Source organism: Carya illinoinensis, chromosome 4 (assembly GCF_018687715.1).
Source record: "Carya illinoinensis cultivar Pawnee chromosome 4, C.illinoinensisPawnee_v1, whole genome shotgun sequence".
Classification (NCBI taxonomy): Eukaryota; Viridiplantae; Streptophyta; class Magnoliopsida; order Fagales; family Juglandaceae; genus Carya; species Carya illinoinensis.
Window position 1 is genome coordinate 39110749 of NC_056755.1, and position 72089 is coordinate 39182837.

Genomic DNA, 72089 nt, shown 5'->3' on the forward strand with positions numbered 1-72089 from the left:
AAAAACTTACATTGCCACTATTTGGTGTTGGAGTGTTGTCCCTCAAAACTACAAGTCGAAGCTTAGAATGGGAATGAAAGGCTCAAATGTGGTCCAGTGCCTAAATCAAATGGGTAAAAATAAACTCCCAAGCTATAAAATGCGGATACTCCTCCCCAATGGCCTCCAGAACCATGCGCCATACCACACAGCACGATGTTAGGATCCTCCAAGTGTTAGGGTGCACTTAGGCAGGGGCCACGCCCAAAAAGTCTAGCACATAGAGGAATGGGCGAGAAAAGGTAAGTCTCAGACCATGTGAAACTTGTCGGCATACAAAGAAACCTTTTAAGAGTTACCCTCAGGATCAATGGCCCTCTGGAACCTCTAGAACAACGGAATCAAGGATTTCAAATGCGTTGTGCAACGCGTTGAGGCCTGAGGGGTCAACGCTTGAAGACCACCCACACTGGTCAAATGACGGGAGCTCATGACGAGAAGCATTCTTGGAAGCCATCAACGAAAAGGTTTAGGAAGCAGAAAAGGGGGAAGACTATGTTGGGGAGGAGGGCATTGAGCGAATGAAGAGGAAACCGAAGGCAGGATAGAAATCATTCTAAGAACTAGAGGAAAACCTAAATAGAAGGAAGGCGACAATTCAAAAGTCACGATGAGAAGTTGATAGGACATGTAGATGTGACCATTGCGCCTGTTATCGAGACGTGGGAATATGCAATGACCAAACAAATTTAAGATGGGGAAACTGAAACGTGCGAGAAAATAAAATTCTTGCCTCGCTCGTGTGGCTAAAATTTGTGGGGTAACTAGAATAGAATTTTTTTTTTTTTTTGGACGGGCCAAGCCCCATCCTTTCGGCCGAAGCCTGTGGCCCACGAGTCAATGGGTTAGGGAGTAAAAGGAGAAAACCCATACCAGCCAAGAAGGAAAGCATTCACGGCGTCCTCTCAGATGTGGCACATTAATGAGGTAAAGACGAGTTGGGATCCTATCCCTGACAGAATCAACCACATTCAATGCGACATCGAGAGGCTAGCACTTTGATTGAGTTTCTATCACTAATAGAGACGGTTGCATTAAATACGACGCCATGTCGTCCAGAGCATGGGGTGATCATTATAGCATCAAGGGAGTCATGAGAACTGTCTATGGGAACAGGAGTATAAATAAAAGGGAGCAAGCAAAATAAAATGTTAATCACTCTTAACTCACTTTCTGTTCTTGTTTTCTTTTCTCCAACATTTAAAATATCTCCCGACTTTGGGATTGAAAGTATCCCGAATACACCTGACCATCACAGTTCTCTCTTTCACATACATTTGAAGCAATCCAAAGCTGGTGGTTACAATACACGCTTTAACAAGTTCATTTTAATTAAGTTCATTTTGCAGTTAGTACCAAAACTTGTTTTCTCGTGTTGAGCCACAACGTACGGCAGTACCAACTACCAGGCCTTGACCTATCTAGACTCTTCAGCCTTGATCTCCTTGGAAAGCAAAAGAAGATTAATTAGGGAGAGAGAAAGAATGAGCAGGAGTAAAGAAAAATGCAAGGAAAGGCGAAGCAAATGGCAAAGAAAGTGAGATGGACATAAAATTACAGGAAATTCAGGTCAGTGGGAAAACCCTGGCAGGCTTGCAGCTGGCGACCGACAGATCAGAAGAGATATGAATATAATGTACCAGCCTTTGGCAATGGTGTGAGAGATGACATGCATGGCCCCACAATCATGGAATTAAGCATGCGTGGGTCCCTTTTTGGGATGGATGTCTTATGATTTTCTTACGGTTCTTGACCAGCATTTGCTTTCCTCCGGGTCCCTGCCATCAATCAAAGGATGCCCACAAAAAAATTTGAGAAAAAAGGGGTAAAAAAATCCTGCCGACGAAATCGCACTGGAAACCCTTGCATGCAGTAATTCATTTCCGCGTAGTTTCGGTCCGTAATTAGCGTTCTTTGTTTCTCTTGCTTGGTTAGGGTTTTTCTGGGAAGTCTCCGTTACAGTAAATATAAGGTTTAAGAAAAAAGAAATTAAGGAGCAATATCACCAATAATTAATGGTTCCAACCAAAAGAAAACGATGTTCTTATGCAGTCTACATATATAAGGGAGTGTGAAGTGCTCATAGTTGTAAATCAGAGGATCAGCACGGATGCAGTGAAATATGCTGCTTTCAAGTATATGGTAGAGGTTTTAGTTCCCTCGTGATCATCTTCTAATCTTTAGAGGAGAGAATATTGTGCAAAAACCAGTTCCCAGCATAAATGAAAGTCACTATCATTTTTATACATAGTAGGGTGAGATATCATCTTCATCTTGGACTGTTGTCATGCACCAAGGATATTTATAACCCTGGTTGTGCGCCCTTTGGGGGGCAGGGTTTTGACTTCTAGTGGGGATAAAAATAGTTAGTGGTCCCTGTTCAAAGAGTCTGGGGATATATATAAAGCTCACCTCTTAAATAATGTTGAGGGAACCCCATTTTCAGAAATAACTATCCAGTTCCAACTATCAAACTGAACTAAAGCTAACAAACACATGGCAAACAATATCTAGACTCTGAAAATCCTAGAAAAAGGTCACGGATGAGGTTGAAAAATGTAAGAAAATACTGAGAAGAATAAAAAAATTTTATTTTTTGTGATTTTTATTCATTCCTTTTTTATTATATTCTTAAATATCTTTTTTTAAAAAAATTCACAATATTATTAAAAAAATATTTTTTTAATCACTAAATAAATAATAAAATAATAAAAATAAAAATTATTGAAACACTTTATCTGGACACAAGGCATTTCTCTTTTATTTTTTTGTCAGAAAGTATCGGACCACTTATTTTGTTATTAAGAAAAAAGTTATTTGTATAAGTTTTAAATATACAAGTTTAGTATAGTATTTCTTTTAGAGTAATACTATATAGAATTGTAGAATATGCAAATGTTATGTAATTATTTTAAAAAAAAGTATGGTCCACTATTAAAATATAAATTTTTTTATATAAATCTCGTATTTACTTATTTTTTTACGTACTTACTTTCTCTATTTAAGGTTTGTACCAACATTACTCAATTAAGATAGGCACATTCTAGGTATGATAATTTTTTTTTTTTATTCAATACAAGATCATTAATGATATACCTACAATTTTTTTTATAATGTTTTATATAATCATATTTAAAATTTAGAGTATTTATGTAAAATAATATTACTTTTATAAGCAATTTTACAAAAATATCTCTTATTTAAAATAGGGTTGCGTAAAGGATTATAAAAATAGTTATATGCGTGCCATTTTTTTTTAAATCAATATCAATTTATTGATAATCCCCATGACAAGGAAAGAATACATAAGTAACTAGCCTCCATGTCAACAATCTCATTAGAGATACTCAAGGCATTTTTAACTAATGTGTGTGCAACCACATTTGCCTCCCTTTTTGCATCATTAATAGACCAAAATTCATAGTAGAGTAATTTTTGTTTTATATCATTAATAAGTATTCATTTGCTAGACCAAGACTCCTCTGGATGTGTTATACCTTTAATCACTTGAAGAGCATCTCCTTCTAATATAATCTTTCTTCGTCCCAAATATGTACCAAAGAGAGAAGCTTGTAGAGCACCAACTACTTCTGATAGGAAAGGGCCAGGGATGCATTGTCAATTCTATCTCATAGTTGCTAAAACTCTTCCCTTCCAATCTCTAACAATAATTCCTACTTGTTGTAAACTAATTGAAAAAGAGAGAAGGAAATTCAAAGAGATTGAGAGAGAATGAGAGAGGTTCGTATATTTCGTTGTAATCTGAACTTAGAAACACCCATATATATAGGGGTACAAAAGTATTAATTGACGACTACGACTTGGTCAATTACGACAGCTAAATGTGGTCATACAATACAAGTTGGTTTATAACACTTCCCCTTTGGATGACCATATTTAAAGAATATGTCTCGTTAAAATCTTGCCAAGGAAAAACCTTGTGGGAAAAAAATCAATAGCGAAGAAAAAAGAGTATAGTATTCATGTGTACTGTCAAATGTTTTAGAATTGCCTCATTAAAACCTTGCAAAGGAAAATCTAGTGGAATAAAACCTTAGCGAAGAAAAAATAGTACAATCAACACAAGTTTTCAAGACATTACTTCTCCTGAAAAGTACATGATAATATGTCTTCAAGTCTCCGCATTCCAACGTTCTGCACAATCTACTTAAATGTTGTAGTTGGTAATGCTTTAGTGAATAAATCTACCAGATTATTACTTGACCGTATCTTCTTGACATCAATTTCACCTTTCTTCTCATGAATTGCAATGATTTTCTTGTGTGGATCTGAAAAATAACCTGTATCTGTATATCCAACTAATTGTGGACTTGATCCATGTTAATAAAATAATCACATATTCAGGGCTTCAATTGTACTGAGATAAGGTATTTCAGGACTAAGAATTTTTTCATTGTCTTCACAAGGATGAAATTGATCTTTCTGCTCATCAAATGATCGAGCAACCGTTGGAGTACTCAAGATATGAGTTTTGTCCATATAAAAGTGCTTCAAGACTTTATAGTGAAATTCACCAAATTGATTCAAGATCATTTTAACATTAAATTCACTACTCTTCTGGAGTTGCGCTCTTCTGGAGTTCTTATAAATAACATAGTTAGTAGAGAATTTATCAAAATTAAATCGCTAACCTCCCTTTTTCAACAAAAATGGTGGTCAGCTTTTTAGACCAAACAAGCACCGCAGGATTTTCAGCTCTTCTGTAGCTGTCAGGCACCGCAGAGCTATGGTGCTACATCTCTTGTCTCTTGTAGAGAGATGCTTCACAAGAGATACTGTGAAGCAATAGAGATGCTTTGTCATAATTTTCTCTATAAAAGAGATATTCAGCTCATCTTCATTCGTATCTCATCTTCTTCACTTTTATGTAATTATATTGAATTCTTACTCTGCAATCTCTTTCTGCATTCTTTTTTAAAGTACAGTAGACGTATCAGAATCAAGACTGAAAAGGACTCTAAAATGGAAAAAAGGAATGGTAAATTCTTCTAGATTGCAAATTCAAAGTTGAGTAAGCAAAGAGCAGCTCCTCTGTTGAGAAGAACTACGAGCTGCCAGATGGTCAAGTCATCACAATTGGAGCTAAGAGGGTCCGTTGCCCAGATGTCCTCTTCCAGCCATCTCTGATCAGAATGGAAGATGCTGGAATCCATGAGCGCCAAGCTGCCTGGAGTCGATGTAATCGGGTTCAACGGACCATCTTCCGTCGGCACTTCAGGCCTACCTGTAGCCTCCCACTGCCATGCACAGCTTCTCCCTCCAACGTAAACCTCCATGGAAGCAGCTCGTACGCACAGGTCCTTCCTCCACGTTGTCAGCTCTTCACCGTCCAGGCCAAGGTGCCATGAGCCAGAGAGATCACAGTCATGAACCACCATCCATGCCTCTTCAAGACCACGCAAACCATCGGTCGCATGCACAAAGAACACCTCTGTTTTTGCTCACCAAAATAGAGAAACTAGCCCCACCATGAGCTCTATGCCGTCCTCCTCTTAACGTTGTGCGCTTCGGCGAGATGGAGCTTTGACCAACCTCTGAAAACAAAGGTTTGCATCATCGGAACATGGATCTAGATTTGGGCAGAAGAGTGAGTACAAGCAGCGATCCGAATCGGAATACGGGTCTGGGTACGAGCGTCTATGCCCAAATCGAAGGCCAGCACCACCACCGAGCTCTCATGGTTGAAAAATTGGGCATTGGGTTTTTCACACTTTTGATTTAGAGATATCGTGCTGATAACGTGTTGTAAACTAATTGAAAAAGAGAGAAGGAAATTCAAAGAGATTGAGAGAGAATGAGAGAGGTTCGTATATTTCATTGTAATCTGAACTTAGAAACACCCATATATATAGGGGTACAAAAGTCTTAATTGACGACTACGACTTGATCAATTACGACGGTTAAATGTGGTCATACAATACAAGTTGATTTATAACACTACTCTAATTTTGCATTGATTTCTTTCTACGTATGTGTCCTAGTTAATCTTGATGATATCCTTTAGGAGAGCTTCCCATTTCTGCCACTGATCAGACCATTTGTATTTACTTCAACAAAAGAAGCATGACTTCTTGTGCTATGCTTTATGGACTTCCCCATATTTGCTTCCTCGAAATCCACGAGGTATGATTTGCTTATTGCACAAAGGTGTTTGGATGAATGAGTTATAATCTGAAAATGACTCCATTTTGTCTCAACCAAATCCTCCTAGCAGTTTCTACAATTTTGTCCAAATGGTGATCTGAGAACATTTCACACATAGCAGTTTCGGTTCTCCACTACTTTTTTCTTAAAAAGATTCAGATTTTTTGGTAGAGCCTCAAGACATGCTCTCCATATAAAAACTTTGTCTTCATTTGGTATGGTCAATTTCTAAATCATGTGTGAAATGTCCTTTTTGTTGCTGCTACTAGATGACTACCCTCCTGTTATATCCTAATTCTCTTTCTACATATGGTAGACACTTCTAAAAGAGAATTTCTCATTCGTATTTTCTCTTCAAATTCATTTGTCATGGCTATTATAGCAACTAATGGGGATCTTCTTTATCGTTTTAGCTTCTTCCCTTGGAAAAATCTCATCAATGAGACCTAGATTCCATTGCTTAGTATCTAAGTCAATTAGAGCATGGACTCTTGCAAATTCATCCAAGATACTGACAGGACTTTGAATTTTATATGAAGTTGGTTAAAGTATACACTTATCCTTCCATATCTAAACTTGTTCACCATTACAAGTCCTCCGCAAAGTGCCATTCTCTATTAAAGATCTTGATGCTAGAATACTCCTTCAAATGAAGGAAAAGTCTACTCCCTAATTTTGCTTGGAAGAATAAGATTTGAGGAAAATACTTCAACTTGAGCACTTGAGAAGCTAAGGAATTAGGGCTTTGGATCAGTCTTCAACCTTGCTTGGCTAACATTGTAAGATTAAAACTTTCCAAATCCCTAAAACCCAAACTTCATTCTATCTTTGCCCTCCTCATTTGATTCCATTTGACCCAATGAATTTTCCTTCCATTTTCTTTCTGGCCCCACCAAAAGTTTTGCATCAATCTGTTGACCTACTTGAGAAGGGAACTTGGAAGTTTGAAAATGTAACATCCCGCTCTCCACGGTTAATAATAAAGTTAGTCTTTTAAAGATGTGGAAAGCCAGTGTACTACTACTAAACTAGACTTTAAAATATTTTCATATAATTGCACCAAATACAAAGACTCTATAAAATTGTTCTTTATCAAAAATATTGATATCATAAGAGGGAGTGCGCAAAAGTATTTATTAAAAACTTCTCAAAGTCTGTGCCATAAAAACCATAACTTAAATTTTTTGTACATAATCTAGGCCACTGTCATGCCTCCCTAGACTAAATCTCATTCTACAGCTCTACCTTCATAAATATTCAAACCTATGATTGTTTAAAAACATTAAGAAACCCATCATAATATAAACATACTTAACATAATGTTTTCATACAATATTTCATGTTGAGAATTAAAATCATGACTATTCATAAATATGCTAATGACATGCATGACTTGAAAATATTTATGGTATATTGACTAATCTGAATCATCTAATTTAACTAACTTGTCTAAATATTCTAACTACTCTAGTTGGCCAACATACTTAACCATTTGTGCAAGGTTGTGCACTAGTCTCACATTATGTGGCCACAAGGAGAACCACTGATATGATCTGATAAAATACTATAGTGGACAATACTTGAGTTTGTGCCTTGCACATCCACCCTAACTACATTGGTACCATGCATATAAATGACCATCTGATTAATTTGACATTTATCTTACACTTGATCTTATAAAAACTTACATGTTTTATGCAACATACTATATATATAAAATATACATAACTATAATATGCAGAATAAAACATTATCATGAATTATAATGAATAACGTGCTTGCAGATATCATGACATGCATGGTACATAAACATTGGCTTTCAAAGAACTAGCTTTCATAATAATAATAATAAAATAGCTAATGTATGTTAATCATAATTTATGATCAAGTTACTTACCTCACAGCGTTAATCCAATATTTCTGGCATAAAATAGATCATGTGAACTAGAAGGACAGAGGATGTTGTGAGATGAATGAGGCAATTGGCTATTGGCGTGGTGAATGTGAGACACACACAATACTGGACTGGATATCTTGGGTTTAGCCACTGCACTCATAGAGGTTTATAGTTTTTTCAAATAACACACGGAATGAAAAATATTTATAGAGAAATTTGGGAGAAGGTGCCGACAAGTTTGGGTTTGAGTTGGACTTAGTTGCAATCATTTAGGAAGACAATTTTAATTTAAAAACATGATCTAGTAGTTCATTTAATATAGGATTGGCAGTGATTGAGACTGTGTAGTGGACATCAATCAGTAATGATTTTAAATTGAAATAAATTTTCAATGGTTGATCTTTAAATTCTAAAAGGAGTCTAACACGTTTCATAAATAATAAATAAAATTTAACTTAGTTATTGAGCCTAATTAAAACTCCTAATTAACCTCAATAATTTATCGCGCATAGCCTTGTCCAATCTGGTCCATTAAATATAATTTAGGTCCAATAAAAATTATCAATATTTCGACCTTTGAATTATTGGGTCAGATCGTTGCAGAAAACTCCCATGTTGCATGTCGGTAGAGCTTGAATGATTGATTTGAGTAGGACTTTCTTCCTTGTCTAGGAAAGTAATTTCATTTTATAATTACTGAGCATGCCGTTAACTCTAGTACTTCTTTACTAGTATATTATGTTGAAATGGATAGAAGTTTTTTTCCTTATTGAGCCTTTGACCAGATGCCCTCTCATAAGTGTCCAATAGGTCAACCATTCTAATCCACTCCAAAGAGTTTGCCTTGCAGAAAAGTAAACTATCATCTGCAAAAAAAATGTGGTTTATATAGAGTTGTCCTTAAGCTAAAGGGATACCTATTATGAACCCTAAGGTTTTTACATTAACAAGAAAATTAATCAAAGTTTCAGAACACAAGATAAAATGATAGGGTGATAGAGGGTCACCCTATCTAATTCCTCTTGTTGGTTTACCATTGATAAGAATAAAGTATGACACTGATTCATTCATCTCATCACTAAGGTTAGCCATCTTCCAGCAAAATCCAATTTATTCAATATTGCCCTAAAAAATTTCTACCTTATTCAACCATAAGCCTTGTTCATGTCGAGTTTCATGACCATAAGTCTTGATTTTCCTTATTGTTATTGTTCATGAAATGCATAGCTTCAAAATTCATAATTATATTTTCAGGAATCAACTTGCTAGGCACAAAGGCACTCTATGTGGGAGAAATAAGCTCGGGGAGACTACCTAGCCTATTAGCCACTGCTTTTTAAATAATTATGACATTACGAAGGCTAATTGGTCTGAGTTCAGAAACCTTTGAATGGGATTTCATCTTGGGAATCAAGGCAATGTAGGTTTCATTGATGCTGTCTAGCCAACCTCAGAATTAAGAAAATGTGAGGCAGTTGCACATACCTCTTTTCCAAATGTGATCCAATGGTTATGATAAAAAGTAGATGGGAATCCGTTTGGACTTGGGGAACCAAGAGGATTCATTTGAAAAAATGGCCTCCTCAACTTCCTAATGAGTAAACTTTCTTAGTAGGTAAGAGTTCATATCTTCAATTATCTTGGAATCCATTTGTCTGAGGCATTCTTCAATCCCTTCTGGTTGGGAGGTGGTAAAGAGATATTTGTAAAATCTATGAAACTGAAAGTTGATCTCCTCTTGTGTTGTTGCTTCCAATCCCTCCTCATCAATTATTCTTTTGATGGTGTTAACTTTTCTCCTATGATTTTCACATGTATGATAGAACTTTGTATTCCCATCCCTTTCCCTCAACCACCTCTGCTTAGCTCTTTGCTTTCATCTAAGGTTTTCTTCTTGTAGGTACTTATCCATTTCTTATTACAAGATAGTGATTTCATTGTTCAAATCCCCATTATTTTCATTTTGGAGTTTCTACAAATGGTTGTACTTCTCTTTTATAAAACCTTTTTGTTTGCCAATAGCCTCTTTACTCCATTTGATCAATCTCTCTTTACATCTTTGTAGACCAATGGCAGTAGACAAAAGCTTATTGGAAGAATTAACAGATTTCTAACATTCTTTAGTAATTAAGGAGGGACAGTCCTCTCTTTGTACCTAGCTTGTTCCATATCTGAACACATTAATAGTGCTCCTTCCTTCATCATTCCTACTTTACACTGAGATCAAAAGAGGGCAATGGTCTTAGATTTGGACTGCTTGAAACTTTGAACTGAGCTGGTTTCAAATAAAGTATACCAGGCTGAATTCCCAAGTGCCCTATCCAGCCTTTCTTTTGTAAGAGATCTCCTTTCTCTATTATTATTCTAAGTATATTTAACACCTTGAAACCCCAGATTACTTGGGCCACATTCTTCCACTGCCTCTCTAAATGCTTTCATTTGAGTATAAGATCTCACAATAGCCCCATACTTTTCATGATGGTATAATATCTCATTAAAATCTCCCATATATAACCATGCCACATCGCCTTTAGGTTTCAAAGCTTTAAGAAGTCTCCAATTATCGTTTCTTTTCTCAGTTAAAGGATTACAAAAAAAACTAGTAACAAGGCAGGTTCTTCCACTAGTATTATCAGTAACTTGTGAAGAGATGAATCATTAGAATATATCAGTAACTTGCATTATATATATTCTTTCATAAGAAAGTAACACCTCTACTAAGGCCTTTGCTATTCACTACAAAGCTACAGTCAAAACCTAGCAGTTTTTTCACCCTTTCCACTTTAATCTTGATACACTTTGTCTCTATGAGAAAAATAAAATTTGGAAACTCAGGCCCCATTTGGAACTTGGACTGAATTAGTTTAGTCTAATTTTAAGTTGAATCTAACATCCAAATACCAAACTCTTTAATCATTAAACTCATTTCAATTCAAAACCTCTTTATACGTGAGACTTACAATCTTTTTCAACTCAATACCTCTTTACACGCGGGACCCATAATATTTTTCAATTTTTCATAAATACATATAAACTTATCTTAACACCCAAAACATCTAAACTCATCTTAGAGCACTAGTAGTGGTCTTAATAAACTTTAGTTAAAATTTAGTTAGAAAATTCACTTTTATAAATTTTAGCTAGCTACTTTTTACCACATCAAATAATAGACTCAACAAATCTTTCACGATTATGTTAAAATATTAATTTTTAACTTTTAATTATTTTAATTCTAATTCTAAAGGGAAGTCATGTGAAACAAGAGGAGCCCAAAAATAAATCACATATAACTATCTCTTCCAGCCTCACCCCTGCACTCCCAATAAAAATAGAGATGAAGATGAAATCAGCTTAGCCGTGGGTTTACTTGTATTTGGTGATAAAGATGAAAATAAAGGAATGAAATCGTGGGTCACCTGTAAATGGGTTTATAAATAGATGAAATCATGGGTCACTTGGGTTTACAAGTGAATGGAAAATAATTATTCGACTGGTGATATGGAAAATAATTTTTGAATACAAGCAAATGGGTTTATAAATAGATGAAATCGTCGGTCACCTGCAAGGATGTGAACGTGGGTTTACTTGTATTTGGAGATGAAGATGAAATCGGAAGTGATAAATGATGGAACTATCGTATGCGATGTTTGGAGAATATGATAAAAAATCATATGAAGTAATCCCAGGAATGAGGGAGAAGACTAGATTTACGTGCCGTATGCCTCAAGTGTCTTTGTGAAAATTGGTTGCGTAGCCCAAGAGTGAGGGAAAAGACCAAAGCGAATGAACAGCACGAAATGAAATTGTGCTTCAAGTGAAATGCGCGAAAGGAATAGCACGCAGGAGGAGAATTTTTTATGCCAAAATATTTTTTTGGCCAGCAGCTATGGCTCAATAAATTTGGCCAGTAAAAATATTGAAAGCTGAAATTATTGTTAATTTGTTGAGTCCACTACAACATTTTTTTGTGTAGTTTAGCTAAACTTTAGCCAAATTTTGACTTTGTTGAGCCCACTACTAGTGTTCTTAGGTGGGCTATACAAAATTCACTCCACTATCTCCACTCACTGTTATTCATAAAGAACTCAACTCATCTCAATCCAGCTCAGCATCTAAATGGGACCTTAGTTTTCACCAAAAAGTGAAGTTATCTAATAGTTTAAGAGTTACCAAGTTCTCTGTAGTTCCAACTTAGGCAATTCATGGTTGCTGTAGGAGCTGCTTAATAGCCTCCACTACCAATATTTCCTGGTTTATACTCCCTTTAGGACAGAGTGAGAATTTAGAAAATTTATCACCGGCTCTTCTTTTCCAGCTAACTAATTTTTTAGACTTATTGACAGCTACAATTTGCTCAGTGATAAAATCATTTGGGGAGCTTACCTGATCTTCTAGAGCCATTCCAACCTGTAGTAAAGCATCAAGGTCGTTTTGAAATTCTTGACCCTGGGTTTTAGTACTTTCCATAACTGCTTCTTGATCTTCCAAAGCCTTCCCATGCTGTTGTATTGCACCAGCATTCCTTTCATGAGATTATAGAAATTTCCATAACTACCTCCTATATTGAACCATTAGCCATATGTTGTGATAAATTTTCCTTATCATTCTCTTTTGTTTTTGAATTAATAACGCCATAAATGGGATTTTTCAAAAGGAATTTCTCTCTCTCCACTGTTCTAATTTTCTATTGCTTGATTCTTGGATTGTGGTACCTTTGTTAACTGCACAGGAGTCTCCTTGTTCATCAGGATTTCCTCCAAACATTCCAATGTTTGTACCTGAAAATTTGTATTGTCTTTTCTATTGAATTGAATATCCTTGCCGAAGTTGGCTTATCGCTAGACTGATGGGTGAGAATCTGCCGGTAATCCACCACCCTTCCTTGCTTTGAAGCCATTGAACTAACTAGATTAGCCCGAAGCCAAGGACCATACTGAGAATGTTCCTCATCAATCATCTGCTTTGCTACATTCATCTTTGAACATCTCCTCTTACCATGCAGACCCATCAAAAGTTTCCCCTTATCTAGTTCACGATTAAATCCCAATATAAATCGATTTTCACTAGCCTCTTTGAAGTGAATCCACCCGTCAGGTTTCCACATTTTTTAAATAGTATTCTTGGAATCCTCCCTGTTTATCACTTTATTAGCAACAATCAGTGCTAACAGACAAAGTCTTCCTTTTTTGATAGAATCATGCAATACTTATGTAGGTAGCACTAATTCATGACTTTCATTCTTACCTCTTCATACTCATGTTCAAGAGACAATAACTTTACCTTGGCAAAGAAAAACACTTCACCCTTCAAAAATGATAGGACACCATCTAATTATTTAAGTTGTACCATTCTTTCAAATACAAAGGCAAGCACAGTACTAATTTTGAGATACTAACTTATAGCATCAAATGTATCACTCACTAGATTATATCTTATAAACTATAGCATCTGTGCATAAATATTCTCAAGAGTTGCTAACTTTTCCCAAATTAAAATTGAAGAATCAATGCAGCTAGCAACCACCCCCTCCTGGTTATCTCAGGTTGAATGTTGATGGAGTCATGTTTTCTAACCAACAGAGAGTAGGGGTGGGAGGGCAATACTAAGAGATCAACATGGAGAGGTGCTTCTAGCTATCAGTAAAGTAGAGCAAGATGTTGAAGAACTTGAAGCTGTGGAACTCTTAGCAATGTTCAAAGGACTCCAATTATGTTTACAGCAAGGAATAGCCCACATTATCCTAGAGAGTGATTGCTTGATAAGGATAAAAGCACTCAAAGAAGCAACAACAACAACCTACTCAATGCTACATTATTTGGTGCAGGAAATTCAAGGCTTGATGAGGTTGTTTAATGTTTGTAATGTCCAACATGTCCATAGACTAGGTAATGAGACAGTCCATGGCCTGGCTCATTGTGCTTGGCATGTAAATGATGTAGCTATGTGGGAAGATGTAATTCCTATGCCTATCTCCCAAGTTGTTTGGGTAAACAAGCATTCTTTGTAATTCTTAGTTATCTAATGAAGTTTTCCCATAAAAAAATGAGTGTTTAGTAAAATGGTTCGAGCACGAAGACAAAAACACCAGGGGTGTTCACCTCCGTGCATGGATCACGACTTATATGTCTCTATTACGTGATCTAATTTTCTCGAATAACATGATGGCATTCAAAAAATTACATGAAGTTTTTGTGTTGGTCTCATAGCTCTAAATTTCTAATTCCTTTATCTACCTTTCCCGTTAGTCACCTTTTTCGATCGTCACTACAAGAAAAATGGTCTTTTGCGACCAATTTATAGCAATGCTATAAATTGGTCGCAAAAGACCATTTTTCTTGTAGTGCGTATGACAACTTTTTCTCATGCAACATTGACTCATGGAAGCCATAGGAAGTCATGGGAACAACAACTTTCTCTTTTATAATTAACATTCACAACACAAAAAGACGTGGAAACCACTTGCATGCAGCTTTGACCGCGTTTTTGATAAACCTGCCAAATATACAACATTTAAATTTAAAAAAAAAAATCAATGGTCGAATGCTCCGAGTGTGAACTACTAGAATTTATCAAAAAATAAATTTAAAATCGGTGTGTAAAGCACATTTAGTAACATGCTTACTTGACATAAGTCTATTTAAAAGATAAATTTAAAATCTGAATCTTATAAAGTAAATTTAACAATTTAAATGATTATGGATGATGTACTCAACATACCGATTTGAAAATAAATAGAGATATAATTTAATAAAATATGAGCTTTTACAACATTAAATGCCGTCAACAAATAATATAAGTTCCAATCTTCATTATAATAAGAACTATATATGTATTAATTATGTCTATTTTTTTCCTAAATATAAAATGTGTTTCATGAGTTTTAGTGCATGTTTAGGATTGAGATAAAAAAATATAATTTTTAGTTTTAGAGCTTATAACTTAAGTAATAAGTTGTACTATTAAAAAATTATTTACTATTTGATAATCATATGTTTAAAGAATTTTCAAATACATTACATTTGTTTAGAAATAAATTAAAAAATTACTTTATGAGAGGTAGAAATTACGATTATTTAATTTTTAAAAAATTATGACCATATACTTAAAATTTTGAAAATTATAATTATTTAAAAGTTGTATGGTTATTTTTGCCCATCATAATCTTTTTAAATTAGAATTACATTTTACATTATCAGGAAAATAATGTTTTTCTTTAAGTATATTTTTTAACTTATTTAAGTTTAAAAACTATTTTAATATATAACACATAAATAACCTAATTTTTCTATTAAGCAACTTCTAACATTATTTAAACACTTTCTTAAACTTCAAACGCAATTCTAAACAAACCCATAAAAAATTATGATAGTACTTTTAGTCTAATTAAAGACCCCTAAAATGGGGTGGTAGTCATCAGTCAACTAGTGACAAAAGAAAAAAGAAAAGTGCTCTCTAATTTACGTCTGGTTCCCCAAAATATGGAGGACTTTTAACGATGGTACAGCTGCTGATCTGTAAAAATGAAGGCACGTAAGATTTGGTATAAAATTAGGAAAAAACTACAATATAGCTGAATGGATACAAGGATAGAAATATAATTTTATAATATTACACTTCGGAGGAGACAGATGATTTTTATAAAATATACCCATTAGAAAGAGACAGATCTTTAAAAATTTATGAGTACTGTTGGTAATAAATGGATTTCGGAAATTATGATGATGAAAAATCTAAAAATATCAATTGTAAAAAAATTAATAAAAAAGAATATTTAAATAGAGCACAAGGATATTAATAAAGAGTTGGATATGCAGGTATTTAAATTCGAGAAAGCCAACATTTTTAGTCTAAATTTAGAGAAATAATAGTACTTAGGGGTGTAAATGCTTATAGGAACATTCAAAGATTAAGTTCACTCAATCCAGCTTTCTTTTTCAGCATTAAAAGATTCAAAAGCACCGTATTTCTAGAGAGAGAAGCTCATCTATCTCTCTAGAAAAACTAAGGCCGAGTATTTCATCTAAGGGAGGTGGGGCTTCCACCTCCATCTCTCTGTTTCCCATTTATTTTAAGATCCATTTCTGTTTCCATCTCTCTATTTTGCTTTTATTTTTTCTGTTTGCAATAAAGTGTCAGTTTGGAGGTGGTATGGTGGTCGAAGCCATCCTCCCTTTTATATCTTGCGGTGGGCAGAGTGATGCTTGCACGGTGGTGAAGGAGGGCCTCGATTTCGTTTTTGGTCGTGGCATGGTGTGGTCAAAGCTAACCATTCGGGGATGCATGTAATAAGAGTTGTTTCTAACTTTTGTTGGGCTGAGTTTTGCCCTGTTGAAAGGCCATCACAAGGCCTGGTACCGAGTCCTTATCCATATCATTTCACCTAGCTGAGCGGAGAGTCATTCATTACTGGAAATGGAGTTTTTCGAATCTATATGGTCGGCGTTCTTGACCATGTGGTGTTGGTCTTCTGAGGGGATAGCAGAGAGGCTTCACGGTGTGGCTCGGTTAGCTTGCTGTTTTGGAGATGGATTTTAGCTTACTGTTTTGGGGTGCTCCTTCATGGGATATATGTACTCTATTTTATCCATGGAAAATAGGATTTTTTTTTTTTTGATGCATGCCGAGCGGCATGGAGGGGATAAAGCATCTTTAGGGTAGAATCTGGTCGTAGTTCACAGTGGATATTCTTGGGGATGATGGTTAGAGCTTCATTGAATCGGAGTTAGACGATTTTTTTCGGTTTCTTCTTTTTATTTCTTGTGTTAAATCTGGTTAGTCATGTTTGTTTTGTGATTGTCTGGAAATAAGCTTGGTGGCTCTGTGCATAGGGTTTTAAAAGAAGAGGAGGAGATTGTTCGTCTCTAGGTTTCAATGCATGAACGAAGATGAAGATGTGCATGTGCATGTGAGAGGTGATGGTGACGGGGCTGGTTTCCTGGGCATGGGCAGCAGCGGGCATGGGCATGGAGACGAGCACATGCAACAGATGTTGTTCTATTAGTGGAGAGCATGTCGCAGTTAGTGGGTTAGAGTAGCAAAGTATACGGTGTAGTTAGTGGGGTTGGGTAGTAGCGTACAATGCTATTTTGTTTTTTCTATTCAGTTATGGTTGTTAGTGGCTTTTATTAGGGTAATGAAAATAAATTGAAATACACAATTCCCTTTCCTCTCTTGGATGAGTAGGGTAGTAAGTCTCTTTCCTCTTTTGGAAGATGAGAGTGGAAATTTTCCTTCTTTTTTGGAGGGTGGGAGTGATATGGGTTGTTGTCTCACAGCCAAGCTGAGATGGACACCTCTGTTTATACAGAATCTCACATCTCAGAAGGGCTGTGTCATTAGAAAGTTTCTAAAGTTTTTTTAGATAGTATCCGACACAATGAAAGTTGTGTGTGAGGGAGTTTATAACAGATGAGTAGTTGGCTTGTAATCAGGGTTAGTACCCGGACTTATTGGTCACAGTTGTAACTTTCTTCATTCATGAATTGAATTGAAGTATGTTTCAAAAAAGATTGAACAAAAAAAAAAAAAAAAAAAGTTCACTCAATCCATATAACCAAAATATTATATTTTCTCCAAAGTCTGGCCAAGGTGTCCCTCTCTCTAAATCCACCCATTTCAATCCATAAATTGTGCTAACCTTAGTGGGGGAGTTCTAGCTCTTCCCTCTTCTCTCCATTTTTTTATTTCTCTTTGATCTATGGCCTAGGAGCAATATAGGAAAAGTTTTGGTTTTTCTTTTGGACACATAAAATGGCTGACTTAACACTTTTCATATACCTTCGAGTTACAAACATCATACTGTAATTCTTATTTTACCGATCTACAAGAAGTAATGTTACAAAATAATGGGCTAGTGTACTTCACAGTTTATCCAAAGTGGCGCTTGTGCCCAATGGGATGCCCAATATCAGAGCTCCAACTGCCACATACACCACTCCAGCTAACTCATGGCTCAAATCTTCAAGATCTGATCATCTACACCCATCCATAACTAGCCTGTAGGGGTTTACATGCTGATACAATTCTACATATTTCTTAGAACGCCACAAAGTTGTGATTAAGTAGACCCCCTCCTCCCATTTCTATCTATCTAGCTTACTGCTTTTCCTAAATTTCCGAATCGATGTATTTACATGTCTAAGTCTGTGGACTAGGAGACAAAAGACATTCTTCAACTACAACAATGGTTCCAATATTAGTGTAACTCCATCTACGGTAGCCTTTTGAGGGTGCAATGGAAATCCTGGCCAAAGCTCTTTGAGGGCTGCCAAGTTTCCAACAAAAACTACTTTTATGATTGGTCGTCTCTTGGACCATATTCAGTCTATTGGCCAAGAGAATATGGGATTTGGACTACTCTGTCTAGTCCTAATTTTCCATTTCTATATTCTCTATTTACACTTCTTTGACTATATAGCAACTAGGTCTGAAGTTTTTGAAGCGATTGTAGAGGTCCCCAACCCCATGCATCTAGTATAGTTTGGAGAATGGTAATGAAATAATTTTCTTATAAAAAAAATTGCTATTATAAGATTTATACAGTTGCTGCTCACGTTTAGGTAGCAATTGGAAGACAGTCCGAAAGGCTTTTTCATTTATTATGTTTTTAAAGAAATTCTATTTGCCGTCCCCAAATGGAGATTGCATGTACAAGCCTTTTATTAAATGAGAAAAAAATATTATTTTACGATAGATATTTTAGTAATTGTAAAAAGATTTAAAGATAAAATTATCTATATCTGCATTGCAATCCTCAAATGGGGACTGTATGTAGTATTACTCATATTTTTAATTCAACATTGGTCCCAAACTAGTCTTATGTGGCTTTTTTTTTATTTAACGAGTTTTGTTATGTACAAGCGAATTCGCATACTAATCTGTGTATAAATACTGCTGCTTTCACATTAAAAATTCAAATTGGTGTAATTTACATTAAAATTTGATTTTCTGACCAATCACATTGAGTGGATATGCGTATTGATGTACAAAATCGTTTACAACCAGATTTTTTTCTTATTTAACCCCTATTATACTCTATTTTCTCTTTGGTAACTCTATTTGAAAACGTAATCTATTTTGTTTGAGTTTTAAACGAAAATTTCTAGCTTTTATGTATCATGAAATTATTGATGAGAAAAATGGTACATTTTTTTGGTAAGGAACAATGTAGTTAACTATAAGTTCGTAATTCTCCAAATGATCTTTTAAATATTACAAGGTAATTAAATGTTGCATTTTTTAATTGTTAAATATTTTTAATCGCATTATTGAGATTTTAGTGATTAATATTTATATCTCTAAGATTTTTCTACTTTATTGCATTTTACTAAAATAAATTAAGAGGAAGAAATAATATTGTATGAATAGAATATTATCAAAATTAATTAAATAAATATTTAGAGATTGAAATGCTTGTTGTTAAAATCTGTCATGATTAAAAATTTAACTTCTTCATTTAAATCTTATATTTATTTATTTTTTTTATTTTTATTCTCTATAATTACAAATATGATTTATCTTTTTGATTAAACACGGGGAACACAACAAACATAAATTAACGACTCTACCCCTAAGCTTTCTGACAATTTCCTTTTCTTTTTTAAAAAATAGAGTAAATTTACTACTGTCAGTCTGTCGGTTCAGGTCACCCTGACACCCACATCCACTCACTCGCTTTCACCCTCCATGTAAATCTAAAATCTCGTGATACGAAATTCATATAAATCTCGTTAGATCTCAGCCAATTTCGGGCTCCCCCGCTAAAGTTCAAATATTTTACTCCAAAAAAGCAACCGGACCTTCTTTTCCGGTCATCCCAAACCGGGATTCGGCGCCGCCGATTACTCTATTGACAACTTTTCATTATGACAGCGTTTTTATTGGATAATTTGATGAAATATTTTTGTTTGGGAATCTGATTTCCCACCATTCTCTTGATGAGAGAAAAATTTTCATTCTACTAATTTTTACTTATGTTAGTTTAGTTATATAAAATTAAATTATCTTATTTTATTTTATTTAATTATTATAAATTTTTAAAATTTTTACATAAAATATAATAAATAATTTAATTTTTTTAATTTAAAAATAAAATAAATATTAAAAAATTATATTATAATAATATTTTATTTAATTTTTAATAAAATATCTTATCTTATCTAAATTATATAATCCAACGAAACCTTAAAGTGTTTCAATAATAGATATTATATATAGACACATTATCTATATTTTATAAGAGTAAATGAGTAATGATATAACTACAATTATTTTACAACTCATTTTTAAGTAAATAATAAAATCATATCACTCTATCAGGATAACTGTAAGGTTACCATTTTCATTCTATAAAACTTAATATTATTTGTATAAATTTTTGACAATATAAACTATATGTAATATCAAATATTATATCTATTTAATAAATGATTCAATCAAATAATTGAAGACATCTCATTTATCTCATGAACGCGGTATTAGGAGTCCTAACTTAGGGCTGCTAATTTTATATTTGTTTTTAAAAACACGGTATCTGTACCAAAATCTTTTCTTTTCTTTTTTGAATAAAAATAATTATAGAATAAAGTCGAGATGTAGAATCTGGTGGGCATTGAGCTGTGACATAGCTGTCTTTTTTATGAATTATTTCAGACACACATCTCCAAATTTCCCCCTAGGAAAAAACCCTTCCCTCTACTCCTCCCTCCCACTGCCTCTCTCTCTCTCCCTCCCTCTGCCTCAAGTTCAAAACGAAACCTCCCATTCCATTTCCCTCTATCCACACTTCCCTCAGATCTCAAGGTGAACGTTTCTCGAGTACCCATTTTGCAATTCCCTGCAGAGAAGAGTTTTGTGATATATAGGGAAAGGAGAGCGGACGGGAGTGGCGTTTGAGAACTTGGATGTCTCTCATGTGAGATGAAGAAGACGACCCTCTTCACCCATTTTGATCTCTCGCTCCTCATTGTTTTCTTTCTCGGTACAGTCTCCGTCTGTGCCGCTGAACGGCTCCTTATCACCCCCAATGGAGGCCTTACCGACGCTGAGGCCTTGTACATCCGGCAGCGTCAGCTCCTGTACTACAGGGACGAGTTCGGCGACAGAGGTGAGAATGTCTACGTTGACCCATCTCTGGTCTTCGAAAACCCGAGACTTAGAGATGCTTATATAGCTTTGCAAGCTTGGAAGCAAGCTATTCTATCTGATCCCTTCAATCTAACCAGTGACTGGGTTGGATCTAGTGTCTGTAACTACAATGGGGTGTTCTGTGCCCCTGCACCTGATAACCCCAAGATCCGAACCGTCGCCGGCATTGATCTTAACCACGGTGACATTGCTGGGTACTTGCCGGAGGAGCTCGGGCTACTCGTTGATCTTGCATTATTCCACATTAACTCGAACAGGTTTTGTGGTACTGTGCCGCACAAGTTCAAGAACCTGAAGCTTTTGTTCGAGCTTGATATCAGTAACAATCGCTTTGCCGGTAAGTTCCCAGAGGTGGTGTTGAACCTCCCGCAGCTCAAGTTCCTGGATCTGAGGTTCAATGAGTTTGAAGGGACTGTACCCAGGGAGCTGTTCGACAAGCCATTGGACGCAATCTTCATCAATCACAACAGATTCACGTTCGATCTGCCAGACAATTTCGGGAACTCGCCGGTGTCGGTGATAGTGCTGGCCGACAACAAGTTCCACGGGTGCATCCCGGCGAGCATAGGCAACATGTCCAACCTCAACGAGATCATCATGATGAACAACGGGTTCAGATCTTGCTTGCCTGTCCAAATTGGGTTGCTCGCGAATTTGACGGTGTTCGACGTGAGTTTCAACGAGCTATTGGGCCCATTACCGGACTCCTTTAGCAACCTGGTCAGCATTGAACAGCTTAATGTGGCCCACAACTTGCTGTCCGGAAAAATCCCTGCCGGTATCTGTAAATTACCGAGTCTTCAGAACTTCACCTTCTCGTATAACTTCTTCACTGGTGAGCCACCGACGTGCTTGAGCCTTCCGGACTTCAGCGACCAGAAGAACTGCTTGCCCAATAGGCCGGTCCAGAGGTCCGCCGGGCAATGTAAGTCGTTCTTGTCTAAGCCTGTGGATTGCAATTCCTTTAGATGTTCCCCTTCCGCTCCCGTTCTCCCTGCCCCCACTCCGCCTTCTCCACCTCTTCCTTCACCTTCGCCGCCTGTCCTCTCATCTCCACCACCGTCTCCACCGGTATTATCGCCTCCACCATTTCCACCGGTCTCATTGCCACCACCGTCGCCACCGGTTCTATCGCCACCTTTTCCACCGGTATTAACGCCTCCACCATTTCCACCGGTCCTATCGCCACCTTCTCCACCGGTCTTAGTGCCACCACCTTTCCCACCAGTGTATTCCCTGGCTCCACCTCCACCGCCACCACCAGTTCATTCGCCACCCCCACCTCCACCTCCAACTTCACGGTCACCACCCCAACCATCTCCTCCACCACCTTCGCCACCACTGCCACCTGAATCTGCACCACCGACCTCCCCGCCGCCACGTACTCCATACTATGTGGTCTCTCCACCACCGCCAGTTTCTTCGTTGTCCCCACAGCCATCGATGCCACACTATAGTTCACCACCTCCGCCCCCACCTCCTCCGCCGCCGCCTCCATCTCCTACGCCTCCAACGTCTGTCTATTCTCCACCTCCCCCTCCTCCATCGCCTTTACCTTGTGTTGAACCGCCACCACCTCCCCCATCGCCATCCCCTTGCGTAGAACCACCACCATCATCACCACCAGTTCATTACTTGCCACCCCCACCCCCGCCTCCTACAGTTTACAATTCGCCACCCCCACCTACACCTTCACCTTCTCCGCCCCCACCAGTTCACTACCAATCCTCTCCACCCCCTCCGTCACCACCAACGCCAATTGTTTATGAAAGCCCGCCACCTCCGACTCCCGTATACGAGGGGCCTTTGCCACCAATCACCGGAGTTTCATATGCATCTCCTCCGCCACCGCCTTTCTACTGATTCTTTTGAGAATTTTCCTCTTAACCTTTCGTCAACCACGAGCAGAAGTCACATTAATGGGAACGGCCATTGCTTCTTTTTCCTCTTCCTGTGCTCTATCTCCACCTACTCTTCTTTCTCGTTGGGCGATTCTCGCCGCTCATGGAGGAAGGATAAACATAGAGAACGTAAAAGGGTGTGTCGCAGCTCTAGAAATGATATCCAGCATTGTTGTCAAAGAAGTAGGGAAGAGGCGAAAGATAGAGGGAGAGAGAGAGACAACGAAGAGAGAATGGTGAGAGGAGAAAGTCGCTCCAGCATTTATTTGAATTGTTATGGATATTTTTGAGTTGTGAAATAAAATTTGCAGTGGAAGAGTAGGGTTGCAGAAAAAGTGCATGTATAGGGATGAAAACTGGAGACCATAATTCAGTGCTTGGTACAAAGACAGGCAGCACTTTCTGCTGCTGCTTCATGTTTGTGGGTTTTATTGTTGTTGTGTCTCTCTTTGATATCATACTTTATTTCTTATTCCTTTCCTATTTATGGTATAATCATGAACATTTTATTTGTATTTGATTATCTAAATTCAGATCAATTCCTTCTCATCTCATTTGTTGAATCCGTCTGTGATGGATAAATGACAAGCCTTGGTCTCTCTGGGAGTCTTTTTTCTGATACGTTGTTTGGATAGACATGTTTGCAATTTCTTCTTTCAGGGAGATGCCTGAGGATGGGATTCGATTAGTCCCATATTAGAATACCCATGAGCATCGATGTGCACAGAGCAAACCTCTCTGGTTTCTTAGTTGCTCGATGTCTGAAATAGAACTACCAATTTCCAGTCTATGGTGGAAAATTTTAATACAGAACTGCTACATGCAGTCGGTACATGTAAGCGGGATGTAAACGTTTGCATGGAATGAATAAAAAAAAGTTATAAAAATAATTTTTTTTTTATGTGGATCTTATATTAATTTATTTTTTTCAAAACGACTGAACGCTGCTTGCACAATCACGATTATAAATATCATTTCTCATTTTAATAATCCCTCTTATGTTGTGGCAATATATGCAGTGTACTCCAAATCAAATGACAAGTAATTCGACTAAAGTTTGAACTTTTGAATGTAAACCGCGTCTCAGGTGAAAAACCGGTGTTTTTTAATGGCCAGGTCTCCGGATTCCTCGTGAAAAAAAAAAAAAAATAATAAGTCCTTTCACCTAGGAGAGAGTCATCTACCTGTAATCTCCTGAAACTGCGATCAAGGTCGCAGGCCCTAACTGAGATCCCCGTGGGGACCTGAATGGCCAACCCATATTCCATTATTGGGGTCACTTTTATAATGCCTGAGCCGTGCTTTATCAAGATAAATAGTGTTGGGGTTAGCAGCATGTCATGTGCAAACTCTCAACATTTGTTTGAAAAGTTGAATCCAAACCCGTTTACTTCACGCTGACCCTTGCTTTCCCATTGAAATTTGGAATTTCATCTCATTATGCTCATAAAAAGCTTCAAAAGGTTTTAGTCAGGTTGAAAGAGTAACGTGTCTTTATGAGCACTACTGTATTTTTGTTTATGTTTCCCTGATATGCATCGTTATGACATCCCCAATGCCGTGCTTCTGACTGTTGTGCATTTCTTAGGAAAAGCTTTTTCTGTTCAAAGACCCCCTTTTTTATTTATCTAGAAAGAGAGATGCTACTAGAAAATTTAGGATTTTAATTTTATTTTTTGGTTTTCGGATTATTTAGTTTTGAATATATTTAGTTTTTTTAATAAACCATGTGGCACAATACGGGGTACCATATCAACGAGACAGTCAGCAACATAACCATAGAGTCACCGTGGCAAATACTCATCCAGAAAATCCAATCAATATTTAAAAAAAAAAAAAAAAAAAAAAAAACATCATGCCAATGTTGCATCGTGTCCTCGTTGGTGACTCGCAAAGAATCCTCTTCTGAGCAACTGTGGAAGATAAAAAGAAAATGAACAAGTTGCATGCGTCCACTGATGATCTTTGTCTGCATATTACTCCAAACTGTTAGCTTATTGCCCCCAGTTCTGCACCTTGAATCAATACAATTAGGATGGGTGTCATGGCAACAATGATAGACCATAGTTCTTGGAACATGCCAATTTGTCTTGTGCGACACATTTCCTTTTAGCTTTTAGCTTTTATAGTCTATTTGAGAAGACACTCAAACTATTTATAGATCATTTGAGATATGATCCTATCACTACCCATTTACTACTTATAAAGGATTTGAAATTTTTTATTTTTTTATCATTTTCTTTTAAATAATTTTTTAACATCCTTAATCCTTAAAAAAAATTAAAAAAATATATAATTTTATTAATAATTACTTAATCATTAAGTAAAATTAAAAATTAAAAAAAAATCATTTTAAGTATGAGGATTGTAACTCTATCATTTTCCTTTGAGATATACTCATTTTATGCACCTGAGATAAGAGATGCCTATGACAAGTGGAATAACGTGGATGGTAGGGGGGCTGAATTCTCCCAATAGATGCAAAGCATATTGTGATGGAAGTGGAATTATCAAATCTTGATTAAAATCTCAATAATTCCTACTATGAGGATCGAATTTGAAAATAGCGGTTAGGATTTAAGAAATCTGTGACTCAAATATGTTACGAATTTAAAAAATTATCGATGCTATGAAATACATTTTTGAGATGTTTGGTTCATGGATTTAATATTTTTTTCGATTTTCACATTCTTATAAATAGTTTAATGGAATTTTTTTTTAACATAATGGATCAACTTTTCCGACTTAGATGGTATATTGAGAGTCGACCGGGTGATGCAAGCCAGTTCGAATATGACATGATTATATAATAACTCAATTAATTAATTAGAATCGATTTTATTAAACTATAAAATTCACGAACAGTATCAAAAACTGTATCCCTACTCTACTTTTTCTTATGGTTGTCGTTTTATATATTTTTCTTGCGATGTAATCAATGAAAATCTGTCAGGACATCCCCCCAAGCTCCAGGGATGGTGATGTTATGAAAATTGAAAATAAAATCTGGGTCCTCCGGCCTGGTGATAGTCACGTGGGAATGTTAATGCAATGTGTTGGTTGACTTGCTCTTTATTGTCTCAAATTAATAGGACACAACCACCATGATTTATTTAGGACACTTCATAGACGTACGGCCTGGGATTAGGTCGGATACATTAGTGGCACGCCATAAAGTGATGCTCTATATCTTGACCCCCTCACCAATTTTCTTCAATACATACAAATAGTACAAAAGAGATTTTAAACTTTACCTTTACCAAGGGTTTCGATTATCTGTGTGCTCAAGATTGAATATTCTAGTTGCTGGAGTCTAGTCTAAAAATTTGCAAAACGCGACATTAACATCTATAATCTAATTATGTTCTTCAAGAAGAGTTTTTAATGCTTCTTTTTGTACATTTAGGGTAGTGGTTATTTGATGTTGAATATGGTTACATTAGTTGAGTGGCCCAAGCAATATGACTGGCTCTGCTAAACTAATTGATCACGTGCTCTACTTAATCACAGGCACCGTCCTAGAAAAAAAGAAAAAAAAAAGGTACAAAACTCCACAGCAAAAATAGAGTATTGGGTAGTTAAGAGTCATTTGCTTGGGCAGATACCATTATTTTCCCCGACAACAATGGGACCCAATGCCAGCCTAAGTTGTTATTATTGCGTAAGAAATGGAGTCTCTTTTAGCATTGGCATTATGTTAGAAAATGCGTGGCTAGCTGAAATTTAGCCAAAACCATTTATTTTGGCCAACTTTAGATTAGTTATGGTGCATTTGACCAACAGTGCCTCTCTCTCTCTCTCAATCTCTCTCTCTCTCTTAAATATTGGTATTTGTTAGTTTTTGGTTATTTTGTTATTTGCTAGTTTTTGGTTATTTTGTGAAAGATATCTATTATTTAAATTTTATTAGTTTTGGTTTTTTCTAGGTGCTGGTGAAAGAGCATTATATTTTTCTATGAAGACATATTTACATAATGAAATAAAAATTTATTTTATTTTAAAACTACTGTAAGAAGACTAGATTAAAAAAATAAGAACATTTCAAAAAATATGGAGAAAATAATAGCTTAGTCAATGTAGAGTGCATTTCAAATGTTATTATCAAAATAGAAATTCTAGCATCCTTGGTGAAATTTTAGCTAATCCAACCCTCAGAGGTTAGCTCAAGTGGTAAAAGCCTTGAGTTTAGAGGTATGGTTCTCCCAACTCTAAAGTTTAAATTCTCTTGAGTGCAAATAATCTCTAGGGGTCATCAGATTGAGAGATATTTTCTTTTAATTATCTAAAATGCACTTATAGGAAACTCTTTATCGAGAACATGTGTACCTCTGAGATTAGTCGTAACATTGTTCATGCATACTCGGTGCCCAAAAAAAAAAAAAAACACAATTAGCTAATCCAATATCACTACTAGTGACAAGGGACAATTTCCATTTTTAGAGGCCAAATATTCTCTTGACGAAGGTATTACTTTTCAATTCTCATCAAGGAACACAATAGAATAAACCATCCGCTTAAGCCCATTTAATATGGGCTTTAGGTACCATGATCTTTTTGGGTCAAAACCTAAGTGCCCTCTTTTTCAGTGTGATCCACATACGGCCCAATTGAAAAGAAGGTTCTATTCTGTATTTCTACAGTGTTTCTATACAATTTCTAGAGAGTACAGATATCTGCGATGATATCCTCACCAACGAATATCGAGCTCTATAAAATAGGTATTTGTTGAAAATAGAGAAAAAAGAAAAAGAAAATGATATTTACATTCTTAGAGTTGAAATTTTGTATCTTTCTTTTTTTTAAAAAAATATATAAATTCGAAATCTATATAAAATAATTATTTTTTTTAAAGGTGTGAGACTTGCACAGGTGCAAACTGCCCAACACATGTTGGAAAAAGTTGTGGAGTTAAAATTAGAAAAGAGAGCATCATACTATAATGATGAAAAAAACAATAGCTAAAGATTCCTCCATCGATTTGTCTCTTACGTACGCTTTCGGCTTTAAATGATTGAGAATGTTATAACTTATTACATTCTGTTGGGCATCATCGACCTTATCATGTTTTTTAAAGGCAATCTTCATGTCTCTTTGTGTTAAAGCATTGAGATATATATTAATAGTATTTATATATAAGTAATTATTTGCACGTAAGTATGGTTCGGTCTTACAAGTTTTAATTTGCTTTTGCAAAAGCTAGGGGCCCCCTTAGCTGCCTTTTCCTAACACGTACAGCATTTTAAGCTGTGCCAATGGTAGTTCATCTGGCTAATTACAAGCTCGATCTTAACTAACATGGAGGACCAATTTGGACTAACTACAATATTGCTTGACCAATGCATGCAGATGGTTTGAGTTTTCAAAGAAATGGACATAATATTTAATACTCATGCGAGCTTATAATAATAAAAAATTCTACACGTATATAAGAGTACAGTATCAAATACTATCAAAATTGCGTAATGTGTTTAGAAAAATGATATTTACAGTCATAAAGTATACAAGTGTCGCCGCATATTCTTTTTTTAAAAAAGTAAATAAATATAAAATTCATATGAAAAAAATTAATTTTTAATAATAGACTTCACTCTTTATTAAAATGAATATGCGGCATTTTCCCAATCTATAACTATATCTAACATTATTTCTGTGTCAATCTAGTTATCTCTAAATTGAATGTCTTGCTGCTTACCATCTATATGTTTTGTTTTGTTGGTTAGTATCCTGTCGTAAAGGAGGGAGAAGATCACCTAGGTTGGTGGGCGATCGGAGAAAATCTAAATAATCCTATAAATATATATATATATATATTATTTTTTTCGTGTTATCCGAATTTGTGATCCATTAGTGATGAATTACTAGTTGATGTGGTTTTTGGGCGGATTAATATCTTTTTATAAGTTCTTGTTTTTTTTTTTTTTAAACTCTAAACACTATAATGAAAGATATATATTATAAACATATGAAATGAATTTTTTAAATATTAAATTCTCGCAAAATGTAGTACAATTAATTTTATATGTTTTCTTTCTTTCACTTTAGCCGAGAATTTAAATAATATTGATCTATTTAATTACTAATAGTGGATCATGTAATTATTTTTTTTCCCTCTCAGACTAGAAAATTGAAAGAAAAAAGAAAAAAAAAATCATCTCTTATATAATCCAATTAGAGCAAACAGACAGATGATGCGAAAGTGCATGGATGATAGTCTAGGCCTTATTTGTTGAAATAAGATGAATTGAAAAAAAAAATTAAATAAAATATTATTAGAATATATATTTTTAATATTATTTTTGTTTTAAAATTAAAAAAATTAAATTTTTTATTTTATTTTGTATAAAAATTTAAAAAATTTTAATAATTAAATAAGATAAGAATAATTGTAAAAACAAAAAAAAAAAAGCCAAAAGCTAAAATTCCTTTCCGAAACTGCCAATATTCTTTTGTTTCAAATTGTGAAGATTATCTTCCAACTTACTTACCAAAGTAAGTCCGGGGACTGAGATTACTAATTGAATACAATCCACGAGTCCCGATAACCATAATATGCGTACGTTTAGTTTTTTGTTGTCGAACTCTTGTTCTTGGGTCGTGCTACAGTGCCGCCTATTGGTGACCGCTTGACTTGGCACGCCACGTGACAAATTATTTAAAAAAAAAATAGATTCAAAATGGAAAACGGAATCGACTGAACCCATTTGTTCCGAAACCCTTTCACCCTCTAGTCATCGTCCTTTCACCCTGTAGTCGTCGTGGCTTCCCTTGCTGTCCCCTTCGCCGTTCAATCGTAGAACACCGTCAGGAGTGGTTCCATCGCCGACCAGCATTTCCCTCCTCGACAAGATCGGGCCCGCAGCACCGTTTTTCTCTACCCTCCTCCCCAAGAGCGTTCCGTCACGGCGGCAGAGCTACCCTCCTCCACGAGTGCGTTCCGTCGCCGAACACCGGCTCCCTCTTGATTTTTGGGTTGTTAATGGTAACATCTACCAATTTCTCCCTTTCGATGCTACAGATCTATAGATAGATGATGCTTTCGGTTTGTTCAAAATATTTGAGAGTAGAAATTAGCTTGTGACTGTTAGTTGAAGTATTTTTGTTAAGATTTCTATGTTTTTTTCATTTTTAGGTCTTCAATTGCATCCATAGGGTTAGGGTTTCTGATAGGAAATATGCTTCCATTACCATTGTAACCTAGGGCACGATTTCTGAGTTACCCATGATTATTCACCTCCGAATGGGTATGTTTATTGTTATTGTTGTGGGAATTTGTTAACTTAAACAATCTGGGTTATAATTGTGAGTTTGGTATGATTAAGCTTATTTGCTGAAGTCCATCAATTGGAGTCATCTCGGTCATTGGTTCTGTAGCATTATCATTGTGAGTTTAGCTAGTTATTGGTACCAAATGGGCCATTGTATTTCTGTAAGTAATTTCTGATATCAAATGAGAAATAAAAGAAACAGAGTAGGCAAACTTGTCTGAGTGAATAATTATATGTTTTGGGGTTTGAAAGAACCTAAATTAATATCTTTTTAGTGACTTATATATTCCTTAGAATTATTTTTTGTGATGTTTGATGTCCTAGTGATTGGCTTGATTTGAAGCTTGGTTTGCTTGTTTAATAGAGTCAAGCTCTACCCAGCTACAGCATGATAAATTTTAGTTGAGCTGAGCTCATGCCAACATCTAGATTGAGTATTGCAATCATACATAGGGATTTAGAGAGGGAATGGAAGAATCTGGGTGGAGTTATATGTATTATATATTATTATTGGAGAATCTGGGTTGAGTTTTCTTGGGTTACTTCCTGAAGACTTTTTTCCATTCCTCTACTCCTTTGGACTACTTGTAAAATATTTAAGGTGCTGAAGTTGCATGATTATCTTTTATCTTATCCTCATTCTAGTTGTGGTATCTCTCTTGTATACGACCTGTCTACTTGGAATATGCAGTTTGAGGTTTTTAATGATTGTGGTTACTTATCAATCAGGAAAAAATCCAGGTCGACTTCATTTACCTTAATTCTTTTTAATTTTTTTTTCTGTTTCCGAGAACCCAAATTATTATTCCTATTTACAAAAACCGAATGTATTTGTATATAAACAGCAATGTCTGAGTCACATAGTGGAAATAGTGATCTGTCCAAAGGAAAGTCAATAATTGAGTATCCAATTTGTTACTGTGGAATGAAAGCTTGTCAAAGAACTGTGCATACGAAGGAAAATGATGGGCGGTGGTTTTTTGGATGTCAAAACTATATGGTAAAATATTTTCTTCTCGCCCTCGTATCTCATTCTTGTTGATAGTCATGTTTATTGTTATAATTTAACTGGGAATTGGTTCTTGCAGTTTGGAAAGTCTTGTGGATACTTCTGCTGGGATGACTCTGAAATTCCAGCATATTGCCAAAAGACGATCAAACGATTACAACACAATGTTGAGAAATTAAAAGTTGAAGTTGAAAAGATCCAAGCATCAAGGGATATCCAATCCTTGCATCATCGACTATAAATAGAGGCTGAGAGGCGCAAGAGGCAACTGGAGAAGGCTACCTATGTGCTAACAATTTCATTGTCATGGCTATTCTTTTTTGGGATACTTATATCCAATTGTGGTTGGTCGAAAGGAAAATGTTTCACCTAGTTTTAGAAGTTAGCAACTAGGAAAGTCTTTGTAGCTTTGTGAAAGCTGTTTGTGGCAGCTGTTTGTAGATGGTAGCAGCTATTTGTATTTTGGAGAATCTGTTTGTATTTTGTAGCAGTTGTTTCTATTTTGTGGCAGCTGTTTCTATTTTGTGAAAACTGAATAGTATTTGGTGTAACTCTTTGTACTCGGTTTGAGACCTTGAATATTCTCAATGTATGTGGAAGCTTTGTGTATTTTAGTGTAACTCTTTGTACTTGGTTTGAGACCTTGAACTTACACAATGTACATGTCAAATTTTTGTTTCCAAGAATAATACAACCTGATCAAAATGTAGTTTCTTGCAACTGAAATAGTATCAGTTTCTTACAAAATACAAGCTGGAAAATGTACATAGGTCAGACAAAATACACTAAAATACAGCTGAAAAGTTTCAGGTTCTTTCAAAATACAAGCTGGAAAATGTAAGAAACTTACAAAATACATGCTGGAAAATTCCAGTTTATTAGAATTACACAAGCCGATCAAAATACACTAAAATACAGCTGAAAAGTTTCAGGTTCTTTCAAAATACAAGTTGGAAAATGTAAGAAACTTACAAAATACATGCTGGAAAATTCCAGTTTATTAGAATTACACAAGCCGATCAAAATACACTAAAATACAGCTGAAAAGTTTCAGGTTCTTTCAAAATACAAGCTAGAAAATGTAAGAAACTTACAAAATACATGCTGGAAAATTCCAGTTTATTAGAATTACACAAGCCGATCAAAATACACTAAAATACAGCTGAAAAGTTTTAGGTTCTTTCAAAATACAAGCTGGAAAATGTAAGAAACTTACAAAATACATGCTGGAAAATTCCAGTTTATTAGAATTACACAAGCCGATCAAAATACACTAAAATACAGCTGAAAAGTTTCAGGTTCTTTCAAAATACAAGCTGGAAAATGTAAAAAACTTACAAAATACATGCTGGAAAATTCCAGTTTATTAGAATTACACAAGCCGATCAAAATACACTAAAATACAGATGAAAAGTTTCAGGTTCTTTCAAAATACAAGCTGGAAAATGTAAGAAACTTACAAAATACATGCTGGAAAATTTCAGTTTATTAAAATTACACAAGCCGATCAAAATACACTTATATCCAAATGAAAAATTACAATTTCAGTTCAAAATACAAGCTGGAAAATGTAAGTTTCTTACAAAATACAAATAGTTAAATTCCAGTATCTTAGATTCTATACAACCTGATCAAAATACACAAAATACAAGCTGGAAAAGTTTTTGTTTCTTACAAAAAACAAGCTGTGGAATTCCAGTTTCTTAGATTCTATACAACTTGATCAAAATACACAAAATACAAGCTGGAAAAGTTCCAGTTTCTTAGATTCTATACAACCTGAACATAATACCAGTTTCTTAGCTTCTATACACTTATATCCAACTGAAAGAGATCACCATCATGGCTGCCACCATCTAGGCTCGTATAGATCATCTTGATCTGATAGATTCAATCGCCTAGGTTACGTTTCTACTGGAGGTGGAGGAGTAGTCGAAGGAGTATAAAAAAATTTCGGCGCATGTGTCCAAACCTGGCTTCCTTGATCATATAGACAGGATACCTTGAAAAATTACAAAATATCAATTTGCTTGATCCTATACATAAAGGAAAGAAAAAAAAACACATAAAAATAAAGAACACTTGAGTCACTTAGTATACCTGGGTTTGAAGCACTTCATCTTGTTGGTATGATACACTGTACATAGGTCTATCTTCTCTACATAATTGACGACTCCTCTATGCATACCAACATAAATCCATAATAATCTATTAATATGGTCAGTAATACTCACAAATTGTTAATGTATCTTACAAACAACCACTAAAGACTTATAAAATGGAAATTCTAACATGACTCAAACAACTATATGATTGGAAAATTATAAAAATAGTAATATTTTCTTGCAAAGTTAATGTACATATGTTCAGAAAATTATGGAACAATATACAACCTCAGTTGTGGGCAATCTCCTCCTAGTGCTCGGTTTCTTGAGAGTCTTCTCAACTGGATGCATTTTTCTCTTACTTGGTGGTCTCCCTTTACTCCAAACCACCAATGGACTAAGAACTTTGCCTCTCGTGCCATCCATGGACGTAACTTGTCCAGGTGTGGTGGTACCTTCATAGGAGTCATCATCCGGGTACTCTTGCTTTAATTGTTCTAGCTGACCAATCAATTTCACACAGTTTCTCTCTGTCTTTGCGGCATTTGAACACAATGAGTGGAAGCAACTTTGGATCCGATCAAACCTTTTTCTCACAGGGTTGCTTGTCGCCTCATAACTACTTTTTACATTCAAATAATCTCTCTTTATATCCTTCCTCCAACAAGCCAAAATGTATATTTGTGGTACTTCAGTCTTGCCTAACTGTACCAGAATACGAAGAGCATGTCTGCATAATATTCTCTTAAACTCAAACAATTTGCAACTGCATGCAATATTTAGGGGATCTACTTCCTTTACACTCACATTGTAGTTTACACGTTTAATGAATCCATCACTCACTTCAATCTCGTCCGCGACAACTTACACATATTTTGCACCATCGCCCCCTAAATACGAGTGACTCAAATATAAAAACCCTCGGAATTCTTCTTGGACTTCCTTAAACTTGGCAATTGTATATGTATTTTGAAATTGCTTCTCGATAGGATAGCGGGAGATGCAAGGAATCTCAGTGTTAAATAAACTGAAGTCAGCAATTCGTTCATTCTTTGCCTTCCTCATAAAGGCTGAATCATACTGCTTAACAAATTGTTTCAATTTGGTCCTAGAGTGAACGTAGTCATAAAAAAATGCATTTATGCCTTCACCATGTTGTGTAGTTGACATTTCAGCCCAAAACGTGCATTTAACGTACGCTGGCACCCAAAACCGCCTATCAACATAAAGAGATCCCAACCAACCATTATCGCGTAGATCATACGTGTCAAGCATTTCGCACCATCCTTCTTCAAACTCATTCTCACTTAACGAGTCATACACACATTTGTGTAGACTACTCTTGATGTCGTTATATTGAGAATGTGACCCGAATTTCTCTGGAAACTTCTTCATGATATGCCACAAACAAAAGTGATGCCTCGACGATGGGAACACCCTTGCAATTGCAAGTTGCATCGCCTTGTCTTGGTCGGTAATGATTGCATTTGGTGGTTAGTTATTTATACATTTCAACCATGACTCAAACAACCACTCAAAAGTATGTGCATCCTCATTGGATATCAATCCACACCCAAATAAGATTGACTGACCATGATGGTTGACACTAACAAATGGTGCAAAAGGTATTTTATAGGCATTGGTAAGGTATGTTGTATCAAAAGTGATCACATCTCCGAATGATTGATATGCAGCTCTACTTCAGGCATCTGCCCAAAAGACATTATTTAACCTCATGTCAGCACCCACATTGATCGCATAATAAAAGTCAGCATTTTTTTTTTTTTTGCATATCCTGGAAGTAGTTCATTAGAGCTTCAACGCCTCCAACTCCGAGGCGAAGTTGTCGTGCTTTCTCAATATAGTTTCGACATTCTTTCTTCCCAAATGGCACATTCTCATAACCCCCCGCTTCAACAACTACACTCTTGAAAGTCTTTGACGTACGTATTCCGGCCTCATCATTTATTTCAAGCCTTTTTTTAACCCTCCCATCTACCTTCTTGAAACATCTAAAGTGTCTGGATTTTCCCAGACTACAATAATGTGTGTGATCCAATATGACACTGGACAAGGTGTATCCGCCGTCCTCATTCAAAACTGAATTAACTCTTGCTTTGCACCCTACCCTCTCCGTTTGTCTTGGCCTGAGGATATTGGAAGCCTGACTCTTTGTTATGCCTTGCCGCGCACATACTAATGTAAACCATCTAACCTTCCCGTCCTCACTTTGTCTAGAATTCCTTCTTCGCACCCTGAACTCTTTCTGCTTAGCATACTTCATATAGTAAGACCGAACTTCTTCCTTACTAGAAAAAGGTCATTCCAACCTTCGGTTCTTCGACACCATCATCAACCTCGGGTGCTTCGCCACCTTCATCATTAATAGGACTATCATCAACCACTACTTCATCATATTCATTATCCGATAACTCTACTAAGGAAGCCATATCAACTCAACCTTGGCGAACCTACAAGTAGTATCCAACAAATTGAATTAGAATATAATTTTATTTTATATTACAAGATACAACAATGTTGAAGCATGTGATAAATTTTCAGTCAAAATGATTGTTAAATTACCAAATCCAACACACTAGCTGAAATGAAATTAAATAAAAAATGTATCTATTTCTTGGTAAGTGACTGAAAGTTGTGATTTATTGTAGTTGCTTCATATGTTAAGTTTCGAAACTTAAGTATGTAATTATAAGCTGTTCCTAACTAAATCAAAATCAAAATACACTTAGTCCTGACATACATAATAATCTATTCAGTCGTATGCTATAATATAATCTGTCTGTTAGCATGTATTACCCATTAGATTAAGGCAAGAAAAATGTAAATGATGAAGGAGATGGATGATCTGATAAATGTAAATGCTAAGAAAGAAAAAACACAAATCCGAAAATCATCTTTACCTTCAGCCAGCGTGGGGGTCGAGCTTGTGGCGTCAATCGGTGGACCCAAAAGTTGCCGGAGATGGGGCTGATCAAAATGGTGGTCGTTGCCGTGATGGTAGGTGCAGGGGCAAGTGGTTCGATGGGTTTCTCAACTCACATGGCGCCGTAGATGGATGGGTCGGGATCTGTCGTGACGCCGTAGATGGGGCGCCCAGTACGGTGATGGTCGCCGTTCTTTATGGTGGTGGTCGGAGTCGTTAGGGTGGTGGGGGCAAGTGGGGCAGAACGGAGGCAGATGGCCTCATTCTTTTCTGCATGAAAATAAGAAATGATAGTACGGAATCTTTGGATCCTTCCGTCGCCAGAGTCGTTACGGTGGTCGAAGTTCGTTATGGTGGTGGTCGAAGTCGTTATGGTGGTGGTCGGAGTTGTTATGGTGGGCCAGGTGGGGGAGATGGATGCCACGGATGGATGCCACAGATGGGTTCTCCTTACTCGGGAAGGGAATACGTTTTGTCCGTCCACATCATGTTCCACATCACGTTACACGCGTAGTGCCACCTCAAGCGGTCATCCAAAGCGGGCAAATAGAAGCGGCACAACAGCATTTTCCTTCCTAATATTCCTGCCGTCTCTGATTTATTAAAAAAAAGAAATATATAAATGAACTGTCATACATTATTTTGTTTATCAGAAAATAAGAAAACACGGTACGTAATAGGTTTTTTTAGACATATCACCATTTGTTTCAAAAACTTAAGCTAATAGGAATAAAGATGTAAATTTTATTATTTATTTTATATCTTAACACTCTTTTTACATATAGGTTAAATTTTTTCTTAATAGATAACCTAATACTTAAAATATTTAATTAAATAGAATAGAGTATAGAATCAAGTTTCAAATTCATGACCTTTTCTCTAATATTATGTTAAATTTATCACTTATCTTAAAAATTTAAATTAATAAAAAAAGATAGATTTTAATATTTAAAGAAGATATATATTATATTATTTATTTTATATTTTAACACTTTACAACATAACTACTAGCTTGTAAATTTATAGGAAACTCATGCACAAATTTCTAAAATTAACAAAAAGATTGAATATGGGGACCTCAAATGATTTGTTATTGCATTTTCAATTCAGTCGTTATTCGGGTCTTTCCCAAGTTGTAAGTTCTTCATGTTTATGAATTTATAGATATACAAAATATACCATAAAATATTAATTATTGTCACTATAAATCATGTAGAATCTATTTCAAGTGTTTCTTAAAAAATTTAAAATGATGTTTTTCTTTTACTACCGGTTAAAATTTAAAATATAATATAAATAATAAAATTCACTTATTTTTATTGGTTTAAATTTTTTAGATAAGAATTGATTTTATACAATATTAAAATAGAGATCCTGCATTTGAATACTAACTTTATATTTTATTTTATTTAATTAAATATTCTATATATTTATTCACTTATTAAAAGATAATCTCACACGTGAAGTGTTAAAAATATAAAATAAACAATCTCAGGACTCTGTCGCCTGAATTGTGCCATTGAAGTTACCTCATTGGCGTGGCCTTGTCACGTGACGGCCACATCGTCAAATTTAAACTAACAACATCACACTAATCGGAAAAAAATCCAGAGATTTGGGAATTAATCAGTTAAAAGGTGTAATTAATTTTGTTTTAACGGAATTATTAAGTAATTATTGTTTAAAAGAAAAAACCTTGAAAGGTACGGTCCGAAGCGAAAATAAGATGCTTAGGGCGGGAAAAGAGAAGCAACCAAATAAAGCAAAGAAAACCTCCAAAAAGCAATCTTCCTCTCTCTGTCTTTGGCGACCAGTTCTAAAGCGCCTCGAAGAATCATAAATTATGAGAGGACTCTGAAATTCTTTCACAATTTTGTCCTTGCACAGAGATCGAATCAGTGCTTCTCCAAGAAGTTAGTTCCCTTCGTCTTCCCCGTCTTCCATCTCGGTCTTCGCCTACTCTTTCACAGGTACGTCGCCATCTTCGTTTTCTGCTTGTTCTTCGAAGTTTTTGCATTTCTTTGAATGCATTGTCCAGAATCATCTTTTGATCTCCGAAACCTGTAAGCTATGTTGGTGATAATCCATGGATTGGAATTCCTATACCATAGCATAATTCTGTCCATCAGAAAAAGTAATGGTTATGTTATAAATCAGACCTGAAGATGATATATTTTCTCTCTGTGATTGAAAATATCGGTTTGCTTCGTCTTTTTTGTTAACTCACCATGACCTTTTTAAGATGCTTTTTTTTCTACAATGCTTCGTTTGGTTGCAGCGAAACTAAAGGAAAAGAATATAAATTTCGATTACGTTCGTTTTTTATTCACAAATTGGGGGATGCAAATACTTTAACAGTTTCCGAGGAGAAATATTTGAGTAATTTGTATTTTTGACCAATTTTGTTAGTAATTTAGAGGTCTCGAAGAATCAGTTTGCTTTCTTTAGAGGTCTCTTCCCTCTGCTCCACATAGGTGACGACGGGCAAAGTATAAACCCACACTTAACAAGAGTGTAATGCCTAAATGACCATGGCTACCCCTGAGAAGTGAAATAGATCCCTGGATCGGTGTAAAACGTTGAGGGTACAGTCTTCCTTAAAAAGATTTCTTGCAGTTTCGTGGGGCAAGAAATCCTGTAGGAGCAGACTCATGCGGCTAGAAAACACTACCTTGACAATGCTAGATGCTACCAAACGTGTCTAACAAATGTGTACACTATAAATAATTTTTTATTTTCTTTAAATATTTTTTAAACATCTTTAATTATTAAGAAAAAATATAAATTCAGCACTATTATTTTCTTAATCATAAAAAAAAAGTAAAAAAAATATATGAGTAGATCTATTTGTAAACATATTTAATAATTATACTCTCATTTTCCTTTATTTTTTGTTTTTTAACCAAAAACTTTTTAAAAGAAGTCTTAGGTTTATAAAAAACCTTTATACAAAAAATTTGCACACTAACGCAATTATTATAATATCCTAAATTTATTTTACAATAAAAAGAGTAATATTCTGACGGACAAAATATGTCAATCTGTAAATTTCCTTACATAAGATTTTTCTGTATTCAAAGTATTTTCTTTTTTAATTGGATCTGACTCTAATTGGTATAGACCCTTCCTTTACACTCCAATAAAAATTCGACACCTATTCTTTTTATAAGTAATTTTATTTATCGGTTGTTTGAGAACAAAGTTTCGATTAATTCCAATGATGCACAAGTCTTCATCAAGGGATTTCTCATAAGTGCATTTTGGATAATTTAAAAGATAGTTCTCACACTTCAATGGTCCTTATAAATTGTTAAAAATATAATACACATAATAAGATTTAATGTTTTTCATCATTTTAAATTTTTAAGATAAGTAGTAATTTCATATAGTATCAGAGTAGAGGTCTTGAATTTAAGTCAAAGTCTATATTCTATCTCATTTAATTAAATATTTCATGTGTTGGATCTACTCATTAAAAAAGAGTTTAGTCTATCGTGAGATAGTGTTAAAAATATAATATAAATAATAAAATCTAATCATTCTCAAGGCTAAAGTCCTTACCACTTTAGCTAACTCCTAGAAATTAAAGTTTAAAATAATTCAATTTAAATTAAAGAAAAAAAAACCAGTGGTTGTTTGGCGGTCCTTGGTGGAGACTAGCAACCTGCAACCGGCACCTAATTTGGACAAATCCAAGGTGATGTGGTAAGAAATGGTCGGATCCATCCAAATCAGACTGAACTAGCTGGATCCGGCAGAACTCGATGAGATTCGAACGGATCTAGCTGTCTTGGTCAAATCTCGCCGGATTTGCATCGGTGGAATTTTGGCACTGCCATTGAGCGGTTGTCACCACAAGTAACAACTGTATTGATAGTGCTTATGATTGTTCTGATTTTCTCACTAGATGGTGGCTGCCATTTCAAGATAATGGGAGTAATTAATCGGAGGCGCCATAAGAATTAACTAGGATTAATAATTTTTAGGTTCAAACTTTCTAGTTTAGAATTTTAGTAATAAACTTGTGTAGTGTAGCTTATTTTAAAAATGATAGAATCATTAGTTACCTGCGCGTGAATGGAGAATGTAAAATGTTTCATTATAATTCCTAATGATCATCTCACATATGTTAAAATGTTATATTTTTATACATCACATTATCATCCCACTCTTATCTTACCATATGATATTTGACTTATTTATCATCATTAGATATTTTTTATTGGATGATTTTTTATTATTCAATGATGATAAACATGCTATATTTTACATAGTGAGATTAAAATATAATAAGAGTATGGAGTACTCCAGTTGTCTGAATTCATTTGTGAAATCTAAACTTTCGGAGACACTAATACAAACTTACTATCATGACCTTCTACTTAAATTATAATTTAATTTTAGAGAGAATCGAACTTATTACATGGAGCTCCTGGCACGCAACTTCGCCATTAGCAATTAAGCTACCCACAGGTGGAATTCTATCACCTCTAATCACAAATATGTTAACATTCTCATCTACCGGACTTGATAGTCTGTCTAACGGGAAAAAAATGCGTTGGGATTTGTCTGATCTTTTTGTTTTTGAGCCATTGAGTTTGTTCGTGTGTTAATCGTGCAAAGAGAACTCACTTTTATGCCGGCTAGTTATTAATTATAGCCTTATTTGATATATTTTAAATTTTTTAGATTGGGTATGATTTATAGAAAAAGCTATTGAATACTTAGAAGCATTTTCGTTCTTGCTAGTTCTTTTTTTAATAAAGATACATTAAAAATTAAAATGGAGATATAAGAGCAGGGGTGAAACACCTTTATAAAATTTTTGTATTAGTGTTTATAAAACACCTTTATAAAATACTTAGAAGCATTTTGAACGTTCATATATTTATTTATTTTTTTTAATTTTTTTTTACTAATTAAAGAAGTGACTATTAGTGTATTAGTGTTTTTTTTTTAAAAAATGTATAAACATGTTTAAAAATATTTGAATTAAAAATAAAGAAAAAGAAGAATACAATTTACACTAGGGCACACAAAGCGGGTAAATTGAGGGGACATAATAGCACTATCCTAAAATGTTTATATAATATAATTTAATTTAAAAGATAAATTTTATAATTAAAATAATAGAAATTATATGTTTTAAATGCTGATGCAATAGTAAAATTTTTAAATTTAATTGAATTTTTGAAAATGATAAATATTGATGGGACGAAGTAATTCTCAATTGAAAACCAAAGCAAAGGAGCAGCTACGTAGCTTGTAGGCTTGTTGCGTGACCTGAGCTTAAGAGAATAAAAACAAGCGCATGCCTCGCCGTGTATACCCTTACAGTGGTGATTACTGATTCGTTTTTTAGTTGTTTTGTCGCGTAGGTAAACAGTAAGCAGATGTCCTATGAGTGTGGGATTCATGGCGCACTCTAGTCTGCAATGAAGAGAGAGAAAGTAACTGCATGAATGAAGAAATAACCATTTGGGATTTCCTTGTCCACATTTAGGCTCTCTGCCACAAGCGTTGCCGGGTTGAGGAGGTGAAAATGGAGAATGGTGAAAGCAGCAGCAGCAGCAATGAGAGGCACGCCGTGTGCAAGGACCACTCGTGCTCTCGCCAGTTCCGCAATGGCTCCAATCCTTGGATGGCAAGATATGTATATGGCTTGATTTTTCTAGTTGCAACTCTTCTAGCATGGGCTGCTCGAGATTATGGCCGCAACGCCATGATGGAAGTGAAGAGTAAGATTCCTCGAGAAACTTGCTTGTCACATTTGTTTAATTTCAAATGACAATGACCAGTGATTATTTTTCAGCTTTTGTGACCGATCAAAAGAAAATTTTCAGCTTTTGTGGGACATATGTTCTTGTTCATTTGTTTGATCAGTGATTCCGAGGAATTTCGGTCTTGATCTTATTGTTCAGTGTCGCTCTGTACATAATAAATATAAAAACCCTTCTCAAGGCTGCAAACTGGGCATCCTCGTTGGCAATAAATGCCATGGATTGCACTTACGTAACATCCACAGAGTATGTACATTTTAAAATGCATGCTTGATATGTGTGGTGTATTTTTACACATGAATGGCAGTGGAGGTATAAAAGGAAGGCTTTTTATGCCTATGCCCTTGCCTCCCACTTAAAAGTCCTTGAAAAAAAATGATTTCCACTTGGCTGGTCATGATGTCCTCAAGTAAAACAACAGATTCCATTTTGATACTTTTCTATGCTGGCCAGACCAGTAGTGCATGATGCTAATGCACATTTGTGGGTACAGGATTAAGAGGATGCGAAGATTCAAGAGACTGTTTGGGTGCTGAAGCAGTTCTGCGAGTGAGCTTGGGGTGCTTTGTATCCTTTTGGTAATGAGCATGGAATTCACTTTAGTTCTGAAGACTAGCTTGTCTTGAGATTTTCTGTTCGATGATGCAGCTTTTTTCAGTTTCTGATGACCTCGGTGTGAATCAATTTCTGCAGTCTGAATCTTAGGACTTTTGTGTCCCAAAATTGATACGCGCATCTGTGTCATCTTCATTGTTTTTCACCTACAAATCAAGTGAACCTTAATGCCTCATCAGACATTTTTTATCATAATGTTTTTTTCAACAGTTGGCACCTCAAAGATGGATGAGCCCAGAGATTCTTGGCATTCTGGATGGTGGTCTGCAAAGATAGTTATGTGGATTGCCTTTACTACCATCCCTTTTTTGCTTCCCTCTGGCATTATTAAGCTCTATGGTTAGTGCAATCCCATTTCTGAGCGAGCCTGATAGTTTTTTCTCAAAGTTATTTTTATAAAGATATCAAGTTTCTTGCACTTTCAAATTAGCAAATGACATGCCTTTGACACTCAATATCTTCTCCTTTGGCAGGGGAGATTGCACATTTTGGTGCCGGGTATCTATGTTTCCTGTTATGTTATCCTATCTTCAAATCATGTATATAGAATTTGTTGCATTGGGAATTTAAGATTTAAGTATTCCAACTCATTGCATCACAAAATTCTTTTGGATATTATTTATGGAAGATATAAGTATTTATTCATTCAGTACATTCCTTTTCAGGGTCTTTCTTCTAATTCAGCTGGTAAGCATTATCAGCTTAATTATGTGGCTGAATGATCGTTTTCAGCCAGAAAAAAGTGCAGAAAGATGGTAAGGCTACTCTTATGTATGTAATAATCTAATACCATAGTATTTTCTGTACTCATTATTGGCTTATTCTATTTTCTCCATTAATTGATTATTTAGTCATCAAGCCTCACTCAGTGGGACAAGTGGTGGGACAAGAAATATGCTTTTGTTTTTCCTTCACAAAAATACAAATGCATAAACAAGTTTTTGATACATCTATGACTATAGGTAACTAAGAGAGTTTTAGATCTCTTGTTTAAAAATTGTTTGCTGCCAATTTCAACAGTCACATGCTAAATGATACCCGTTCAAAAAAATTAGAACGTACACCATGTGGGTTTTCAGATTTCATAACTAATGATATTAGGTACTGTGTTCCTCCTACTGTTATCAATGCAGCCAAATCTATTTGATGTTACTTGCAATGACTGCATATTTTGTGTGCTTGGGGGGGATCATTTTGATGTATATTTGGTATGCACCGGAGCCATCTTGCGTCCTCAATATATTCTTCATTACTTCAACATTGGTGCTCCTCCAACTCATGACCAGTGTCGCTCTTCACCCGAAAGTAGGTTCTGATCACTGTACCATGTCTTTCAGTTCATTCATATTCTAACCTAATTTGATGTACACTGCGAATATTTACCTGAAACAGGTGAATGCTGGCATATTGACACCAGGGCTCATGGGGCTTTATGTGGTCTTTATCTGTTGGTGTGCAATTAGGAGGCATGGTCTCTATTCTTTTTTTGGCTTTCCTTAAATAAATGTGATTTTTTATTGCTTGTACACTGCCGCCTTTATCCATCCAATAGAACATGGTAATTTAACTTGAATCTTTTAAATTGTCATTGATGCCTGCTCCAGAATCTAAATTCATGCAATAGGGTGCCTAAACAAAGCCATTTTAACTCAAGTAAACAGAATTTTTGACGGGTTCATTTATGATTTCTGGTGATTTATTGCTTTTAGAAAATCTCTGCCACCTTGACATCTCTCCTTTATCAAACTTGACACTTTCCATGTTTGCAGTGAACCAGCAGTGGGAAAGTGCATCAGGAATGCAGGAGCCACAGACAAAACAGATTGGCTTACCATCATAGTAACATTTGGATTCTTCATAAATTTTTGTTTAATAGTTTTTATGATATTCAGCTCATGATAAATCTTGTTCGTGATACGTGCCTTTAACCCCTTGATGGTTGATAAAATTACTTCCTAGCTTTTCTTAAGGGGAATACTGATCTTAGTAAATCTTCATTTTTTATTCTGAAAATCATTGCACGTTCAAATCACTTTGCTTGGCTATCAAGCTTTTGATCAGCACAGCAAAACAGAATTAAGTTACTACAAAAATACACTCCTTTTTCTGGAATGCGATTATGACAGACTTTGAAAAGCACACTTGTATCACTTTCACTAAAAGGTCACTAGTTTATGCTTTATTTTTTGGTAAGTAATAGGACCAATAGTTTATGTGAAGCGTAGATGTACAAAACGAATTAAATTTATATCTGTAGTTTTATATATTTTCAATCAAATCTTGATGGATAGCTCAGTTGGTCAGGCCTTGGATTTGCTCTCCAATGGTTACCAGTTCGAGTCCCCTCAGGGCTACTAGAGGTTTACCTGACCGTTAACTTCAGGGCCCCGTGAGATTAGTCGAAGTGCGCGCAAGCTGGCTTGGACACTCACAGATATCTTAAAAAAAAACATATAGAAAACATCTCATAGTTATTATTATTATTATTATTAGTCGAAGTGCGTGCAAGCTGGCTTGGACACTTTCGGATATCTTTAAAAAAATAAAAAACAATATAGAAAACATCTCAGAATTATTATTATTATTATTTTAACATGCAATACGTTTTAGTAAACCATCGTATTTGACTTATAGTTTTATCCTACTCTGGCAAGCTTTAGTTTTTACAGTTCTCATTGCCACAATTTCAAAGCTCCCTTTTATCCCAGTGTGACAATGACTGTCATCTGTTGACAGAGCTTTGTTGTTGCTGTGCTTGCGATTGTTATTGCAACGTTTTCAACAGGCATAGATTCCAAATGCTTTCAGGTTTGCTCCATATTTCCAATCAACTCTCATTGATTACCGATATTTCCACCGAGATGTATCTGACTACAGCTGCAGTTCCGGAAGGATGGGACACACGCCCAAGATGATGTTCCGTATGGTTATGGCTTCTTCCACTTAGTGTTTGCCACAGGAGCGATGTACTTTGCAATGCTACTGATTGGTTGGAATACTCATCTTTCCATGAAAAAGTAAGTCCTCTTATTATCTTGTCCAATAAACTGTTGTTCCAGCAGACATACTCTATTCTGAAAAAATCGAAACTTTTATCCACACACCATACTTTTTTTTTTTTAATTTTTTTTTTCTTTTACCAAATGTTTGATATATGGATAATGAGTAGAGGAAATCAATTAGTTTAAGAAAACTAAACCCAAAAAAAATAAAAAAAAATGAAAAAAGTGTAGTGTTTGGTGTGTGGATTTATGTGTAGCAAAGCTCATTGACCCTTATTGGATATATAAAATTCCAAATTCTTTTCTTAACAATATATATTGTGTTAGATTATGGATCCTTGACAAAAGTCTTCATCATGCAGGGTAAAGCAATGTCGTAATTAGAAAGTAGAGTGATAAAAGTAATACTAACTGCCAAAGTTCAACCTGCATTCTTTTTGCCCCTTAAAGTTCATCATCAGCTAGTTTATTTTTAGTTCATTTATTTCTTGGAAGCACAAGTTTGATTGTGGGAAGGTAATTATAATCTGTTCATCCACGCTTCTACAGGTGGACGATTGATGTGGGGTGGACCAGCACGTGGGTCAGAATAGTGAATGAGTTGCTGGCAGTCTGTGTCTACAGTAAGTACTTAAACTTCCACCAGACGTAACCTGAAGCTATCTGACGATGATCATGTTATCAATATCAGAAATTGGATTAAATATTATCATTTTGAATCACAAGGGTCTGATTTATTTTAGTTTTCACAGCAAAGATTGAATATTCTTACCGAGTTTTTCATCACATACCGATAATTGAAGTTGAACGCTTACAAAAGATTGAAAATGTCTTGCAGTATGGATGCTGGTGGCTCCACTCGTATGGGGGTGCTGGCAGACAGAATCCACATGAGACGTTCAAAAAATGTCCGTCTTTTTTTTATTTTTTTATTTTTTTATTTTTAAATCATCCCTCATTGATTATGAATATGGAGATTCGTTTGTCCCCTTGCACATATAGGAAAAGGAATTGCAATATACTCAGGTAGGCTGAAGCCAGTGCAACCCAGCACACCTATATGAAGGTACGGACTGTATTATTATTCCAGTTGCATACAAAGACGATATTCAAACCTTCGGCTCCATGCGAAGGGTAAGCAAAGAAAACACAGATTATTCATACCGCTTAGAGAGATTAGATCCATCTTTGTTATTTGTAAATGCAGTACTGGCCGAGACTAATGCCTATCTAGTAGAACCATAGAGGTCCCAGTTCGTAATGTATCTCCTTTTACTTCGATGCCCAGGTGCACAACTAATTTATACGAAGGCCATAGTTTCCCCCCTCTTCTCTCTTTCTCTTCTCCCTTCTATGTAACCCACAGGCTGAAGGCAGCTGACTCTATTTAAGGGCTCGCTTTAAGAGTGTCAATTTCATGTTCGTGAGTCATATTCATGTTGTGTTAAATATGGAAATATGGACATCTGATTGTATGGATCAATTCGAACATGATCCGTTAAATTAACGGATCAAACTTTCAAACGCTAATACAATCCATTCAAATAACAGGTTGTATGTCGTGTCTGACAATTTCTTGGTCCGAATACCTCCTGGCCTTGAGATTTCCCTTTATTATATAAACTATGCCTCCGAAAACTATACAATACATAAGAGTCAACTATATACAACAAACGGTGCCAAACATTCTTCCGTAATTCTCTTGCCTAATACGGTGCCTAATATTCCTCGTTGACAACCCCCTCAAATTGATGCCCGTAAATCAACAAGCATCAATTTGTTCTTTAGGAAACAATGTCGATGACGAGTGAGAGCTTTGGTGAAGATATCAGCGATTTGAAGTTCAGTAGAAATATGTGGAAGAGTGATAACACGAGCGTCAAATGTTTCACGGATAGAGTGACAATCGACTTTAATATGCTTCGTGCGCTCATGATAGACAGGATTGGCCGTAATTTGAATAGCACTTGTATTATCGGCATGTAGAGGTGTGGGATCGGTCTTTGAAAAATCTAGCTCAGCAAGCATACCTCGAAGTCAAATAATTTCAAAACAAGCTAAAGACATCGCCCGGTATTCCGATTCCGTAGAAGACTTAGAAACTCTATCTTGCTTCTTACTCTTCCAAGAGATCAATGCATTACCTAAGAACACACACCAACCAGTGATGGAGCGCCGTGTATCCGCACAACCAGTCCAATTAGCATCGCAATAAGCAGCAAGACTAGTAGAGTTGCTAGCCGGGAAGAATAAACCATGGGCAGAAGTGCCCTGAACATAGCGTATGATCCTACGAACAACAGCCAAATGAAGATGACGAGGAGCCTGAAGAAATTGACTGATTTGCTGTACAGAAAAAGAAATGTCTGGTCTAGTAATGGTGAGATAAACAAGGCTACCCACCAACTTTTGATATAATCGAGGATCAACAAGTAAGTCACCTTCCTCTTTGCGAAGCTTGACATTTAATTTCATAGGTGTATCAACAGAAGTAGCCTCCTGTAGGCTAGCTGTAGCCACCAAGTCACTAGCATACTTATGTTGATTGAGTGAAATACCAGAAGGACTATGATGCACCTCAAGACCAAGAAAATATGTGAGAGATCCAAGATCTTTCATATGAAAGGACTCTAAGAGATGAGTTTTGAGCTGGCCGAGTAAGACAGAATCAGAACCAGTGATCACAATATCATCAACATAAACTAAAAGAACAACAATACCCATGTCTGATTTTCGAAGAAACAATGAAGTATCATACTTGCTTTGTTTGAATGAAAATTGTAATAAAGTTGTGCGGAATTTATCAAACCAGGCCCTTGGAGCTTGCTTGAGACCATAAAGGGAGCGACGAAGCTTACACACATGTGAAGTCGAAGAGGTGAACAATCCCTGGGGTGGCTTCATGTAAATACACTCTTTAAGATCACCATGAAGGAAAGCATTCTTAACACCTATCTGATGTAGTGGCCAATCATTGGAAGCAGCAAGAGCCAGAATTAGACGAACAGTAGTCATTTTAGCCACAGAAGCAAAGGTCTCTTCATAATTGACACCATATTCTTGATTATTCCCAAGTGCAACAAGTCGAGCTTTGTAACATTCCAAACGTCCATCAGATTGGACTTTGACTGAATAAACCCATTTGCAATCCAGAGGAACAATGGTAGGAGGACATGGCTCAATGTCCCAGGTGTGATTGGCCTCTAAAGCAGCAATTTCTTCTTGCATAGCTTGTCGCTAACAATCTTGCTTGACAGCATGTGAGTAGCATGTGGGAATATCAAAATTGGATAATGTAGCAGTAAGAGCAGAAGCAAACCATCCATACCTATCCGGAGGTACTGACACTCGAGAAGAGCGACGTGCCAAGTGCTCTGAGGGTGTTGCAACTGATTGGTCGTGGAGAATGGTAGGAGCAGATATCGGTGGAGCCACCGGAAGAGACTGTGGACGGGAGCGTCTCGTATACACAAAACCTGGTCTAAAGCGAGAACTGACGGGATGATGATCTGAGAATGACTGTTCAAAGGAGGGGAGAATCACAGTAGAAGAGGATGACATAGAAGACACAGGAAAGAAATGTTGATTTTCAAAAGAAATAACATTTCTAGAAATCTGTGTACGATGTAAAGTATGATCATAACACAAATCCGTTTTGACACACATTATATCCCAAGAAAGCACAGCGGATAGATTGAGCAGATAATTTATGTCGCTCATGAGGAGTTAAATGCACAAAACATACACAACCAAATGTACGAAGGTTATCATAACTAGGTTGCGTAGCAAATAAGCGAAAATAGGGAGACTCCATATTTAAGACTTGAGAAGGCAAACGATTAATCAAATAAGTAGCTGTTTTCAGAGTCTCGACCCAAAACATGGATGGAACAGAAGATTCTAACAAGAGAGTACGTACCACATCAAGGAGATGACGATTTTTGCGTTCGACTACTCCATTTTGTTGAGGAGTAGAGGGACATGAACGTTGATGAATAATACCCTTAGAAGCCAAGAATGTTTAAAACTCAGTAGACAAATATTCACCATCGGAATCTGTGCGTAATGTTTTAATAGAAGCAGAAAATTGATTGTCAACATATGCTAAAAATTCAGTAAAAATACGAAAGACCTCAGATTTAGAGCGAAGAAAGTAAACCCAAGTAAATTTGCTATGATCATCAATAAAAGTCACATAGTATTTAAACTTTTCATGTGAAGAAACAGGAGAAGGTCCCTAAACATCACTATGGATAAGATCAAAGCAATGAGATGCTCTACTAGCATGCAAAGGGAAGGGAAGAGTTTTGCTTTTACCAAATTTGCAAGAATCACATTCAAGAGATAAAGAAGAACGATTTTTATTACCAAGTAAACTAGAGTTCAATACATGAGATAAGATTTGAGTATGGGGATGACCTAAACGATGATGCCATACCATACTAAGATCTGAAACATTATTACAAGCAAAAGACTTAATAGAAGAAACTGAAGAAAAATTGGGAACAGACAAAAATAGTGGAAACAAGCGCCCCACTTTAGGTCCCTTCGCGATCGGCTCCTCCGTTACCTGGTCCTGCACAACACAACCATCACCAGAAAAATTAACAGCACAATTATTATCAACTAATTGGCCAACAGAAATAAGATTCGTAGAAAGCTGAGGAGCAAGAAACACATCAGTGAGCTTCAAAGAAACATCTCCGACAACATCTATGGGCAAAGAGTTGCCATTGACAGTCTGAATAGCAGATTTACCAACGTAGGGCCGGACATGGCATAAAGCAATGGGATTATTAGTCATGTGATTGGAGGCCCTTGAGTCCATGTACCAGAGTTTAGTAGAATTGTTACCTTGGAATTCCATTGCTGATAATGTCGAAATGAGCATCTGTTGCACCATGTCGGGGGTGCAGTAATTCAATGCAGGAGGTGCAGGAGAGCCATTTGCTGCAGAAGGTGCTGCGGGCAAAACAGTAACCAAAGTCTGAAATGCTTGGGCCTGACGATGCTGAGGGTGAGTACGATACTCTGTGATAATGTGACCCTTCTTCTTCCAATAAGAGCATAATTTCTTAGAACAATTGGTAGCAATATGCCCATATTCCTTGCAGCAGAAACATTGCAAGTTTTTAGAATTGATAGAGGGTCCTCGTCTGTGTGCAATATAAGTTACAGTTGACATCCCAGAACTGCCATGAGATTGCTCTAGAATAGCTTGAGTATTAAGACGTTGTTCTTCACGAAGTAACTCTCCAAAACAAATATCAAGAGAGGGAACAGGAGATCTGTTCAGTAAAGAGGAGCGAACAGATTCATATTCCAAATGTAGCTTCATAAGAAACTGGTCACGGCGGCTAGTCGCATGAAGAGTCTGAATAGTGCAAAGAGCGGCATCGGGAACATCCGCTGTAACCAAATCAGCATATTCATGCCAAAGGGTCAGAAAAGCCGAGTAGTAGTCCTGGATAGAAAGACTACCCTGTTGAAACATGGCAATCGTATGTTCTAATTGAAAGCGACGAGCATCATTATCCTGATGATAAACCCTCTTCAAGTAAGCCCACATAGATTGAGCGAAGCGATGGGGTTGCAAGTTGGTGACAATATGGGGCTCCACGGAACCAAGAAGCCAAGACACGATGCGTGCATCAAGCACGGCCCATGACGGAGAAGACCCGACATCTTGAGATTGTGTAGAAGCGGAGGGTTTGGCGACATCCATGCCATCAATATGACCCTAAAGGTCTTTGCCCTTGAGAAAAAATTCAAACTGAAATGCCAAGGTAGAATAATTTGTGCCCATAAATTTAACACACACAGGTGCAGAATCCATTGGAAAAAAAATTGCCGAGACAAAAAAAAATAGCACTAAAGATGCCAAGAAGCAAAATCACAAAAAAAATTAGGAAGCTAATAAAACTGCCGAGAGGATACCGAAACTGTCAAGAGATAAATGCCCGAAAAGAAATGGACTGAAGAAAGTAACAGAGTGCACTGAAGACTGACCCACGGACTGTGTGCTCGAAATACCACACAGAATCTCAAATCTAATCTAGAATTTCACGTTGGATTGCTAAGAATTCTCCAGAAGGTGCCGACATACGAAACCGAGAGGGGAAAAGAAAGAAAAAAAAATACACGGGAAGAGAAATGAGACCGAGAGAAATGAGCCCGAGAGAAACCGAGAGGAGAGGAACCTGCAGAACCTGCCGAGAGGAGAGGAGAGAAGCTGTTCTCGTGTGGTTTGCCGAGAACCTGCCAAACACGAAGCCAACAAGATGATGGTGCCAAGAACCTGCAGAACCTGCCGAAAGACAACTCACAGAGTGCCGAAAGACACAGAACAGAACCGGGAACAGAACATAGCAGCTTGGTCGAAAATTTCTGTAAAAAAAATTTCTGTAGGATCACACTACTAAGATAGACCGAAACACAAGAAAAATTTTAAGAAAGCTCTGATACCATGACAATTTCTTGGTCCGAATACCTCCTGGCCTTGAGATTTCTCTTTATTATATAAACTATGCTTCTGAAAACTATACAATACATAAGAGTCAACTATATACAACAAACGGTGCCTAACATTCCTCTGTAATTCTCTTGCCTAATACGGTGCCTAATATTCCCCGTTGACAGTGTCATTCGTTTTAATCTGTTTAATAATTAATTAGAAATAGGTTAACACAAAACGACTCATTTTAATCTGCTTCATGTAAATGAGTTGAACAAACTTACATAATCTATATGACTTGATTAACATAATTTTACATAAAAGTTAGAAGTTCTATTTATTAATAGCCACAATATATGTTTTTATCTTATTAACAACTCACCTTTACATTGAATTTAAAAATCCAATTTTTCTTCTCTCTCGTCGGGGCTCCCGTGGGAGGTGAAGTTTTTTCTCTTCTTTCCGTTGAGTGAAAGGCTTTTCCACTATAGGTGGGTTTCAAGTGTTGGATATGGACGAGTTAAGCGAGGCTTGGCGAAACTTAAACTTGAAGGAGGAGGAATGGAATGAAATAGCGGTTGAGGAAGTGAATGTGGAGGAATTGAGACGCTGTGAGAGGAAGAGTTTGGTGGGAAAAGTCTTTACTAATAGGAAGGTTAGTCTTGAACTGCTCCGATCAACAATGCTGAAGATTTGGAGGATTGAGAGTCCTCCAGTTTTCAAAGGGATTAGGGATAACACCTTCACGATTTCGCTTGCTTCTGTGAAGGATCGTGATCGTGTTTTTTCATCTCGGCCATGGTTATTTGATAACATTCTTTTTGTGCTAAAATCTGTTGATGTTGCAGCAGGTGAATATGGGTTTTAGTTCAGAGAGATTTTGGCTTCAACTTCACAATCTTCCTATGGCATGCATGAATCGAAAGTTGAGGGAGCAAATTGGTCAATCCATTGGATCTGTGATTCAGGTTGATACGTTCCATGAAGATTTGGATTGGGGTTGGTTTTTACGAGTTCTTGTGGATGTTGATATTCAAATGCCTATGGCCAGGGGTAGGACAATAAAGTGGAAGGGGGAGAGTACGTGGATTCCAATTCATTATGAAAAACTTCCAAAACATTGTTTTTCTTGTGGTTGTATGGTGCATGGTGCTGCAGGGTGTGATGCAGGTTCTCATAATGGAGTTCTTGATTCGAGTTCTCAGTTTGGTTCTTGGTTGAGAGCGAACAATCGTGGTGGGTGGCAGGGGTCAGTGTATTGTGGTGTCTGGTGGGGTGGGGAGTCCATGTCTAGTGGGCGTCGGAGTGGTGGTAGTGTTGGATTGAATGAAGATGCTCAACAGGAAATGCTTTCCAAGGAGTCTGTTGATGTTGCGGGAAGTAGTGATCCATGTCAGCGAGATAAAGGGGCTGTTGGATTAGTTGAGGTTCCAATACGTTCATGCTTGCATGAGGGAAGGGCAGGTAAGATTGTGGATAACTTTTCGGATTCGTTTGGTTTAAGTTTGGAGTTATGGGCTTTAGAGGAAAATGAGTTGGCCTAGTTGGGTGCTAAAGCCTGTTGTGAAGTTCAATTAGAGGCTTTTACTGCGGGTGAAGTGGGCCTTAAGGGGAGCCTGTCATCCAAAGAGGTTCGTCTGTTTTTAACTAAAGGAATTGCTAAGCAGGGAAAGGAGGTGGTTGAAGGTTCGGTCACTGGACAAAAATGGAAGAGCTTGAAGGAAGGAGAGTTGCCTCAGAAAGCTGCACGGGTGTCGGGTGGTGGTCGATGGAAACGTAGGGCGAGAGCCACTTGCGGCTCAAGTGAGTCTTCTATTCGCTGTGTTGAGTTAAAACATGGGGTTTCTTTGGTGTTGGTGGATGAGGAAGAAAATGCTATTGGTTTCAAGAAGGTTAGGGGTGTTGAGAGTTCTGTTAATGGGGATGATGCAGTCCTCCCAACGGCGGCTGTAAGTAAGCCCCGCCACCCATTATGAATTCCCTATCTTGGAACTACTGAGGGCTTAGGAACCCTCAGTTAATTCATGCCCTTTATCTTATGGTAAAGGAGAAAGTTCCTATGGTAGTGCTTTTGTGTGAAACATTATTTACAGCTGCAAAGATGGACTTTATTTGTTGTCGGTTAGGTTTTTGTGGATCCAGTGGGGTGGAGTGGAGGTTTGGCAATGTTATGGGTGGAGGGGATGAATATTGAAATTCAAAATTATTTTCTGCGACATATTAGTGGTTGGATTAGAGTGACGGGAGTCTGGAGTAATAGATTAATTACAGGCTTTTATGGAGAACCTGCTTCTAGTAAAAGGGAGATGTCTTGGGATTTACTCTCTAGATTAAATCCTGGTAATGTTCCTTGGTGTATAATGGGAGATTTCAACGAAATCTTATCTCAGGCTGAGAAGGGGGGAGGGGGTAGTATGAGACCTGCAGGTCAGTTGAGAAGGTTTAATGAGGTGGTAGAGAAGAATGGTCTTATTGATGTTGGCTATATGGGAAATCCTTTCTCTTGGTCTAACAATCATAGGGATGTTAGCTTTACTAAGGAGAGGCTTGATCTTGTTTTTGTCAATTCTCAGTGGTTGGAGGGGGGTTTTAATGTAACTTTGAAGGGACTGGTTGCTTGTTGCTCTGATCACAAGCCTTTACTAGTGTCTTTTGGTCGTAGAGGCAGGTGGGTAAGGAGGCAAGGTAGAGGCTTTAAATTTGAGGCTGCATGGTTAAAGGAGACTGAGTGTATGCGGGTTATTGAAGAGGCGTAAGAGAATTCTACAGTGGGTAACTAGTTGGTTGGTCTTCAATATGTTCAGGGAAGTTTAATGAACTATAGCAAAAAGTCAGCTGAGTGTACTACTAGAAGGACAGGGGGTAAAGAAGAATTGCAGCTGTGCAAGAGGAAATTAAGAGGTTACAAGATGTAGAGACTATGGAGAATGTTCTTGTAATTAATGAAATGCAAAGGGAGTTGAATGCGTTGTTAGATTAGGAAGATTTAAAGTGGAGACAACGAGCAAAACATAACTGTTACAGGCTTGGGGACCGTAATAGAAATTTTTTTTCACAATTGTGCTTCTCAGAGGAAGAGGAGAAATCAGATCCTTGCTATTACAGATGGCAATTCCATGCTCAGATCAAGTGATAAGCATATTCAGCAGGCTTTTGTGGAGCACTTTCAAGGTGTGTTTTCCTCCTCCAGTCCATCTAGTGATGATATTGATAGAGGTTTGCATTATTTGAAACCCTGTATAAGTGATGAGGGTAATGCTAAACTTGATTCTGTTTTCACAAGATTAGAAGTAGATCAGGCTATTAAGATGATGGATCCTTATAAATCTCCAGAGCCTGATGGGTTTGGGCATTGTTTCTTTCAAGAAAATTGGTCAGTATTGGGAGATAGGATTTCTAAGGCAGTGCTTGATTTTTTAAATGTTGGTATTTTTTTGAATGATATAAACAGAACTAATATAGCTCTGATTCCTAAGGTTGAAAGGCCAATATCTGTAAGTGATTATCGACCTATTAGCCTTTGTAATGTGGTGTATAAAATAATTGCTAAGGTTCTAGCTAATAGACTAAAGATGGTGTTGCCTGAGGCTATTTCTTTAAATTAGAATACCTTCATTCCAGGAAGGTTGATTACTGATAACATCATTATTGCTTATGAAGTATTGCATACTATGAGGGATCAGTTGAAGGGTAAGAAGGGATGTATGGCTCTAAAGCTAGATATGTCTAAGGCTTATGACAAGGTCGAATGGGCTTATTTAAGAAAGGTTATGGAAAAGATGGGGTTTAGTAGGAAGTGGATTAGTTTAATTATGGATTGTGTTCAGTGCAATACTCGATTTTGGTGAATGGGAAGTGTAGTGAAACTTTTCTACCTTCTAGAGGTTTGAGACAAGGGGATCCCCTATCCCCTTATCTATTCTTACTATGTGCGGAGGGTCTTTCATCTCTAGTACAAGGTGCTGAAAATGAAGGGCTTTTTAAAGAGTGTAGAGGTTAGTAGAAGGGGTATATGTATTAGTCACTTGATGTTTGTAGAGGACTGTCTTATTTTTTGTAATGCTGAGCTGAGGCAATGGAGGGCGTTGAGGGACCTGAGGGACATTCTAAATGTTTACGAGTTGGCTTCTGGGCAGAAGCTTAATATGGGTAAAACTTCTCTATTTTTTAGTAATAATACTTCCCAAGTTGTAAAGGTTGAGATGTTAGGAGAGGTGGGGGCACGAGAATGTGGAGAAGCTGAGAGATATTTGGGACTACCATTCAATGGTGGGTAGGGGAAAATACTATGTATTTAGAATATTGAAGGATAGACTATCTAAAAGAATTAATTGTTGGAGTAATAGGTTTCTAAATCAGGCTAGTAATGAGACACTTATTAAGTCTGTTTTACAGGCCATACTTGCTTATACTATGTCTGTTTTTAAGTTGCCAAGAAGACTTTGTAATGAGCTCTCTCAGTTATAGGCTGGATTTTGGTGGGATTATTTAGATAATAATAGTAAGGTACATTGGAGGAAATGGAATTCAGCTGAGGTTTCGAAGGAAATGGGAGGGCTAGGTTTTAGGAACATCTGGAGCTTTAATCAAGCCATGCGTGCAAAACAATTTGGGAGACTTCTCATTAATCCTAGTAGTCTTCTATCTAGGGTGATAAGTGAGAAGTATTTCAAAAATGGTAATATTCTCCAAGCAAAGAGAGGTCCTTCTTCTTTTTTTATTTGGAAAAGTATATAGGAGCTGGTAAGCTGGTTAAAGCTGCGATAAGATGGAGGATTGGTAATGGAGAGAAGGTTAATATATGGGGTGATAAAATGGATTCTAATACCTTCGACTTTTCAGATTCAGTCACCAGTGAAATTATTACATAATGAATCTAAAGTAAAAGAGTTGATTTTAGATAATGGTGAGTGGAATCACGCTTTTATTGATGAGGTGTTTAATCCGGATGAGGATATAGTTGTTAAAGAGGTTCCAGTTAGTAGATTCAACTCTGAAGATAAATTGATTTGGGGTTAATCTAGGTATGAGAAATTTTCTGTAAAGTCAGCTTATCATTTTCATATTCAATCACAGGAGACTTTGAAAAGTGGGGGGTCGAATGGTGGTTTTAGTTCTGGTATGTGGAAGAAGATTTGGCAGTTAAGGGTTCCTAATAATGTCAAAGTATTTTTGTGGAAGGCAATCAGTGAAGCTCTTCCAACTAGGAGGAATCTGTTTAGAGAAATATGACTAAGGATGAATGTTGTCCCATTTGTTTTCAAGCTACAGGAACAAATTCTCATGTGCTGTGGGGATGTGTGGCGGCCCAAGATATATGGGCAGATAATCATAGTCATTTGCAAAAATTTTAGTGTATGGAGATGGAGTTTAGCTTCATCTAGGAATGGCTGATTAAGCAGTGTGAATTGTCAATTTTGAAACTTGCAACCTGTGTTTTTAGACATGTGGTTGAGGAGAAATAAGCAAGTTTTCAAAGGAGTGTGCGATAGTCATGCTCAAGTGTGGCTAGGTGCTAAAAGTGAGCTTGAAAATTTTCTGCATGCACAGAGAGCTCATATTAATTAGGGAGTGGGGTTATGGGACACTAATGGTGTGGTCAAATGGATTCAGCCAGAAATGAGATGGTGAAAAGCAAACTGGGATCCTGCTTTTGATGAGAAGAGAACGGGGAAGGGTAGTAATATGAAACCGTGAAGGGGATTTAATTGTAGCTGCTGGGTGGTGGAGAGCTTATGTACAAGGTCCTATGATGGCTGAGATATTAGCATTGGAGAGAGCTATTGATTTGAGCATTAAGTTGGGTCTACAATAGGTCATTTTTTAAGGTGATGCATTCTAAGTGATAAAGGACATTCAGAATCCAGATGCAAACAGGGCATGGTATGGACATAAAATTGAAGACTTGAAGAAGTTCTTTGCTGCATCAAGTTTCAATCAGCAAAGGAGCCTACGTTTCACACCTAGAGATGGGAATGTTGCTGCCCATCTTATGGCCTAATTAGTTTTAGATTTTGATAAAAATATGTATGGATGGAGAAGGGTCCTCCTTAAATTATGAGTTGTATTGAAAGAGAACATTACGTAATTGATGATTGATATTAATGAAGTGCATGGCTATTTCAAAAAAAAAAAAAAAAAAAGACTACTTTTTAATAAAAAAATATTAATATTTTCAAATTTTAACCTATGATAATTACAATCTTAGTAATAAAAATAATAAGAATAAACATATTGAGAAACATCGATATTACTAATACAACAACAATATAATTTAATTTTGAAATAAAACATAAACAATCTATTATGGATTAATTTTGGGTTAAGTGTAGTGAACTGCTATTGACCTGTTTATTAATTGAGTATTAAGAATAAATCTGTTTTGATTCGATTTCATTTATATTAAATTCAAATCTATTAATTTTGTATCGTGTTCGTATTAAGTTTACAGATAGTGTCACATATTGCTACTCTCACTCTAATTTAGAAATGGCTTTATTATTACCACAATTTTTTGAGTGCAATCATAAAACAAAAATCTCATACTTGATCCCAAAATTTTTAATTGATACAAGTATAGAAATTTATGAAAGTTTTTAAATATTATTGTGACTAAATTTTGTGAAACTTCAGTTGGCAAATTACAGGCGGTTATGTTTGGCCATTAAGATTTTTCATCTAAAACATAAAATTTTCATCTCATCATTACAACTTTCTTAAATTTCCATACAAAATATAATAAATAATTCAACTTTTTTTTAACTTTTTCAAATTCCAAAATAATAATAATTTTAAAATATAATATTTTAATATTTAATCTTAAAACTCAAAATTCTGATATAAAAAATCTTAGTGGCCAAGCAGAACAAACTGAACGTCAACCACACCTGGCCTACCTATTTGACCAATGAATAATACTAAATATAGTCTTAAAATATGTAAATTCCGTACTCATTTCTCTTTAACCAATATTACGTTTCGTAAAAGTTGATAGACAAATTTGCCACACCAATAACTTGGATGACACATCTTATATAAGAACAAACTTATATAAATAAATCTACGAATAAATAGATATTACATATAAATCTATATCATTTAAAAGGGCATTCATATTAAATGTTGAATAAAATGAAAACTAAAAAATAAATAATAAATAATAAACTACCTATGTTTCGAGCTATGATAAATCCATATATTCCAATAGAAAATAAATAGAGTCACAACTAAGCACCACGTTCACTCACGATTCTGTAGAGTTTAAACTTGGATTATCATTAAGACAACAGAAACACACTCAGAAAGAAAACTCATCTCACCATTCAACAATATACATTTGTTTTTGGTAAGTCCGTCTAGCCGTTCAATAATATTTAAGAATAAAATTCAGTGTACTAAACTTTATTGTATTTATTGATTGGTAAAACTTCCACGGAAGCTAACAGTTCACCACGATGTTGAAGAGATATAGCAAACTGACAGAATACAACACAAAGACTTGATGGATACAGCTTTTTAGGTGCGTCAAACGAACACACGTATCACACAATGGAACAAAATACCAATTAACACTATGGCCGCACACAAATTATATACCCCAAGTCTCCATGGAAGAAGCTCTCTCTCTCTCTCTCTCTCTCTCTCTCTCTCTCTCTCCTACAGCATCGAACAAATCTTACAAGGCCAATGTAGACATTTTGACTTTCACCAGGAGGAGCAGAATAAATTTCTCCTTTGGCTGGATATCTTGACTCAAAACTACCACAATATAGAAACCAAAACTTTGCACCCAGCAATTAACAGGAAGCAATTAGATGATGCTTGACCTAAATGGGGTCAGATAGGCTATTGTTTTTCATTTTTCATCCAAATGGGTTTCCACCAGCAGACGAGAAAGGATCTGGGGTAGCAGGAGCTGAGGATCTTCTAGCTTGCTGCTGATCCATATTTAAAGAGGCAAGAGCAGCTGCACCGTTGCCAAAGCCCCCTACTCCTTCATGCCTACGAAGATACTCATGGTCCTCAATAGGCGATACTTAGACTTGCAAATTGATTAGCTAGGTAACCTAATAACTACTGAGGAATACCCAGGCACCCAGCCCTGGTGCACATTTTAAAAAATATATATATAATAACAAAAAATATTCATAAAATACAATAAAAAGGCAAGATAGTAATATATTTAGCCTAATTAGCTCAATTTGTTAAGAGTATGTCACAACATGGCAATCGAGTATTCACTAATTAATAAAATCTAAACAAAATATTTTATGTAATTTTCTTATGCTTTACAAAATATACATCCGCAATATTTGATAACGATAATCAAAATAACAAGTACATGGTTGAATCAAAATATACACAAAAAGCAATGACCCAAACAAACACAAGAATTGAAAGCATTAACTTTAATGCTAACATAAGCTAAACAACACAATCCTAAAGGCTATCATCAAGCATATAATCACCTTCATTTTTATCAAAAGATTTATAAGCCATTCACTGGCTTTGTGGTATTGATGCCCTTGGTTTACCCAGAGGGCTGGGTTTCACTTATCAAAAAAATTTCATCTGATTTAGTGGTATAGACAAGCAATAATAGTTAAGATTAAGCAAAGCAATAGACAAGCAGTAATGATTCGCTTTTGATAAGCAAAGCATTTTGTGCTTAAGCACACTTTTACCAACACTGATGTCAAGATCATACACAATTTTAACCATCAAAATTATGATTTAAGAACCAAATACCTGGAAGGTGGCATGTCGCTGGTTACTTGTTGCCCCATGTATGAACCTGAGATTATAAAAAAAGTGTTCAGCACAAGAAAGATCACGTAGGAAGCATACTCATTCACTTAAAAAAAGAAAGAGAGAATCAGCATTGTGGGTTTTTTTAGTTATATACTTATAGGCACTGCCGATGCATAAGATGGTGCCTGTGGTAGCAATGCTGATGTGTAAGATGATGCCTGGGCTGGCATCCATGCTGGTGATGGAGTACCAAGGCTGGAAGTGCGCAATAAGCCTGATGCAGGGGGAACACTTGGGAGAGCACCTTGTAAGGATGCCATGTAGGGAAACTGCATCACGAGAAATAAACACGAGGAAAGACTAATTAACAGATGGAATCTTTTCTCAGCAGAGAAAGGTGCTTCAGTATATATTCTACCCAGCAGACTGCACTGATAGGTTATTGATGATGTCGACCATGCTAGTTCTTTTTTTTTCTAAGACCAAGCAGACCAAACTGAAAAAGTTAAATCAAGCCTTCAAGTAATTGGCCATAAACACAATCAAGATTAAATATCCAAGCATCCTGTTTGTTTGGGCCAGTTGAAATCTTAAAAAACAATTCACGTAACCATTAATCCAAACAAGGCCTGAAAAACCAGAAGCGGTTAAATGGAATCATATCAAATGAATTGAAATCACGTACCGTTGGGGCTTGAACTGGAGGTACTTCACTACCGAAGTCAAATGGGTTTGTGGATTTTGACTGTTGAAAAGTGGGCACCGGCTGCACCAATGATTAGAAACTCAAGCATTAGTGCTTTACTTGTGGGATTTATACATGTAATTGCATGAAAGATTTGATAAGATAGAGATTAGATGTTACCAACGCGTTATTATATTGCATATAGAACCCCATACCATGGGGTATACCAGTTTGCCACATTGGAACTGGCGCAGGGAAGGATGAATAGGTTGCAGTGAAAAGATCCTGCAGATGCATAAACCATTTATCTTATACCATACGTAATGCATACATATAAATAATATCGATGTCAAAGAAACCAAATATGAAGTCACAATTACCGCTGGCAGTTCTTTCCTTGCACTGTATTTTCCTTCCAAAACAGAGGGTTGTGCCACATCACCAGAAGTGGGAACATGTGCCATTTTTGAGACAGCTTGTGGTCCTTGTGCAGCTGGAGTACTTGAAGGGCCTACTGTATTAGTGGTAAATGATAAATTCTGCTGCTGCAAATTTACCCACAAAGCAACAAGGTAAAGATAAAACCTACTTTAGAAGAAACTACGATCATGAAGACCACCCTATGTACCCACCTGATTGCTCGTAACTACATCAACTGATGACGCATATTGTTGAGTAGTTGACTGACTACCAGTAACAGGGAAGAAAGAAGGTTGTTGATACTGCATATTAGGTCCTTGCCCAGAACCTGGTAATATTGGTGTCAATCCAGGGGCATTTGCTGGTGCACCACCCGGGGGAAACATCGACAGACTGTGTATTGGTGCAGCAACAGGACTGAAGGGCAACACAGGTGTATTCCCTACAGATGCAGTAGCTGAATGACCAGTAAAAGGTAATATTGTCATGTTGCCAATGGGTGCAGTTGCAAGAGAACCAGCACCACCAGGAGTTCCAAAAACATGACTAGGTACAGATGCTGAAACTGATAATTGTGACACCACAGATTCCAATGTATTCGCATTCGAAGGGACCTGAGAAACTTTGGACTCAGGTGCAACGTCGAAAGAGGCCCAATTATTGCCATTGTTAGAAGTTGTTGGATGTGAAGTGGATTGAGTCATCAAAGTTTGATTTGCTTGTGGAACTGCCACAGCAACTGGAGGTTCAGGGTCAGCATCAAAATCAATTAAGCTTCCAGTGTTTTCAACTTTGACTTCTGCTGGATTCCCAGGATTGGATCCCAAGCTACTGGAAGATGTGGTTCTCTGTTATTTAAAGCAATAAGAGAATAAGTACATGCATGTATTTTCCTTGAGGAAATACTAAAGAAAAAAAACAAGTTTCAAATGAATAACATGGTGCAGACTTCTAATAACAGACTTTAAGCAGCAGCAACTATGGAAAGCATGTGAAGATTTGGACAGGTAAGCGATACCGGTACACTCAGAAGAATTACTGTTTAAAGAATATTCCTTGAAAGGAGTTGCAAATTTGCAGGGAAAGATAATCACACCGCAAGTTACTAAGTCGATGTCAATTAAAAAATAGATAGCTATCATATACAACCAGAACATGGACTACCACAAAATGACCTCAAATATGGAAATTGTCATATGCATAATAAGAATTGGTACATTGTACTTCAAAACCTTTTTTTTTTATAAGTAAGAAGACAATTTTATTAATACGAACAAAATAGGTGAAGCCCATGTGTATACAAAAGAAAACCCCTAAATACATTCTAGAAAACAGAAAATGACAACAAAAAATTGTGAGCGGAAGCTCCATTAAGCGTTAAAGCAAAAATCATTGCAATAAAGAGTACACAAAAAAATTCCAAATTTCCTCCAAGGTGCACTCCTTATCATTAAAACACTGCTCGTTCCATTCCAACCAAATGCACCACATAAGACACAAAGGAGCCATCTTCCACACTGCAGCCACTTGAGAGCTACCATATAACCCGTTCCAACATGCAAGAAGATCCACCACTCTCAAAGGCATCACCCAAGCCAACCCAACTCTATTAAAAACTCCATCCCACAAGGCCTTAGTGACCTCACAATGCAAAAGTAAATGATCCATGGATTTTCCATGCTTCTTGCACATGAAATACCAATCCATAACTATGAGACCACATTTCCTCAAATTATCCATCGTCAAAATGTTACCAAGTGAGGCTGTCCATATAAAAAAAGCAACTTTGAAAGGCACGTGAGTCTTCCAAATGTGCTTCCAAGGAAAAGAGGTGCTATGCTGAACAGTCATCACCTCATAAATTGAACGAACTGTGAACTTTTTACTTCCCGTAGGCTTCCACAACATCTTATCTCTCTCATTACCCCCTACATTGTACTTCAATACTACAATTCAAATGAAGAGAATTACAAATAAAAAATAATTAAAGTAATAAAAATAACCAACTTTAATTTGTGTAGACAATTAGAAGAAAAATAGCAACACCCTAAGAAATTAGCAAAGTTTATGGCTTCCAAATATGAAGACAATGGATTTCTGCATGACCATGAAAGAAAACATTTTACACCATATAAGAGTAAAAATAGTTTTTACTGCATGTGTAATGGGAGTGGGGAGCTCGTTGACCATCTTTTACTCCATCGCAAGATGACTAGTGCTTTGTGGAGTGACTTCTTCAAACGGGTTAATTTGGCTTGGGTCATGCCCAGAAGAACAATAAACCTTTATTGCTCTTGGAGGGATTAGGAAGAAGCCCACAAATTGTAGTAGTATGGAAGGTGATTCCTACTTGCCTGGTATGGTGCATCTGGAGAGAACGAGAAATTTGAGGATGATCCTCAAGGAGATTAGAGGAGCTCAAAACTTTACTTTTTAATACTCCCATATCTTTTTTAAATTCTAGACAGGTGACTCTTGTCTACACACACTGAGTCTGGACGCACCCTTGGTGTAGTTAAATGAAGTTTATACCTTATCGAAAAATAATGAGAGAAAAAGGTGAGGCCAAGGGCTCAGTCCGATATGGTGCTTTGTCGTGTATTTACCTATTAAAAAAAGGTCGAAATACAAGTTCAGTAAGTAATTTTACCTGGGTGTAGTTTCATTCCTGAGATTTAAACAGTTCCAATTTCATCCATGAACAATTTAAAAAGGAAGCAATATGATCCATTTGTGCATCAACTATGAATTGAACAGCCACATGAATGACAGAAGACTAATATGGCATGGTATAATACAACGTGGCATCCGCAATTATAACAAGTGCATGAAGGTGTAAACTTATTGATTGAGAGAGAGACAGAGAGAGAGAGTAAAGTCAAATCAAATTAGTTGGCATGTTTATAAATAAACAATTTCTCATCCTCAAGTATTCAACACTAAAAAAAAAAAATTTCTATATCATGTACCACACATTATTAGCTATAAGATCGCAGAGTCGGATTTAATACTCAAGAGTCGGAATCAAAATCATCCCAAACTCATAATTTAAAGATTTAGTCGGGTCAACACATATAAATTGTGAACATGGGAAAACTTTCCCCTCGAAACTCATTCAAAAGTTACTATCTCCCCCCCCCCCCCCCCCCCCCAAAGAACAAAAAAAAAGAAACCTCACACAAAAAAAAAAGCCCCGGTAAGGAAAAACAAGCAACTTGAATGACATAAAAAACAGTACACACAGAATGCCACAAACACACACACATATATATATTCTACAAACAGATGAGCATTCAGATATGCTCTTTGCAAACATCAGATACTTATTTTTCAATTATTCCAAAATGAAACTCAATTTTTAGCTTCATGATTATTTGGCCTGGTGTTTCTAACTCTTATCTACTTATAATCTGGCCATCTTGAGCTGCCCAGGCAAACCCAATTAATCAAATATGCGTGCAGGTCTGAGTCAGACTTAGGTTTGCTTTCAAACTGTATACTGTTTTTCCAGAAAAAGAAAGATTGATGAGATAAAAACATACCCAGCAAATCTTGAACTCAAGAACTCAAGGTGCACCCTGTATTTACAAAGGGCGGAGATGTCATTTGAGCGAGAGCTCATTGACCACACTTTGCCAAACAGCTAGCAAGAAAGCTGTAGAAAAAACCTATTTTAGGTATAATATGGAACTTGACTGTAGAGTAATGAGATGGACATTCGTAAATTCAATACAAGGTTTAAATTGATTGTAGTGGCTCAAACAGCGGAACAATCAAACAAAGACTAATCTTGATCTTGATGAACCAGACAGAATTATCAATGAATAGCAAAATCATTACTAAACAAAAAACAGTCTGAGTAGGTCCAGAAAAGAGTAGAATGTGGTAACAAGAACTTGAGCTTTAAGGAACCAGACATATCCAAAAATAACGGCAGCTTAATTGAGAAGAAGCCTCACCTGCGTATGTGCAGAGCCATCAGCAGCCCTTTGCACATTGGCTTTTGGAGGTTCAATTATGCGAAGAGGTAATACATTCTCTCCTAAAATCTCTCTCACAGGCCGCACCATAGGGGGACTAGATGAATTTAAATCTTTAGGTTGCTCAGGTGATCTGCCTCCCAGCTTAGAATCTCCATCAGACTCCCTACGTTCTTCGAATTTTCTTGCATTTCCAAATCTATCCTCTTGACGCCAATCATTGACAATCTCAGGACGTACAGGACTTCTCCTATAATCACCATATTGCCTACTTTCTTGATCATATCCAGGACTTCTTTCATCATAACTTCTTCCACCAGGACTAGACCTATCACCGTAACGGCGTTCATATTTATCCTCATATGGTGGGCTTCGAGGCCCTCCTTGATATGCATCTGTTCTCCTGCTTTCATAGACATCTTCCTTCTCACCCTGTTTGATGCATGATGTAAAAGGAGGAAAAATACTTGAACAGATAGATCCAATGACATCTAAAAAATCCAGCAATGTATTAGTAAAGAGTTATGCTATATACTTCACTGCTATCTCAATTTTATCTTACTAAGCTGCTTGACATTGTCCAGATCAGTTCAATTTTTAAAGAGAGAAATTCAAGGGTTAATAGACAATGCCACATAAACGCAGAAGAATAGAAGTGGAATGAGAATGTAGATTGTTCATTAGTACAACCTATTATTTAAAAACATTTATATTATAATTATATGTGTACAACTTCACATCTGAATTAATATCACTGAGATTATAGAAAGGGAGGGTAAGGGCCATTACCATTTTTACCCTTGGAGACTTGTCATAGTTCCTCTCGCCTGTATATCTTCTATCCACATAAACATGCTTAATAAAGTCACGAAGCCTCTCAACATTACTGGCAGCAAACTTTGAATTAGAACAGGAGCATATTTAGCATATATAAAACAGATCATAATGCATATGAGTGACAACCTGCTATCAGGAGCAGAATGACGTTGTGGATCCCATTCTTTCAAATAGATCTCCTTAGCACGCTGTAAATGGACGATGGAGATAAAAGACAAAGGGAAAGAATATTTGGCAGAGATCTGAGAAGTTATGCAAGTGTACCTGATTCCCCCCTTCTTGAAGGGCAGTAAGTTCTTGTGAAGTAAATTTGGCCATTGATACTGACTTTACTCGATGCGTGAACTCTCGACTGAAAATCATCCCCCATTTAATAGAGTGCAAACACTCTCTCTCTCTCTCTCTCTCCATACACATACACACATAAGGAAAGAAAGTCCAGGCAATATATGCAGCAATATGTCATAACTTACTGTATTCCACTGCAGTTTGTGCAAACAAATGTCCAGAAATTTGTGCAAACATATTGAGGTCCCTGCTTAGCAGAAAATAAAATAACACTAGTTAAATAGACTATTTATGTGCTTTTCCGTAAGGAATAATTTAAGAATCTTTGGACTTCGTAGTTAACATCACCAAAACTTCAATCATGAGCTGCAGTGAACAAGAACTCAAACAAGGATTGCAGAAAACAACTCTTATAGAAACTTTACTGCAAAGTTTCTTTCATTAATTTCCAAGCATGCCTTACAACAGTAATGCTTCAGAACAATATATTTTTCATCTGCTACTCTCTAAACATAAAAAATACCAAAAAAAAAAAAAAATCATGAATGCACACTTTTTGACCTTGAGGAATACACATGAGATGAAAACAAACAGTTGACAAAACATAGTCATAGATCTATGGTTTTCCCTGATCCTGAGTCGATGTGTTTATTTTGTGCTCCAACATTTGGAACTACTCGGAGGAGTTAGGAACCGAAACAAGGAGAAGAAGCAACAACTTAAGTTTGAGGAATAGATCGTATTTCATCCTTTGTTCATCATTGCAACTGGGGCTCAAAACACATGAAATTTAATGACTTACTCAGGAAAAGCTGAAGTACAAGATGCTATTGAGTGTGAACAAAACATATTGTTGCAAAAAAATATCCCCTTACCAAAGCACAAAGCTTTCGTTTACACTTAGAATATTTATTCTACTTCAGATATCCAGATAAGTATCTAATTTAGTAAATCCTATCGTATCTGGTTGAATCTCTAGAGATATACTAAAGTTCTATGAGTCTCAGTAAAGCCCAAAAGACAATGTTTTAAAGGAAGCTTTAGTCTCTTTGTTTCCTATGAAAGGGTCCTGCAATAATCCAAATTAATAATTTGTTGCAACTAATTTTTAAGTTGTGGATTTTAGTGCTTGATCGTAGCAGTTAGTAGAACCTAGTTTCTTATTTGTTCATGGCAGGTTTTAAGAGATACTTGAAATTGGTTTACCAAGACAATCAACAACTTAACAAATCTAGACGAGAACAAATGCATTTTCACAATCAATCGCACGTCTGATTGCATTATTGCAGAATGACTGATCAACAAAAAATTAACGCAGAATAGATACAGAAAAGCAAATCAGAGACGTAAGACTCTGGAAAATAATGTTTTCTCAGGAATGAATTATTATCGATTGCATACCAGGCTGTTACAGTTGATACATCTCCGATTCTCAGCAAGTTTCAGAAGACCCCGTATAATTCGTTCGTTTTTTTCATCCTCCTTCAGTCGGTTAGCCATTCCACTTCCTACTCCAAATAAAAAATATAATATATGAAGGAACAACAGCAGCGACAACCACAACAAGAAGTAAAAGAATCCGAAAAATACAACCGATAAACTAAACTAGACTGACGCTGTTTTCTCAAAATGACACCGGAAACAACTAGTTCAACAATCTGGTGCTGAATTGCTAGGGAAGCAAAGGAACTATTTACAAAGAATTTGGTTTTTGCCATCCTTATTAATAATACAGCTTACTTATCAAAAAAATAATTCGGTTTTTGTCTCTAACTCAATAGTTCTCATTTCTAACGCGCCTATGCCAGGTCCCGTAGTCTCGCCAAACCCACACAGTCGAGCACAGTTCATGAATCATGTCAATTTCTAAGAACACAACAATTCACCGAAGACGATGATGAAACAATTAAAATTGAGATACAGAATCATCGCAGAATTGATCCGGACCGGATATGAATCGAACGATACCAGTAGAAATGTTCGGAACCCTAGAAAGTAGACAAGCATAATAAAAAGACTTTGAAGTGACCTGAATTTTGCCACTTATGGAAGAGAGTCTCTCTAGTTCCGAAGCCTTTTCCGGCTAGCGCCGATACCCGAGAGATCCGCCACGCGCTTCGCGGAGGTACAGCCGAAGTCGCCCACACACATAGAGAGAGATAAAGAGAGAGAGTCGCAGTCTCGCAGATCGTTTTTTCGTTAAAGTAACAGTTGGTTGGTAACTCCAACAGTTCGTACAGCTCAAAGCGTGGTAGGATAATTTGGATATTTGCGGTATTCCAGGGCACAGGCTGATACCCTGTCACCTATGGGGCCGCCATGGCCCCTATTTTGACGTTGCAGTGCCAGACAAGGTGACGGACAGGGAGCTGATTAATCGCTCTTGTCTCTTTTCAAAATGATTTTTTATAATTTAAGTTTGAAACTAGGTAAATTATTATACACTCTTGTGGAAATAATGTCAAAATATAAGAATTAAAATTAAGAAAAATGCTACCGAGCCGCACCAACTTTATTGCTGGAGCTTACTACCTGACGTGGATGTACCACGTGTCAAGATATTTAAAAAAGAAAAAATCAAAATGGTAAAAGATTCTCTCTCCCGAATGGGCACTCACTTCCCCTGTACATCGCTCTCCCCCTTTTCCAAATCTCTCTCTCTCTCTCCAACAGAAAACTTGCATGATTTATACATAGAAAAAAGCCACTGTGCCGTCTGAAGTATATCGCTACAGTATATTACTCTTTTTTTATTTTTTATTTTTATTTAATAATTAAAAAAGTAATTTTAAATATATAAATATATTTTATTTTTTACTTAATAATTAAGAAAATGATTAAAAAAATATTAAAAAAAAACTACTGAATGGTAAGCCCAGCGGTATGGGCTAGTAGCCGCACCCTTGTATATAACTGCTAATAAGAAAGCATGCATTTAAGATAAGAGAGCTTGCATTCCTCATCTTACATAAAAAAGCACTTATAAGAATAACTCAATTCTTTTATTAGTTTTGAACTTTGGTTACTGACATTGGTTTTCCACAAAATCTTCTCTTCTCTTTTTTTTTTAAACTAATAATTTTTCATGGTCAAGTTTTTTCTATACCAAATTTTTAATGAGAAAGGGGGAATATATCTAGGGAAAAGATATAGAAAAAGGTCCCATTTGTTATTGATTTAGGGATGGTTGGGTACTGTTATAGAATTGCCAATAATGTGGTCAATTTTGCTTGGCTCCGGAAAGAGCATTGCGAAGGGATCGATTTGGGATCTCATAAGTTTATTGATTTCAAAAGTTTGGTTGCTTTTCACTTTACCAGTGTGGCAGCCACGTCTTGTGTCCTCGTCAAGCGGTACCCTCCAGTTGTAAGATCCAGGCGACTCATTAGCCCTACCCTAAAATTTATACAGTTAGATAGCTCCATTCTCTTCTCTCTCCATACTTTCCTCTATTCTCTTTAAAACCCTTCACTCCCACACAAATATAAGGTGTCAATAAGACAACCTCCAATTCTTCTCTTTTTTTATTCTTTTCCAAAAAAGCTTTAAAATTTATTATTGTAGAGTTTTTTTTTAATATTATATAATTGATTTGTCACATTACAATCATCTCAGTGCAACTTGTATTGTACCACTAGATTTCTAAGTCACCACTAGTTTGTCTCAACTTCCCCTCTATTCTTTTGGCATTATTTTACTCTTTAGCACCTTCATGTAAATCATTTGGGTCCTATAGAGATTCCTAGATTCAACCTTTTGTGCCTTAAATTATTATAACTCAAGTATTTATCTTTAAAAATGAAAGCTACAGATTTACGGCATCATTGGTGTATGAAGGATAGCACAAAAACATTAACTTGTAAAGAGTCCAATACAATTGTAAAACTTGACCTGCTAGTAGGCCTGCAACCCGCTCAGTCCGAATAAGTTTTGGGCACATACCGAATTGACTTGACCCAAACAATCGGTTTGATTAGGTTATTTTTTTCATTTAAATTAATTATAACCAAATATTATCCAAGCTGGTCATCTCTTTAGATTTGCATGCAAATCTCTCTTTTTTTCATTTCCTACTCTTTATTCTCAGATCACATCACTGTCAGGTCTCCATCTACCTACTTCATACCAAAATCTTGAAGCAATGTTGCTGCTTTCTCCATTGTTGCGGCCATCATTTCAGAAACTAACTGTAATGAAATCTAGATAAAAAAGCCAACAACATTGACTAAACAAAAGGATCTTTTGCGAAGAAAAAAAAAACAAAGGATGAACCGCGTATCAAGTCTTCCATAGATATGCTCATAAATATGCATATTTTTTGTAGAGAGGAAGATAAGGAAAAGGTGGAGAGTGGTGACCTTCTGTCATCATTTGCAAGGCCTCGATGAGAGGTCGTTGGTTCTTTTTCTTGAGATAATGAAATATCATAAATTTGAACAACAATGGTCAGTATCCATAGATATACAAATAGAGGAGTGAATGAGATTTAAGCAACATGCCCTGCCAAGTAAGTGGATGATTTGTTCAATAGCAAGAGAGATGACAACAATAACACTGCAGACAACAACCACAACCCAAGTAGGCGTATACTCCAGAGTTGTTCCACCTTTTGCCATCATTCTGTGTTTCTACTTAGAAACCAAAACCATAATGAAATATGCAACCCTCTGTCTCAAACTCTTTTCTCAAAGAAGCTTATAAACAAAAAAAAATTGGAGAAGTCAAAGAGTACTGAGATTTGAGATCAAGCAGAGGAAGAAGAGAACGAGATGCTATAAAGTTGATGAATTTGTGTCAAGAGACATA

At 36.3% G+C, this 72089-nt stretch overlaps 3 protein-coding genes across 5 annotated transcripts; 2 read left to right on the plus strand and 1 right to left on the minus strand.

Annotated features, from left to right (window-relative positions):
* The first annotated feature begins 20733 nt into the window (after positions 1–20733).
* On the plus strand, positions 20734–23697 carry LOC122308319 (leucine-rich repeat extensin-like protein 4). Its single transcript, XM_043121580.1, has one exon. It carries the CDS (start codon positions 21020–21022, stop codon positions 23108–23110), a length of 2091 nt encoding a protein of 696 aa, XP_042977514.1. The 5' UTR covers positions 20734–21019; the 3' UTR covers positions 23111–23697.
* A 14527-nt stretch (positions 23698–38224) lies between these two features.
* Positions 38225–47195, plus strand: LOC122306624 (probable serine incorporator). Of its 3 annotated transcripts, none has more exons than XM_043119059.1 (14): positions 38225–38441; positions 41834–42209; positions 42745–42818; positions 43046–43205; positions 43340–43364; positions 43532–43621; positions 44000–44171; positions 44259–44332; positions 44636–44705; positions 45603–45674; positions 45750–45883; positions 46418–46491; positions 46707–46776; positions 46871–47195. In XM_043119059.1, exons 2-13 carry the CDS (start codon positions 42014–42016, stop codon positions 46760–46762), a joined length of 1197 nt encoding a protein of 398 aa, XP_042974993.1. In that variant the 5' UTR covers positions 38225–38441; positions 41834–42013; the 3' UTR covers positions 46763–46776; positions 46871–47195. The 3 variants fall into 3 exon arrangements, with proteins under 3 accessions (XP_042974993.1, XP_042974992.1, XP_042974994.1); XM_043119058.1 differs by having other exon boundaries at positions 41850–42209; XM_043119060.1 differs by having other exon boundaries at positions 41975–42209.
* A 12512-nt stretch (positions 47196–59707) lies between these two features.
* On the minus strand, positions 59708–69673 carry LOC122308320 (probable ADP-ribosylation factor GTPase-activating protein AGD14). Its single transcript, XM_043121581.1, has 14 exons — positions 69313–69673; positions 68685–68791; positions 67469–67530; positions 67260–67347; positions 67122–67183; positions 66948–67044; positions 66138–66590; positions 62391–63026; positions 62139–62303; positions 61939–62043; positions 61759–61839; positions 61228–61402; positions 61071–61116; positions 59708–60323 (listed from the first exon to the last, which is right to left on the minus strand). The coding sequence occupies exons 2-14, from the start codon at positions 68781–68783 to the stop codon at positions 60185–60187; spliced, it is 2208 nt and encodes a 735-aa protein (XP_042977515.1). The 5' UTR covers positions 68784–68791; positions 69313–69673; the 3' UTR covers positions 59708–60184.
* Between the last annotated feature and the right edge of the window lie 2416 nt (positions 69674–72089).

Excerpts from the sequence above, each read along its gene's own strand:
- LOC122308319 (XM_043121580.1), top strand. The coding sequence starts at position 21,020 with ATGAAGAAGACGACCCTCTTCACCCATTTTGATCTCTCGCTCCTCATT.
- LOC122306624 (XM_043119059.1), top strand. The coding sequence starts at position 42,014 with ATGGAGAATGGTGAAAGCAGCAGCAGCAGCAATGAGAGGCACGCCGTG. Across the intron at positions 42,819-43,045 it reads GAGTGAGCTTGGGGTGCTTT|ACATTTTTTATCATAATGTT; the intron begins GTATCCTTTTGG and ends ATGCCTCATCAG. Across the intron at positions 44,333-44,635 it reads TGTTGGTGTGCAATTAGGAG|TGAACCAGCAGTGGGAAAGT; the intron begins GCATGGTCTCTA and ends CCATGTTTGCAG.
- LOC122308320 (XM_043121581.1), bottom strand. The coding sequence starts at position 68,783 with ATGGCTAACCGACTGAAGGAGGATGAAAAAAACGAACGAATTATACGG. Across the intron at positions 62,304-62,390 it reads ATGTAGTTACGAGCAATCAG|CAGCAGAATTTATCATTTAC; the intron begins GTGGGTACATAG and ends GTAAATTTGCAG. Across the intron at positions 61,117-61,227 it reads TGCATCGGCAGTGCCTATAA|GTTCATACATGGGGCAACAA; the intron begins GTATATAACTAA and ends TTATAATCTCAG.